Source organism: Polyodon spathula, chromosome 11, assembly GCF_017654505.1.
Source record: "Polyodon spathula isolate WHYD16114869_AA chromosome 11, ASM1765450v1, whole genome shotgun sequence".
NCBI classification, from domain to species: Eukaryota; Metazoa; Chordata; class Actinopteri; order Acipenseriformes; family Polyodontidae; genus Polyodon; species Polyodon spathula.
In genome coordinates this window covers 30,659,383-30,731,471 of record NC_054544.1, presented here as the reverse complement: position 1 = coordinate 30,731,471, position 72,089 = coordinate 30,659,383, and the positions used below count along the sequence as shown (strand labels likewise).

The window sequence follows — 72,089 nt, the reverse complement described above, 5'->3', positions numbered from 1 at the left end:
TATTGTTTCGAGCTACCTAATCAGAAAATGTAACTGTTCTTGCTCAAAGGGCCACGTGAGTACCAGCTGGTGCAGAATCCGAGTCATTTTAATGAGAGCAGCTTTAACCTTTTGTGCAACATGTCACCCAAATCACACGAGCCCTGAGGGGCATTCCACAGAGCGGCAGGACGCTACCAGGATGTGAAACACGACATTATTGTCACGTCTCTCCATTTATCATTGTAGGTCAATGGTGTCCCGACAAACATCATCGGGAAGATGGCTGAACAAGTATCTGTTCTGTCCGTGCTAGGCTGCACTGCCGCAGTCCTGTAACAGAGCGTCTGTGCTCACCTGTCACAGTGCTGCTGGGGTGACTTGAGAAATGGACTGTATGGCTTTGCTAGCTCACAGTTACAGTCAAATAAAATGTACTGCAGTTTAATTTTACAGTTTAGGGTTGGAAAGAGATGTCATAAACCTTAGAAAGGTGTCAGAGCATCCCAATTGCTGTAAGAGGTATTCTTGGTGCTAATCTAATGTGAGCAAGAGACCAAAGGTTGTGACTATTGATTCGTCAGCAGTCAATGAACTTATTTTAGGTGCCCAGAACCAGCTGCTGGTACTTTTATGTTGAAAACAGGCATACAGGTTAGATTTGTACTTACTTTAAATATAATGTCTGTGTGTTATTGACCAGGCTTTTATACAAAGCTGTGTATTGTAAAATAAACTATGAGGAAATGAATTATTGACACTATTAAGGATTAACCAACTTTTAATTTTTTTTTTTTATACTCTTCATAGTAATACTGAGATCCAACTCTAAAGCTGACATTAGCTGCAAACAAAAAGTACAGACAATAAAGAAAACTACTTCCATCTCAAAGTACTTCTATATGTACTTTTTTTTTTTTTTTTTAAAGAAGATTGAACTTTGTTTAAAAAGCTATTACGGCTATTTGAAGTAAGCAGAAGCACAGTCAAGCAGGAAGTCTTAAAAGACTTACCATTCCCGTGTGAAAATAACACTTCCAGGGTCGCATACTTTGCTGTAATGTTTTATTTGGTTTGGTTTTGAACGACTGTAATTAAGTCCTGTCGCTTTTTAAATGATGAATCTGGGTTTGACAGAGCTATCATTTTGTTTTTTGCAGCATGTGGCCTTGTTGTTGTTGTTGTTGTTGTTGTTGTTATTCTTGCCATTGTTCCGTTCTTATGTTTTAAAGAGATTAAATTAACAGCCTGCAGCCAAGAAGTGTGAAACAATTGGTGAGACATGACAACACACTGCTAGAAGAATAATGCTGCTGAAAGCAAATGCCAGTTCGCTGTATAAACACAGTTGTCCTTCAGATGAGGGAAGGTGACAGTTTGACATTGAATTTCTACACCAGCTCCTACTTATGCAGCCTGTGTATCAACCAGTAGGCATGGAAGTGAATCTCTGCATTCTCCGTCTACCATGTGCTGACAAAGAATACTAGGCTGGTTTTAGAGAAGGGAGATTCACATTAGCCGATAAGCCCTGGATGCTACCTAACTTAACACAGTTTTGAACATTTTTTTGGGCACAGCTTTACTTATTAGTTAATGAGGTGTTTGGAAGCAGTATCAAAACAATTGTATACCTTCCACATGTGCAAAACTCATTGTTTCATTCAGAATGAAAACATGTTGCTGTCCTTTAACTGTCCCATTCTGACGTAGACAATAGATTCTTATCTTTATCCTGCCACATCTCAGTTGGAAATGTTGTAGAATATCTGTTATGTGTCCACAGTTATAGCAGCCTGGCTTTTCGTAGAGCTGCGTAAGATCTTTCGGATGTCTTCAATCAAAAAAAAATGGCATTGTTAATTATAGGAAGATATCAATATGTAATTAATTTATTGCAATTGTCTACCAGTGGAAAACAAATATATTATAGTTGGGATCGTACCTGCAAGACAAACATGCTCCTATTGTGTAGAACAGCATTATCTCCATGTTCATTTTTTAGTTTTAATTTGTTTCCAGTTTCTATTATTATTTTTTAAGCCCTTTAAAATGTGAAGCACTGCCTCTTTATTTTAATGTTATAGTCATCTTTCTTGTACGTATTCCATGAGGCTGGTGTCAGTGGATTATTTTGTTTCAACTGATAAAAACACCATACTGTGGCTGCCATTCTCTCTCATTATTCAGGCTTTTCCCCAGCACAATTATACACCTCTAGATCTAAGGATGATAGATGAAGGTCATTTGGGAGCTGTAAACCACAGGGTATTGAGGACTGAAGTGTGCTCTTAAACTGATTTACACCCTGTTCGCTTCTGTTCTGCAGCACGGGGCAATGACTGCAAAGCACTTTCTTTTAACCATACCTTGTGCGAAGGCTGATAATTATTGTCTGGATTAAAAGGCATAAGGTTTTTGAACCTGTTAAGTGCTATTCCAACTCTTGGCAGTTATCAGTAGTACAATGATCTACGGGTTTCAGCTTATCTACTGTTGCCACCCTTAAGGAAGTCACGCATTGTAATACGATTTGGATGAGCCAATCAATGACACCCTACAGCGACAGTTCCCAGTTGTCAATAGCAATAGATGCAAATTACACTTCGGAAGGAAGTCAGTACTATGCTGCACAGTAAACACTGCAAAGTCTACACCTAATCGTTGGGCCATAACATTTTACAGTGCATCAATGACTAACCCGTAGACACGCACCTTCATGGGAGACGGCTACTATGTCACAAGCATTAATACCCTGCATCTTTCTAAACAAGGGATTTAGGGGAGCTCCATAATAAATTCTGAATCTCAAAACAATAATAATATAATACAGTAATTGTTACAGCTGTGTATAATGGTATTTAAAACAGGATTCATTTATCTGCCTTTTTACATATCCACCCTTACTCGGGTTCCATCCAACGAGATGGATTACTGTACTTTGTTACATTCATAGGTTTTAATACATCTTTTTTATTTGTGTAATGAGCGTCTTAATAAAGATTTTGAACTGCATATGCACTTGTTTGTATTGATTACTGTACTGTTGATTGGGGGACATTTTGAATGTCAGGTTATTGTGTGGGAGTTTATACCATCCGTCACTTACTGTGGGTGAATCACGTTAACACAAACATGCAGTATAGTATCTCTTATCTCCCTTTTTAAATTAAAACAAAGAATAAATGGCACGTTTTCTACTTTCTAGTTGCAGCTGAGACTTTTCTTACACGGAGGTAGAACTATAAGCAACAGGCAGAAAAAAACAAAAAACATTTCTTATCAACAACATTTTTTTTTAACATAAAATGATTTGAACAAATAATGGGCAGTGTCCTCTCGTTAATATTTCTTCTGAGGAAGCCTTGGTTTGAAAATATCTTCTTACACCGGGATCATTTTTCCTACAAGCAAGGGGGAGGAAGGGCTGTTAATTTAAAGACACCCAATGTGGACAGACAGGTAATAAAAACCTAGAACACAGAATTTGTGTTGAATGGATCGACATTTTGTAACGTAAACTGAACTTCATATTTGTTGCGTAACCTTGTGAGTTAAAGATTTAAAAAAAGCTGGCCCTAAGTAGAGTGACACCTCTTTAGAGAGCAGCACTGTTACCACAATCAAGCTGAAAGTGTGAGGCTTCATTAGCATTATGGTGATGCTGGTGAATATTTACATAAAGGAAAACGTCAAAAAAAAAAAAAAAGTAGCCTGCAAGTATATACACTCCACAGTATTGCATATCATTAAAAAGCAACTATATTTTGCCCAGAGTCCTTCATTCATTGCCTGTAATGGTATACATTTCATAATATTTTTTTTTTATAGAAAATTGAAAGCTTATCCACAAGTTAATCCTTTGAAATTTTGATTGAGAAGCTTATTTCTATCCTAATTGCAATTAAATTAAATCTACTTTGGTTACGGAAGCATGTCTGTCATAAATCATAATTCTGCAAGTAAATGTTGAGTAACAGTTTTAATTACTGTAATTGAATAGAAAACAAACACCTTTTTTTTTTTTTTTTATAAAAGACAGTTCTTATTTGCCCTTATTTTTATATGGAGCGATATCATTTATCCACTATACACCATGCAAATCCTATTGTGAATTGATTTTATTAATTTTTTTCTGCAAAAGTTGTTACGTTTTTAAGAGCTTAAGTTTCAAGCGCCGGTCCAATGACTTCTGCGGCCACTTGTACTGATCCTTCCTTTTGGGACCAAAGCTGCACCACTCCACCCCCCCCCCACACCAACAAAATCAATCAATCTGCCCTCCTGTGCAACCACAGCCACACCAGGAACCCAGAGAGCTGCTTTTAATGGGATTACACATTGTAGAGTCAGCTAGATATCTTAAAACAAAGCTGTCTGTCTTACCGTTATAGTAAAAGAAGCTCATTTCAGACAAAGTTTCAATAAGCTGGCAATTTGGTGTGCCCTGTGAACATTTACATGGCTGGAAAAGAGAGGATTCAGTTTTAAGAACAGTGGGGAAACGAGGGCATTGTAAAGGGGTGGGGGGCAGTGGTGGTCTAGTGGATTACTAACAAGGTACTAATCTGTGTTACTTGCAGGCATGGAACGTGATTTTATATTACATTTCCATCGAATATCTGGCTTTCCATACAATGAATTGGTGCATTTACCAACAAAAAACAAACAGCCTATAAATGTGTTACTGCTGTCTTTAAAGACCATTAACAGTGTATTATGAAGAAGCATTTGATTAGAAGCCTTTGATTATTTATATTAATGATGCATATATTCTGATTAAGCTTTTAACCAAATCCACTGGATTGAAAAAGCTTGGGGTGACTTTTTTTTCTTCTACTTTGATGCGATTTTTAAACCGTAGCTTGTGTGATCCATTCAGTTCTACAGGCCTAAACAAGGAAACTGTTAGACAATGAACAAATGAAATAGATTCACTTACTTCTAGACTCTACCGGTTCGAGTTAATCAAATCAGAAATAGTTGTCACAGCAGTCATTTTTTGTAATTTGGTAATACCGTGTGCTGTTTTTCTTCTAGGCAATTTGATATGCTAAATCCAGGTAGAGCTCCTTCCCACATCAGCATTCAGACCCCGACTGCTCTTGATCACGGGGTAATTCTTACTCATTTTAGTACTGAATGTAATTTAGTTTGACAGTAAAGGAGGTGGAATTTGTCATTTAATCTCATGATTCAGTGACCCAGGACCGGAAATAAACGACTCGCAGTGAGAGTTGATGAAAATGCATTTGTCAGAATATGATCTGCCACATTTTCAGCAGAGTTTCCTCTATAATATGCAACACAATTTTAACTGTGCATGAAATGTGTCCTGGCAGACACGACTTTAAAAAGCAAACAACAAAAAAGCAACACTTGGATACGTTTAATAATATTCTTTGTGTGCATGCAAATGAAAGGAATTTTATAGTAATAATCCATTCATGCTCTTCCTTTTTACCAGTAGCCATTTCCCAACCCTTCCTCTTACCCCTATTCAAAAATTTATATGAATAGCTTTGTTAGGAGTGCCAGTCAGGCTTGGGGATTGGGCACGAGGGTTCTGGGAAGACTAGACAACCCAATAATATATGAAATAGCTGGTCCCATTCATTAAGGAGTCATTTAAAGTTTGTTATGGATTAAATACAGTTTTGTATCCATGAAACATTTATAGACTGTTGTTAAAGATGCCAACGGCAGTACAATGAACAATTTCACGACTACCACATTGTATTTAATTAATCAAAGCAGACACTAAAAACCAATCTCCCAAGGTCTTTGGTTATACCATTGTGGATAGCCAGGTTTTATCAAGGTTTTAACATTTTTAAAAAAATAAATAAATAAATAAATTGAAACTGTTACAAAGTTGCTTGATATATCTGCTTCTTTATGTTTTAATGTTGGGAACAATTAAAAAACTTAAATATATAATGTGTGTGTTATAAATGTTCATGTAAGTGAATTGTATTGAATTAAGAGATTGCTTTTTCTGTTTATACTCATTCAAACTGACAGGGAAAGAGGATGGGAGGTAGCCTGAAGGGTGCTCATGCTTTTTTGTAATTAGGAAGACGTATCTCCTCAAAATTAATGTTGAAAATTACGCAAACAGAATTCTAGCTCGCAAATGTAAATTGGTAGATGACTTCACACTCTTACTGCACTTAGGGTTGAATGTGTAATGCCCTCAATGTTTTTTTTTTGTTATTTTACAAAGATGGACCAACATAGTTATGCATATCACATCAAGGGTGGCTGGAGCTTGTCTCGCAGAGTGACATAATGGCAGGCAGGTGTCAAGAAGGGAGGAGTTGTGTGCTTGATAAACAAACCGGGCTGTCAGGTAGGTCTGTGTTCTGGTAAAACTGCTCAAATGTCATTGAAGAACGTGCCTGCATGGTAGCGAGTAATGCTGTCCATTACTGCAGCACAAACTGCAAGGCATACCACAGAAAGAGTGAAGGAACAAGATTTTCAAAGCAATTTATTCCAAATCGTCATTAGCACCAATATCTTTAACGGAATAAAAAAAAAAAAAAAACACGTTACAATTCTAAAACAAAAACTAAAACCAAAAAAAAAAAAAAAAAAAGACTATACTTACAAGTTCCTCAGTTAAAGGTATGCATTAGAACATAAGAAGAACATCTTCCCAGCGACAGCGAGTGGAAGCGACAGCGAGTGGGAGAAGTACAGCGTGGAAAAGTACAGAGCAGTTTCGAAGCAGAAAGGAGAAATTGCATCTTGAATTGCTTTAATCAGAAAACAGAGGACATTGGGGAAACACAGCCGCGTGTGTTTTTCTGATAACAAACAAGCTGAAACTCGGAGCAGCTGATTCAAATCGCATTGTTTATATCTGGTTTAGTATCTTTTAATTATGTGTGTGTTTCTCCTTTCTGGGGAAAAAAAAAAAAAAAGTGCTAATGACGATTTGGTGGAAATAGCTTTGGGAATCTAGCCCACAATGTGTAGACCCAAGCAGCACTGGAGCAGGACAGTGGCGGGAGCGATTTATATGCTGCCTCTTACCCACTGAAGCTTGGCAGACTTCAGACTTTAGGGGGAAGTTTTCACTGACCCCAACCATTTTGGACTACCTTATCTGAGGTAACATTAGGTAGTCCAAGATTAGGGCTAGCCAGGGGCCATGAAACTTATTATTTATAAACACAGAGACTATAACCAGTTATCACTGAAAATGATATAAACACATGGATGATAATATGGTACAGCAGTGCAGAAGATAATGAGGTATGTAAATAGCCTTTTGGCAAGTCCTAACATGCAGGGTTTTATTCTCTTGGTGAAACCTGCTGCAAATCGGAGGAGGGATGGGATGGGACGAGGGGCGGGGGCAGATTTGATGTTTATTAAAAAAATGTAAATGAAGAAATTTGAAATGACTATTTTCAACAGTTGTGTTTGTGGATGTACGTGTGCCTGCGTGTGTTCTGTTCTGAGCAGAAAACTTTCGAGATTGTCATACTGATGTGCAGATATTTGGAGCGTGGGAGTCTGGTTTAAACATTAATCAGAACCTGTGGAGCGGAAGAATGAGGCTCCAGAGAATGCCATGGCAATCCATACAGTGTTATCTGTGGCTGAACAGACAAAATAAGGGCAGACATCAAACATGACTTCTAACCCACACAACAAAGATAGCTGATAGAACAGTCCTCCATGAAAATTAAACACACATCGTGTAAACCTGGCAAGCAAAACAGGCCTCTTTTAAAATAAGGAGGATGACAGTATTTAGGTTACTGGAAAGATTTCTACAGTAGAAAAAAAGAAAAAAAAGAAAAAGCAACCAACAAAAAAAAAAAAAAAAGTTTACAGTAAACACTACCAAAATATTTAGTCATGTTCATATTAAAGACACATTTATTTTAGCTGGTGCAAAAAGTTATGAGTTTTAAATAGAATATCTAATTATTACTCCACTTATAAAAACCCTGAAAGCAGAATTTGCTTTATTAAAGTGCTGTTATTTAATTAGACTGATACTGCAGAACATTAAGAGATGGAATAAAAGAATAGCAATCACCCATGGTTAAACAGAGCTTGCACAGCATGATTTTAAATGAACCTATCGAAGCTTTATAGAACCGCAAAGGTGAGCCTTTCAGTAATGATTACCGTGACACATAATGAATGGTTATCTACTGCCAATTAAAATATGGCTCTTGTGTTAACCCCAGAACCTTTGAATAAAATCTGTTAGTAACTTGCATGTGCCTTTACAATGTAGAGTCTAAAAGGGACTAGTGTTTGTATAAAACTCTATGTTGAACTAAGTTGCTTCATAATGTAAATGGAGTCTAAAATATGCTGTACTTTGCCTCTGCACTATGCCATGAAATGAAGTAAGATGTGGCCACGTGGAAGCTCAGCAGCTGTGGTTGAAACCCAAGACTTATGCAAACAAATATCAGTATTCCAGGCTGTGGTAGGAAAATCCCTTGCCTGATCAATCCTATGTGTTCTTTTTTACTGTAGCACCTATTGGGAAAGGTTATTTCTTCACTTGGCTGGACTGAGGCGTGTACATTACACACAGGGGAATAAAGCTTAGAGTTTGGTTTGGTTTGGGAGAAGAAAAAGCTTTTTCAAAATGCACTTCCAACCCACAAAGAAAGTAGACGTTATCGCTACACCCAGAAGAACACCAACTGTACACTTCCTAAAGCATCTTCACATAAACCTAACCAAATCTTAATCTTAACTTTAAAGCAACTATCAGATTGCAAAATTGTTGTTCAGTGTCCCAGTGGGATTAAAATGTTATTCTCTATACAACCGATGCGACTCAAAGCATGGATGCTCTCAAAGCATTTAGTATACTAAACTATAACTGCAAAAGTAGTGTAAAGTACAGATTTACCAATTATTAAGTAATACTGTTCAGGATTCAAGATGTTCTCAAAGATTCTCAAAGCTTTTTAATCCAAATGGTCAGGAGCACATTTTTTTTGGAAAAGATAAATGCCCTTAAAAATGCAATAAAGTTACCGAACTAGAAATAAACAATGAATCTAGGGTCTTATAAGTAATCTTAAATTGTTTCATATTAGTTTTAGAATGTGTAATTATGTTTTCCTCTTAGAAAAAAGCAAGAATCTGGCCATTAACCTTTGTGATTTACAAACAAAACAAAAAAATGTAGTAGGATTTTTTTTCCCCCTGTGTCTGTTATTTTAATTTTCACACTTTCCATATAGCTGTTTTAATTATGACATCTGCCTTTTTAGCTGTAAATCCTCGATATCTGCCACAACAGTAAAGCCAGTAATTACAATTTGAAAAACCACATCCTTGAAGTCTGAATGGTACAATTAAGAAAATTGCTGATCAGTTGCAGTTTGACTTAGCTGGCACGTATGTCCGTGTTTGCTTCTTATCTAATTAGCTGCTGAGCCTATACAAACCAATGACATGCCTTTTCAGACTAAGGTGTGCACACCACAGTTTTATATACACCCTGGTCTGAGTTAGAACAGATCTATTACTAAGTAGTCTGTAATACTTGATGCTGTAAGAATGGTAAAGAAAAACTTTCCACTGCCTTCTTTCTTTCCCGTCAGCTGTATGCTGAAGCAGTGGACAATGACTTTGCCCTGTCAGTTGTATGCTGAAGCAGTGGACACTGACTTTCCACTTGATACTTCATTGTTAACTAGAGCAACTCATTGCTAACGGGGAATTTACTTTGCTCCTACATACAGACTTTAGGAGCAGCTAGACCAGTATTTGTCACTAAGATGACTGATTTTTGTAAATTTTTTGTAGACATTGTTTTCTGCAAAAGCCTTTTCAAGTACAAGACAGCTTTAGAAACCTAATCCGTTTTATTCTTAGTCTTGTGATAACAAGAGGTTTGTCTCCATGCAATTAAATAACCCATTATAAATGTGTCAGTCTTTCTCTGTAATATCATTTCATATGCCATCTTCTGACTTAAAATACATTTCAATTGAATTTGGTAGAATGTATTGTTGTTTCTACTAGGGAAAATAAATTGAAACAAAAAGAAATTAACCAACACCAAGATAGCTATCCTTGTAATCAAAAGGTACACCGTCATTTCAATGCAGTTACAGGCTGTTGCTGAAACAAAAAATATCTAACGGCAAGCCTTTTCAATTGTCTTTTGTAATAATTTGCTCTGAGCACAAACAAACAATCAACAACCCCACTCTTTATTTAAATCACAACTCAGGCACTGTTGCAGGTCTTTAAATGTAGCAGAATAGGTTTGAAACCAAATTGTCACCCTTGGCAATGCTAGAGGATGGGGGTTTGCAAACATGGCAACAGATGCTTGTGTGAAATGGAGACAACTCCTCTGTGACACAACAGAGCAGTTTACCTATAGAGCGCTCTTCAGCTCAATAACTCTTGACAGCTGTCAGGGAGCTCAGGGACACTTTGCTATGCCTTTAACACTTTTATCACTCCACAACTTAAAGTCACATATCTAGTTTTTTTAGGTACCCTCCCCCCACCCACACCACCCAAAAATATTCAGTTTTGTACCTTTACACACACTGTATTTGTCAAGGATCATAGGCTGTTCAAAATCCCTATTGCTCCTACTTTTCAAGCTTTATAAAGAAACTGTTCTGGACCGGTGGTCATGCTGATGTTAAACCCTTGAGCATGCAGTATCAGAAGTGTAAAATGACACCGAACAGCAGTTTTTTTTAGGTTATGTAAGCAGAATAAGAATGCTCCCATGTGTACAATTGTAATATGTTAATTGAAGGTTCAGCACTAACCTTCTGTTACATAGCCCTCAAATCATTTATACTTTATCACTTAATCACATCTTTGGAGTAGCAGTTTGCATTACATTTCCTTCTTAAAATTGCTTGCAATGTGACAAAAAAATATATAACATGTGAACCATGGAAATAATCATTTCATATTTGAACATGCTAAATGTTTGACAATAGCACATTACACCGTTTACAGGAGTATTACATGAATTTACATTTTCCCATTTATTTATGCAAATAACACCATGCTCAATGTTTTTTCTTTTTTATTCAACAAAACAAAAGACTGAATAAGGGTATTTGCTGACCTTCCATACTGCTGGCCTTTCAAATTAAACCAAGTTTCAGACTAGTTAAGAGACTTTCGAAAATAGCAGCTGATCTTAAAACTGTGGCTATCCATAACATACTGTGTATGCAATATGTAGTCAAACTACATGAGGTGCATTGTCCAAAATGTAATTTGTATACTGAAATGCTAATAAAAGCAATGCAATGCCTTGAAATGTACTTCATCTTGTTCTCTCAGCCACATTAAAATCTAGGTCGCACTGCAGAAGGCTAGAGGAGGGCACATTTAAACCATTTTTTTCCTCTACCAAGTAGCAATTGAGGATAAAAAGCTCTGCTTATACATGGTACCTTGAAGCGCACACTCTGAAATACTTGACATGTTCTCTCATCTTCCCTACATCGCTGCTGTGGGTTAATATAGCTAATCAAAGGCTGTTATGATCCTGTTTACATTTCAAGCCCCATACGGCTCCACTGATCTTTTGATAGTAGTTGCAAGACACTGGGAGATGTTCTTGAGTGCACTGTATGACACGTGTTATTGAACTGCTGTCGTAAAAGGAATACAAAATTGCACTTCTTTGATGAGTAAATTAAAGCTATGATCCCACTCAGCCTGACTTGTGTGTTAGGTTAATTCATTAGATGGAAAACAGTAGACTTAATTTGAAGTGGAATTGGTTCATTAAATTCTTGCACTCTTTTATTTTTATTTGTTTTCTAAACTTGAACTGAAAACTCCAAGGGGCAGAACTGTCCAGTACAGACTGAATTGTGAGAGATCCATCCTGTTGCAGATTGTCCTGAATGAAATCAGAACTGATTCTCTATTCACTGGAGTGCTAGTTACTTTTATACCCAGTAATTCTCAGTACTTAAGTTGTAGGTTTTACATAAATTCAGTGTTTTATTTTGCAATGCATATTTAACACAAGGTTGCAATTATCAAATGAATTACATTTTTTAAAACAAAATACTTGTGAGAACTATACACAAGAGCATTGTATACAAACAATTGATTGAATTTCCTGAATTCACTGAATTTCCGTTATTATTATTATTATTTTATTATTTGTTTATATATATTTGTTGCATTTGACAGTATGTAACATGCACACGTGTATAACAATGGGTAAAGAATATATGCAAATTTCAGCACTAATATATGTATTTACCTATCTGTCTCTATTAATCTATATCTATACCTTAATAGTATATGCAAATTTAAATCTATAAATACATAAGTGGTACATTAAAGTGTAACATTAGAAAAGTACAGATCTAGCTGAACACTACACTTCAAACAGCTTATGATGCTAAATATTTTGAGTTTATCTTGCGCTAGCTTATGCTACAGAGGATTGTGATCTGGGCAATGTAGAGTTCAGTGGAGCTGAGGACTTTGGTAGACAAGAATCGTAACTGCTTATTGGTTGTGTTTATCATCCGCTGGTGTATTTGTCAAGGTTTTCTATTCCTCCTTTCTTTCAACAAATCAGCAGGGAAGGAAGAAAAATCCCTGGTACAACAAAGCACTCCCCAGTCATGGTTTATTATTATGCTTTTATGCTATGAAAGTTTTATACGATGCAGACTGTTTTGCCTTGAGAGATGACAAACAGTATTACTTTCTGAGATGTGCTGAAGGGTTATATAACAGAGAACCATAAAGAATATTGGTTTTTAATCTTAAACAACAAGTTTACAAAATGTTTGGCAACATAACTGGAAAAGTTACATGTTAGTTAATAACATATAAAAAAAATATTTCAGTAGCTTATAACTTATTGCTCTGAAATGATCAGAATACTATGTTACAGTAGACTGTGCTTTATTTTATACCCTACGGAACACACCATGAGCATGCGTTACAAGTAGAAGGGCCTGTGCCTACAAGCTCTATCTGCATGCTGCACCACTGTCTTATCCCCATCCATTTTCAAGATCTGCAAAGCAATAAGTAGAGCATTATGTATTAATTAGGTGGCTGTATTTGTATTTAGTAAAGTCTGTCTTCAGCCATTGCCTGGGGCCTTCCAATACTGCTCCTCAGTGTTCCACAGCATCAGCCACTACCAGTTTCAGAGTTCTATTTATTTTTTTTTTGTTGATTGCTAAAACCTCCAAAACCTCTCCTTTGTTTGGTTCTCACCAACCCACATGATGTCAACCAGTCAACAAGGGCTTTGGGTTTTTTTGTTCTATTTGGGGTCTAATTCTATATGGCTTGGTTACTTACCCCACATGCCAGAAGTTCAAACAAGATAACAACAACCAAACAAAACAGACCGAACAAAAAAGCAAAAGTGGTTGAGAAATGCTGGAAGCTCTACGCTTTTCTGAGCCCTGCAATGGAATGCCACCGCACAAACAGGAGCTGCGCCGGTCCACACAAACAGTGGAGGCCTCTGTGAGAGTGCCACACAATGCAGATGTGTGGGCAGATGCCATCTGCGACTCGCTTCGGGGAAACAAAAAAGATGTTCAGGCAAAAGGGGATTTCTCAGATACATGATATAATGGGAATTATCTGAAAGTAATCAATCAAAACAGTGACACAAATAGCTAAAAACAACAGCCTTGATGCGGCCGGCGCCCCCCAAGTCTCCACCGCCCGCAGCGGGTCACCCCCCTACCTCCCCTCGACACCTACGCTTCATGGGCTTTGCCATCGATGTTCTCCCCCATCTCGGTTCCTATTGGCCAACACGCCTCGGCCGTGCTGCTACCCCCTCTTTAGCTAATGTATGCTTTATTGTTTCACATCCTATCATACACTTAAGGCGCATTCATTCTTTGACTTGGACTGACAATCAATTGTAAGCAAAAGGCCCGATACAGCAGATGCTGCATGATCTCATAATTACATAGGGATTGTTTCGCCGCAGCAACGGTATGGCAACAATACAGTCGAAAACTCAACCTCAAACAGGCATTGATAAATGGTCACCTGCTCGTTTAATCTATTCCGATAAAATCCATGTTTGTTTTTTTACTAAAAAGGATAGAAACCAAAAAAAAAGTTTTTGTTTTTGTTTTTTTTTGTTTTAGTAAAACTAACAATAAAATAAAATAACAACAAACAGTAATGTGCTTAATATACTAAACTTCCAAAGCTCTGTTGTATCCCTATTTATTTAATTATATTTTCTGATTTTTTTTTTAAATTGATTTATTTATTTTGCATACTTTAATATTACAGAATAACAAAGTTTGAATTACGTTTTTTCTTATGTTTTTTATTCGACAGATGGAATATTTCCATCCAGAGGGGAAAAAACGTCTAAAACAATTTGTTATATTTAAAAGCTCTTCACAACCCTTCAAAGACTGGAGCAATGGAGCAAAATGGATTAGTCCTGTAATCCAACGGATTTAACTTCAGTTTTCTACCATCAGCGAACCCCTGAGAGCTACACTGTAATTAAGTACAATTTCTATATTTTTTATTATTTTCTTTTTATTGAGTTTCTAAAAACATTAGTACTGTCTTTTACATCACAAACCTTTTCAAAGTCTGTGAAAAAATATTTTGCAGAGCTTTTTTTTAAAGAATTAATTAACAATAACAGTAATAATATGATAAAACCACTTGAAAACACCAGATAAACAATGTTTTCTTTTACTTTATTTTACTATTTGCCAAATACCAAACAAATTGTCCTGTTTTATAAAAATGGACCCCAAAATGCAATTAAAAATACTAATACACAAACACCACATGAATAATCCCAATTGCCAAATATAGCATGAACGAGATATTAAAAGTAGCAATAACAAACAGTAAGCCATTTCTGTAATTGTATCAGAAAATGTATATGCATTAACTATGACTTCCAAGTATTTGCTTTCCTCTGTGTAATTTGGATTGTTTGCAGAGTCACATAAAAGTTTACATTTAAAATCAAAACCATGTTTATGACTACAACTGCAACTCTTGTTTATGACTCAGACAGCACTACAGTATGCTTTGCATTGGGGGATTCATTGTATTACTTTTTTTGTTTAATTTACAAAGTTACTTAGATTTTAATAGTTTTTACTTTTTTTTTTTTTTTTTTACTACACAAGCAATCCATCTCATTATCTATATATATATATATATATATATATATATATATATATATATATATATATATATATATATATATATATGTTCTACAATTGTTATTTAAAAAAAAGTGTTTATAGCATCATCTATTATCATTAACCACTTAATCCTTTACAGGGTCACAGTAAGCCAGAGCCTAACCTAGCAAAAATAAAGCCCAAGGAAGGAGTACACCCTGGACAGGATATCAGTCCATTGCAGGTCACCACACACACACACAACAGTTTTGAGTAACAAGTCAACCTGAACAGCAGGTCTTTGAACTGCAGGAGGAAACCAGAGTACCTGGCGAAAATCCACACAGACATGGGGAGAACATGCAAATACAACACAGACAGACCTAGGCCAGAATTGAACCCTGGACCCTGGGACTGTGAGGCAGCAGTGCTAACCACCACACCACCAATACTAGTCCTGTGTAAAAAAAAATTAAAAACAGTGGCAAATAACATTACATGGAAGGTACTTAAGCTTGGCAATACCTTAATAGTGTGCTTAAAATATTCGTTATTCAGTAAATATTTGTAAATTGCAGAACTAAGTTAACTAAAGTCAATATGAACTTGGAAACGTGGAAAGCCAAATTGTTTGTATGATGCAAACATGCTGTTCTTCCCAGACATTCACAGCTAGCTACTGATAGCAGCTGGATACACATCAGTACTTGTGATATACAAAAACTGCACTGCATTAAGATGAAATCCTGCCCTGGCTCAAAAACCGACCACACACTGAAGCTAGATTCAAACCAGTGCAAGTACAGTAAGAAACCAAACAAGCATGTGAATTAGTCTAACTAACACTGCCGATTTTCTTAATCTGACCATTTCCAGGTAACCTTTACCTACTGAAATATGATCCTTGACAGTCCAATACCCTTTAGGATAAGACCGATACAAGGCTGAAATGTAACAGACTATGATACACCGGTTCCTGTAACGCTGATATAGCAGATGTTGTATTTTTTGTGTATTTGTTTTCCATGTAGCGCTGTAATATGCCTGACGCTACAATTACTGACTTTCCTGCAGTGTGCAAAATCAGAACTAGCGGACCCACGACGTGCAGGAGTTGGCTATGTGGGCAGGATTCTGTGGGAAAGCGATAAATGAATACAATGTGCTTGTTGCTAATTTTTTTTTTTTTTTTTTTTTTTTTTTTTGTGCAGCGGAGTACATGCCGAGGGAAGAAGTCAGTTGTCTCCTGTCTCCCGTCCCCGATCGTCTTCTGACTTCAATGTTGTTGGTGGGGAGTCTCGCGAAGCTTTAAGCACAAAGCTATCCCTCTGGGATGATGGGGCCTGTCACCGAATGGCACATCAGTGCTTTAGGGAGATAGACAGGGGCTGTGCAGGTGGACGTGATGGAAAAATAAAACAAGATAAAGTGACTGAAATGGCAGTCGCACTTGCTACCACCCCCATTGCAGTGAGTGTACAACGTGACCATTAGGTGGCACCATTGGTTTAAGTCTTTTCAGGATAAAAGTACGAGCAACGCTATTTACTGCATAGATGCATATTCAAAGACCAGGCTGCAAAACCTGGAACTGTATAACATATATATATATATATATATATATATATATATATATATATATATATATATATATATATATATATATATATATATATATATATATATATATATACACACACACACACACACACAATAGTGTTACCTTTGTTAAGATTTAAATTTCTTTAATTTTAAATCATCAAAAGAAATTTAAATGTGATAGAGGTTGTCTTTCTCCACATATATATATATATATATATATATATATATATATATATATCGTAGTAATCATAGTATAAATGATATGAAATTCGTTTATTTTTTTGTTAATGTATATGAGATGTTCGGGTAAAAAAAAGAAAAATAATAATTGTTATTTTTTTTTTTTTTTAAATCGGCTGGATTTGTATATTGTCTGCAATACAAAATGATATTCCTAATTTCTAACGGCTGGTGCACCACTGTTCAGACAGGTTTTCAACAGTCCCCTATGCATTGTGACAATCTAAAATCAAACATGTGGACTAAAGCATAACTGACGGAGCAAAATAAAAAAATAAAAAAACGAGAACAAAAAGACTTGAAAAATTAACAATTAACTCGATTGAATTGATTTAGAGTTTCGGTCTACAAAACTATAATCTACAAATTAAAGCAATCGTTACATAAGGCTCTCCTCTGCAAATACACGTGTCCACAGGAAGAGATAGCCCTGTTCTAGTTGGAGTATTGATGACTGCAAAGGGCTTGGATTACGATCCTTAGAATGTTTATTGCGACCGGTCGAGCTGATAGACAAGGGGAGGGGTCCAGTTAATGATTAGATGGGTTTTGTGGGGATTGACAGACGCGTCACAGGGTTAGAAACGCCCCTTGACAATGTCTCCACAGTTTACTGCGCTGCACCTTCAATAACTTATTCCATTGGGAAAGACATAGAGCTGGATCTGTGTAGTACGAAGAGAAAAAGCAAAACACACGCAGAAGAAACCCAGGAGTCAAGGAGAGATATGGCTTGGATGTTATACTTTACGACCTGTCTTCTAGTTGGGATTTCTTCATTTGTTTGCCCCGCACGGATCTATCCACCCAATGAAGGTAAGTGTCGTTTCTAGGAGTTTGTTCACCTCGGGCATGGGAGTTGATATTTCCGTGGCCGTGATCCCCGCTGATTGCCGTGGTAACTCCGGGCAGATTGACGGAAGGATAAAGTTCAACGCTACACGTTTGAATAGCTGATATATCTCTTTGATTTTCCCAGCAAGTAAACGTGCATCATTTATTTATTTGTTTATTTATTTATTTTAAATGACATTTAGGACAGATGGACATCACTTTTCATCACCGCACCAGCGCCTGTATTTTGGGGGATCGTCAGTTTTTAGCAGCGCATGGATAGCAATCGGATGATAAACTACAGTTGCACTTGTAGCCTACACTAACCACACATACGAAGCTTTGAGTTTTTCTACAAATACGCAATTTGCAAAAGTCACAGTACAGTACTGAAGTACAGGTATTCATTATTAACCAATCCATTTGAATAATTGATTATCACACATTCCACTGACATCAACGTGCACTCTTAAGTTATACCGGCTTTACAGTGCGTTTTGCATATATATATATATATATATATATATATATATATATATATATATATATATATATATATATATATACACACACACACACACACATATATATATATATATATATATATATATATATATATATATATATATATATATATATATATGTATGTGTGTGTGTGTGTGTGTGTGTGTGTCTGTGTATTGGAAATTTGATTTTAAAATGTAATAGATTGACTGCAACAAAGTACTATATCTAATCTTAATTAAAGTTAGCCTATCCTCGTTGTTTCGTGTTAATTATGCGTTGAAAATAAATACAATTTTATTTCTGTGTTAAAACTACAGTTAAGAAATGTGTCCACCGCATTTTTATTTATCTGTTTATTTATTTATTTATTTAACGAACGTTGATAATCGACTTGATGAAAATGTCAACATGTATTAAGAAAAAAAAAAAAAAAAAAAAACTATAAATTTGGGGTCCAACATTCAAGTCACGTTTTATTTTCCTTTCTTCGGTTTACACATGCCAAGACTTTTAAATCCTTATTACATAAAACGACGTGGATATTATCATTATTTATTTATTTATTTATTTATTTATTTTTCTGAGGCAACAAATTTACAATAGCAAATAAAAATCCCAAGGCGCCCAAAATATTTTGAAACCTGTGTGCTAAAGTAAAGTCTGCTGCTGGCTGCTCTACCATTGTTTCAGCACTCGTTCCAAGTTTTATATTGTCGCCTGCAGACCTAAGGGAAGTTCAATAGGCGAAGTTATTCTGTAAATACATTTCGCTAAAGCGATATTATTATTATCATTCATTATTATTATTATTATTATTATTATTATTATTATTATTATTATTATTGCCTTTTAAAATGCATGTACAGTACAGCCTCTAATGTTATTTCTGTATTTGTTAATGCGGACAACCAATGTGAGTAATTGGAGAAACAAATACAAAAAGTAACCATAACCATGCCGTTTTTAAACAATTTTATGTTAACGTGCGATCCTCAGAAAGAATATATTGCCAATTAACTCTCGTCAAATGTAACTTTCTAGTAACGAGACTGCTTCTAAATCTATTCTTAAAACATAAATAGTGAAATGATGAAATTGTGTAGTATTATCCTGTCCATTTGCCTTAAGCTTGCTTCTCTCTTTTTCTCAGTAACGTTGCTGGATTCCAGGTCAGTGCAGGGGGAGCTTGGATGGGTAGCTAGCCCCACAGAAGGAGGAGTAAGTACTGTACTTAACAATTCTAAAAATGTGTGAAAAATAGTAATTGCTGCTCTCTTCGCAATGGTTAGATTGATCAAACAGATTGTGATAAAAGCGTCACGGCCGTGAAGTGAATAGTCCTTTGCCGGGCAAACTTTACACTGCCTCTCTGAAAGCGACAGGGAGAAAGCGATTTGCAAATCAGAATCGCATAGCGGAGAAAAGAAGGGGATTTGTTATTGCGAGAGGAGTGATTTTAAAAAATGATAGGGAATATGAGCTGGGTGAAAAAAGCGGTATGGGCAGGTCTAATTAGTATATCTGTGGAAGCCCCGATAAGGTAGCATATAGTGTGCAACTGTTCTGCTTACAGACCCAATGAATACAGTAACCAAATACAACCCTGAGGTGTGCCTTGATTTAACACAGGCTTAGGTGATCCCTGTTCATAGTTTAAGAGTAAATAGTACAGGTAGTGTAACCTTTATGTCTTTAAAATATGAAGGGAAAAAAAGTATTGCATACAAACTAAATTATAGGCAGTCCACAGCTTAAAACAGTTTGAAACATGTATGCATTGCTTTTAAAGCACTTCCTACATCTTTCATTCATAAACAAGGGAGCAGAAGAAATAGAGCATTAAAAAGAAATACACCAAATTGGTGAAGGGTCTGAGCCCATCTCTATTTGTTCAGTATTCTGTACAGAGTCTTGAATTAGAACACAGCATTGTCTGGCCCTTTTGTTGGTTCCTCCCCTGAACTTGGCTGTAGTTCCAGTTTGTGCTGGGCCTGTGCACACTATGCTGTCCCCAGAGCTACTTTATCCCTGGCAGGAGTGATTGACAGGCCCCTAGCAGTGTGGACAGCACGCATTCAGCCCTGATTGCAAGCAATTGCCCTTATTCACAGACAATTGGGAAAGGTGCAGCTTTATCTTGGCGAATGCCAGGCTTCCCTTCATTCTGCACCCGCATTGGTTTAGACAGATTCTTTTCTTTTTTTTTTTTGATTATTTCACCTCAGGGGGATCTCAGTGCAGATTATAAATTATTAGAACTGGTTAATGAGCAAATAACCAAACGGTTTGATTAATAACATATTCCCATTCTGACATGCAAAGGACTTTTTAACCGGGGGCCCTGTTTAATTTAGAGCAGGGAAGTGTCTTTTCTGCTGCAGTATGATTTCATTAATACTCTCTCGAAGTGAGCACTATTTTTAAACCCACTGTGAAAAATGTAACAGTACATAGTCTGTCTGCATTGCTTGGCTTCAAAAGATTGTTCTTTCTTCATTCCAGTGCAGTAGTTATCTTTTAAATTTTAAGCACAACAAAATCACACACAATACAAACATCCACAATTCCCTTTTGTACCTTTTTTGGGGGGTTTACTTGATAACCTAGCTTGCTAGCTTATTTAGCATTTCGGTGTGAATAAGACAACAGGGCCCCTTGGTTTAAATGTTTACTGATCGTGATACTGTTCTGAGAGGCTTTGAGATGGACGTGACAGATTGCAGTTGTTGGCGCTTCTCCGACAGGCAATATCCTTTCAAACAGTTTTAAATTAGAGGAGCCTTTTATATTTGCTAACAAGATATTGTGTTTTACTCTTATAGATGTGTTACTAGAGTTTATCCTCCCTAGGTATTGATTTTTATATTCCCTAGTATCAATAAGCAAGCACCAAGATGTTGTCTGCTTAACACCAGGATTCAGTGGTGCTAACTACCCTAGAATGAATAAGTGGGTGCATCCACTATGCATTAGTTTAAAACAAAGCAAAGTACAGGGGTTCTCAGTGACACAAGCACACCAAAGTTCAGAGCTCTTGTTCATCTATATGCAACAAATAAATAAAAAGAAAACATTTCAATACAGAGAGAATTCAATTCTAAATCACATGCACACATAATTGTAAATTTTTCTAGCCACTGCTTAAGCCCACATACACAAGTTCACAGGCTTGTGCCTATTTTATACAAGGCCTTGGTATTGTTATTCATCATTCTGCCCATCTAACACCTAACCTGTTTTTATTGGTTTTCAGTGGGAGGAAGTAAGCATTATGGATGAGAAAAACATACCTATTCGCACATACCAGGTATGCAACGTGATGGAACAGAGTCAAAACAACTGGCTGCGGACTGATTGGATCCCCCGTGGGGGAGCCCAGCGAGTGTATATTGAAATAAAGTTCACTCTCCGGGATTGCAACAGCCTGCCCGGTGTCACCGGGACTTGCAAAGAGACATTCAATCTTTACTACTACGAGTCCAACAACGATAAAGAGCGCTACATCCGGGAGAACCAGTTTGGGAAGATTGACACCATCGCGGCTGACGAGAGTTTCACGCAGGTGGACATCGGGGATCGGATCATGAAGTTGAACACGGAGGTGCGGGGCGTGGGGCCATTGACCAGGAAGGGTTTTTACTTGGCGTTTCAGGACGTGGGGGCTTGCATCGCTCTGGTTTCGGTGCGCGTGTTTTACAAAAAGTGCCCCCTGACTGTGCGCAACCTGGCGCAGTTCCCCGACACCATCACAGGGGCTGACACGTCATCGCTAGTGGAAGTGCGGGGCTCCTGCGTCAACAACTCAGAGGAGAAAGATGTGCCGAAAATGTACTGTGGCGCGGACGGGGAGTGGCTGGTGCCCATCGGTAATTGCCTGTGCAACCCTGGCTACGAGGAACGCAGCGGAGAGTGTCAAGGTGGGTTTATCACTGGTCAGTTATTGATTTCTTTATTTGTTTGTTTTTTACTTGTTTGAAGGCCGCATATTATTGAATCTGTGATGAAGGTAAGTAGACTAAAGCCCAGTAATTATTTGCCCCTTTGGGATGGGACAAATGAGACAGCGGAGACTAATGAACAATTCACACAGCTCCAGGTGGCTTCTGCTAAGCTTGCCTAATCCTGACAGAACAAGCGCTAGGAGGCTGCAGCAGGCTGACATCTATTGTCTGGTTTTAGTTCATTAAAAAAATTAATAAATAAATTAAAAAGCCATGCAAAATGGAGAGCTCTCTGTACCTATAGTGTTTTAATCATTTGCTGTTTTTGCTAAAGACATTATTAGCCAGAGGGGCTGGAACACTTATGTAAGGTGAGAAATAACAGCTACAATGTATTCTTAATCTAGATTGAAAGCATATGATGATTTTATTTTTTTATTTTTTTTTATTTTAAATTCTACAAATTAATCTACTGCTAATTTCAGTCCCTGTGTCATTCAGCTGTATTCAGTAATTAAATGCTGTATTTCAAAGACACAATTAGCTTGTAATTTACAGATTCTACATTAGGTTACTAAAAAAAAGAAAAAAAAACAACAGTCAAAAATAAAAAGCTTTTTCTTTTTTTTTTTTTTTAAAGTCTTCTAGCTTTTCTGTCAGTTACAAGTAATATATGGAAAATCAATAAGACAATTGCAAAAAAATGCTGTTTACTGCTAATGGCCTAAGTTAAAGTTACATTATAGGCTTGGAAATATGATTGTAGTTCAAAACACAGGGAATTTTTTTGGACGAAGGGAAATGTGTTTCTCCGTGGTAAAGGTTCTCGCTCCAGCGTTGAGTTTTCACAGTGAATTATAAAGGATTCTAGTCAACTTTTCAAGCATATACTTATTACTTCAACTAATTGATTTAATGATAAGTAACATCTATACTCCCACCTGATTATGACATTGTGGTATTATCAGGGTGAAACCTTGTAATCAGTTAGTTTTATTGCAGTGGTCTGTGTTCCTTGGGGTTCAGTGCTGGTTTACTAATGGGACCCTGAACACATCACTTTCTTTTTTTGGGGGGTGTCCAGTCTTGGTAAACTAATTGCAGGACAAATACCTTGTAATTGAAAAGGGGTTGTTAGTATTTTGTTGCTGGTGAGCTATTCCTACAGTACAGATGTCAGGACAGCTTCAGAGTGCATCTCAAGAATGTGTTCTCGAACATCACCAGCCAATCGCAGTGTATCTCACTGGCCAGGTCCATCCTATTTTGTATTTTTTACTGCATTTTCTCAAGGAGAACTTCGAGTGAGCTCGTAAGTTATGGAAACAGAAGCTCTTTTCAAGTGGAGAATCTGAAGGGGACAAAAGTACCAGCAAAGCTTGGTTACTTTCTACATTTGAGTTTGTGTCATGAATTGGAATGCACTGTTTTACTAGGTAGCATTAACTCCATTGTAAGACTCTGCAAGAATTTCTCCTTGTTATCTGGGATATTTAAAACAGGTATCTGTTTTGTACTGTTCATGGCATTGCTTTATCTTTTATCTTGCTTTTCTCTACAGCGATAATAAACATGTATTAGGTGCAGCACATATTGCTCCAGGGCTTTAAAAAAACAACTACAGTGTGCATCAAACATTGTCTCATCATACAGAACCGTAGGGAACGTCAACGTTTGTCATTTAATTCTCTCGTATTTTGAAAGACCAGCTCATTTAAAACTCATAATGAGCAATAGCCTGAATGACCTGTGGTAAATCAAACCATTTCCAGAGCTCTCAGCGATGTGTGCTAAGGGGGTTAAAGGTTGTTTTTTGTCCCAGCCTGAAAAGCAATGATTATCTTTTTAATATTTCCATATGCAACTAGTTGTGAGAGGCTTGGCAAATAGAACAGTTCACTTTCAATGTGCTGGAAGTGACAAGACATCACAACAGGGAGCCCCAAGCCCTGCAAAGCCTATTGAAACAACACTGACCAGGGCTCCAGTCGTTATCAATAGGACCCACCCCTATTGTTTGGCCATAGGAGAACGCTAGCGGGACAAATACGGGAGAAGGTCAAAGGTGCCCAACATCCTCATCCATCTTCCTCCTGTCAGAGGAGGTCAGAGTGAAGATTGATTAAGATCTCAAGGTTTGACAAAGGCCGGGCTGGCTGGAGAGACAGGGGCCGCTAGGGGAGGAGTTTCTGTTGCCTGCTCCAGCGCTGGTCATCTGTTGGGGTCTCTGGGACTGCAGGATACAGAACTGCACTCCCTCTTGCAGTTGTCACCTCCAGTGGGACGTGTTAATGGCTGCAAAGAACTGGGAGGCTTGTCAGCTTGTTCAAGGTGGCAGACGCCATTGTCCAAGACAGCTGCACTAACGTGGTCCCCCCAACCCCACAAAAAAACGCTGTCCCATAACAAAACTAACGAGCCACCGAAGAGTTTTCAAAACCTGTTGAGCAGTTTAAGTGTCAAAGAAACGGGTCGCTAGATGGGTATGACTTTAACTGCCAGTCTAGAGCTAGATCTTTCAGTACGAGATACTGTAACAGACATCATCAACATATAACCTGTGTTTTGTTTTTGGAGTGCGGCACAGAGCCGGTTAAAAGAATGTTTAAACAGACATAATTTCTATAGTCCTTTCATATTTGGAGTTTCTTATCAAAAAACAAAAAAGATAGAGAACTGCTTCCCTAAGAAATAATCACTTGAATGATGTATTAGCTTTTATCTCCTGTATGTTGAAGCGTGACTGTGATCACCAAGGTTCACTGCTAGTATCTTTTTCGATGCCCAAAGTTTTATGGAGACTGTTGAGCTGTTCGTCCTTTGAGCTTGAAAGGAAGAATCCAATGTAATTAACCAGGGCACCCAGGTCCAGGATCCTTGAAAATATTATATACAGTGCAGGAAAATAATTTCACACTTAATGTTCACAAACATTATTTGCCAGATTAATATGTCTTGTTTTATATGTCCAAGTTCATATCTGCTGATGGGTTTATGTAGAATTAATTCCCGGCAAGTTAATCAATTTAAATCAAGACAACTAATACAAAACAGCAAAACAATTAGGCTATTATTATATTACAATAAGCCGGATGCCACATTAAATACCTTGATAAACATTACCAAAACCCTGCTTTTCCCCTTGAGTTTGACTTTTCCCCAATATCCGATTGTACCATTCTTTTTTTCATATATACTCAAGTGCTTTTTTGTTTTGTTTTCGGTGAGCAGGTGAAATCCCATCCTCTTTTATTACTCTGAAATAATGGCTGCCCTTGCCAAAATGTGCTTTGTTATGAATATTCAAACCCTGTTACAGCTCCATGGGAACGAAGTATGTTGATTCCCATCACGATCCCACTTGCTGGTTATGAGACTCTTTCCCTCTAAATGGGGATTGTCAGCTGTCCGGAAAAGTTTTGCCCTTCGTTCCGAGCAGATTCCTCATTTGCATCCACTGTATAAACCCACATTCAAACTAGCACGCCCCTATCCGCATTCACAATGAAGATACGAGCTTCCTTTGGAATCCAACCCCATGCTCCTGGTGATTTGGATTTCATGCAGATTTATTCTGGTCTGATTCAACTGCTGTTTAAGAGATGCATATTTCGGGCTGCATCTCATTGCCAGCGTCTGCCACAATCCCTAAAAGTAGAGTGTAAATGTATGTTCATGTTGCATTTTGCATTCAAATACCTGTTTTTCTGTCTCAGACCAGTTGCATCCTGAATGACGCTGAAAGAATTGTGACAGCATTCATCCAAGTTTTTGATAGATTTGACATGAAAGTTATGCATAGTGTATGTTTATGACCTGTCAGAAGAACAGGGCAGGGGGGGTTAGATAAAGCCAGACTGTGTTTTAATCTGGTTGCATTTTGCTTAGTATTTTATGTAGCAGTTAATATGCTCCACATTTTTTTCCTGCATATGGGATTTGCCTGTGTTGTTTTAAAAAACAAAACAAAAAGGTTTGCACAATACGCTGTAGCTGTTTATTTAAATGTAGCATATCATCCCATTTGTCGGTGTTGTGTGTAAAGCAAACACATTCGTATCCCCACACTGGACCCTCGTGTTCATTGTTGGCCTCATGAAAGCAAATGCTGTGGTTAACCATAATTACAGCTTTGGACAAATGGTCTTTCTAGCAAATAGAAATCTAGGTTACAACTATAAGCCCTATAAGGGAGCCCCTTTTATAAAAACAAAACAAAAATTCATATCTGAAATGTCATCAGGGCTTTAAGGGTGCTTCTATACTTAAAACCACCGTCCAAGTCTTTCTAATGCAGGATAAAATACTCTAGTTTTGCTTCTTGAAGAAGCACTGAGCTGCGGGGACATGGGAAATTGGCATCACTGAGCAGTAGGGATCCACACACATATTTCTAGGCCCCTTTCTCATTTTGTTCATATGTCCTTTACGTTCTGGGTCCACAACCTTTTAACCTGCTTCCGCTGCTTTCTCCCCAGAAGCTGTCCACTCAAGTGGCAAGGGCTGCTTTGACGGGAGGCCCCCCAGCTGTTCAGCATTTGTCTCGTTCTCATGTCGCTCCATTGGTTCTTAGTCTGGCTCGCTTCTCAGAGATCAGTGGGTTAACGGAAAACTGTGTATTTCACTTATTGATGATTCGAAAAAGGCAGTTACCTGTGGGTGAACGTTAGAGAGCCCCCAGTGGCAGCAACACGAACTGCATTTGATGTGTCGGACTTACTGGTAATATTTATATAGACGGCTGCACGTACCAGACCACTTGCAGTATGTCTTATTGTACTTTCAATGTCACAGCAGCTACTTTGAACAATGATCAAGATTGTCGCTAGCTGTTGTCAAGTAGGAGAAAGTGCCTATGGAATTGAATAATCAGATTATTGTTGTAGTGCAGATTGTATAATGAATGTTAATGTCAGTAATTAATTGGTATTGCTTCATCTGGGTTTTGAGTTGCTAATCTACAAGCCTGTTCATATCGATAATTGGCCCAGAGTGTGATTTAGGAGAAGGGCCAGAAACAACAATAACAACAAAAGAAAATATCTAAACCGTGTACGAGTTAATATACCTAGTTAACCTTCCTGTAGGAATTATGCTTTATTTTAAATATAGTTGTCAAAAACTAGGTTTACATTGGAAATTATAAATACATGATTAAACCAAGAGATCTGTGTAAAACAAAATGATGTTCTGTATACCTCTGCACCTGTACCTCACACATTCTAATGTCTGTTAGTAACTCAAATGTAACTACACTTGAGTGAACAGGAGATGTCGTATTGAGTTAATACCAAGCATCAATCATGGTGTTCCATACTTTTCACATTAAACTCTCCCCCTGACATTCATTCATCCTGAGCAGACGCTTGTTTTAGAGTGTGACCAATATGTTTAACTGCGGATATGTTATGCTTTGGCTAGTCTGCCAGAAAAGCGCAGAGCTATTTTTAACTTGTTCAGCTGTAGCGATCTCTATTCTTTTCCTTGTGTCTACAGAGATTCCTAACTAACCTTTCCCTTAATTGGGTTACCACAGTTGAATGTCCTGCTAATACACTAAACTCAACCGATCAATAACAATAGATTTTATTTTTCTTTTTTCTGTCAACGGTGCATGTTTAACAAATACTTTCCCTGACAAATTGTGACAATAGCGCTCCCCCTGAAGGAACCCCTGTAGGTTTATATTTCTCCCAGGTCTTCATTCTCATTTTCCTAATTGAAAGTGCTCAATGTAGTATCTGCTGCTGAAGTTGATGTCTTGAGTTCTGCCTGCTCTGTGAATCAGTGCACTCTTCTGTCGAAAAAAAAATAATAAAATAAACTACATTCCCACTTTGAAAAGGGCTACCCTTTGAAGCCAGACTGAGAGAGTGATTAAAGCAGTCACCAAGCAAATTAGCATGTCAAAAGCCCTGAATCAATACCATTTTTTTCTCTTTCTCTCTCTTTTTCTCTTTCTCTCTCTCTCTCTCGCTCTCTCTCTCTCTTGACGTATGCTGGTTTTAGTTGGTTTGGGAGCTCCAGGAAGGTTCTGACAGCTGGGCCAATGAGCAGAAAGATATTGTCAATAGCGGCGGGCTACACAGACAGCTTGATCTAGTGCAAAGTGCTAAGCCAAGAAAAGGCTATATTAGTTCATTTGGAATCGACAGCCACAGGTCATCCTTTTGCTTATGGAGATGATTAGGGTGGGAGGAAAAAACATTCTATGAATGTAAAACTAGGAACAGAAAAATCCTTTAAAAACAAAAAACAACAGCAACGTCAGCTTGCTAGAAATCTCGTTCTGTTACCGTGTCTTCCCTGATTTATTCTCTTGTCATTTCCCTTGGGAAATGCGTGCAGAAAACAAGATTAATATCCGGGAAACCTTGGAAATTATTTATTTTTTATTTCAACTGCAATTCCACGGATGACAAATACGGCATATTCTTTTTTTCACTTTAAAGGCTCCTGCTACCTACTTTTGCAGTTATTTCATTAACACAAAGAGAAGGCTATTTGCATTAGAACCCTGTCTGCAGATCATTACTTTATTTACAGCATACGCTGATTGCAAGCTAGTTAACAAGTGGTTCTGTTTCATTGCCTTGATTTTATCAAAGCTGACTAAATCCGAATAGGCTGTAGGTGGTCTTTTACACAGTGAAATCCCCAAAGAATCAAAGGCTTCGCTGTAAATCAGACTCCCAATTTATAGAAAAAGAAAGAAAAAAAGAAAACTAATCTGATCAGCTAACGTTTCAACTGGATGCACATTTTAATAAGAAAAGACTTTAATCAGAGGGACCTTGCTTAGACAGGCTGCATAACTTACTTCAGTAAATAAGATATACAGACAATTATTTCTGGCTTACTTTATCTGGTGGGGTAAAGCAATTACGTAAACAGTTTGCACAGTGCTAAAAGTATTCAGTTGAAGGTTTAATTTGCAATTAATTCAGCTGGAGAGTAATTAAGCTTTATAATATCACATCCTTTATCTTTTGTAATGCAAGGCATGTTTTTTGAGTTAATCTTGACATTATGTACAAAAGAAAAGCACGCCTTTTTGGAGATAAAGTAAAAGGCTTAGAAACTCCAGAATCTGTTTCATTTGTAGTCATCAAGACAATTGCACTAAGATTGTCTTTTATTTTAAAAAAATGTCATTGCTTAAAGAGCATCAGATCATCAAAGAATGAGCTCTTTCATCCCAAATCCTTGGACTTTCCAATTAACAACTAGCCCATCCCTTTACTGAAAGTGAAGTACGGCTTATGAATACAAATCCAACAGCTTTTCAAAGAAGGCATTTGATCTTGTAGAGATGATGAAGGAGGTTAGAGGAGGATGCTTACCAGGGTATCCTTATAACAATTGCATTATAAGTCATAACCCCACTTTAAGAGAAATCATTATATAGTGGTGTCAAAGCACTCATTCAGAGAAAATTACATTGACCATTTTTACATTTTACCACCATTGATTTGAAGAGATGGCTGGTAAGTTGAAAACCAATGACTTCTATTTCCTAGTAACTTTAACCAAGAGGTAATTCAACTAAGAAAAACTGATCCATGTATGACACATTTCTGTAACCTACACAAGTTAGACATTTGTGCTTTGTGGCTATAAAACCTTGCTCGTTATAACTGAAAGCCATTAACCATTATACCGTGTTTCAGGTTCAAGCTTGGTAGAGCAGGGGTTAATGACAGCAATTTGGCCTAACAGCTGACACAGTTTCAATGAGATTTTATTTTCATTCAGATGGATGATCTCAGGGCTTTTAAAGATGAGTAATGTTTAATACAGTATTGTCGCAGCATAGAGCATTCACCGGTCAAAGTACAATAACTGGATTTCCTTTAAACTGTCAACGATATACAGCAGCTAAACAGCAGGATTACATACATATTGCACAAAGAGGGCTTTTTCGACCCCAGCACAAATAAAAGGGACGTTACAATATAAAATAAAATGCAATGTAAGTGTAAGTGAGAAACAGATAGGAAACAGTTGTAATTGTACAAAGGGTAATTATCATTTTTTCAGCACAGTTAAAAACAGGGGCCAGTATCTCATGTACAATATTGCTAAGTCATTATTGCACACAGTAAATGAGTATTGGTATGGATATGTATCTGCAGATCCCTTGCGTGTGTGTGTTGGGGGGAGGAGGCACGCAGGTTTTGAACATTGCCCTTCCTTTTGCCTTCCCTTATCAAATGGGTAGATCTCAAATACTCACAATACAAGTATAGCTACAGATTACTTTAACTGTGGTGCAAAGCAGAACAATATCTTGAATCCCTTCCAGTTGGTGAACAGCTAAAGAAGAATTAAAGCTGAGGTGCATTCGTGCGTGCGTGCGTGCATGCGCGCGCATCAGAGAGGTTTAAGAGCTGTTCAAGATGCAAATCCTGTTCTTCAGTGGTGTCATTGGCAGGGCAATTGCCTATGCAAGATGTTTTGCATCACTGTCACACATGTCCTGCAATCTACAAACATGAATAATTGCACGGGAGATCGCCAACTTCTCCAGCTTTCCTTCCTAATTATTGCTCATTTTTATGGGAAGTCTTTGTTAGTTTGCAGAAGTGACACTCAAGTTTTATGGAGGCTTTTGTTCAGTTGATGTCTTTGCAGCCAGTGTGGTCTTTAAGATATTAAAGGAATAGCTCATGAAAAGATCTTGTAGTGGTGGGTGTGTTTTTAAAATGTATAAATCGTTTGGTTAAAAAAAGTACACTGATGGAAGGTGCTAGTTGAAATTTGTCTACATTAAGAAGTTCAAACAATTCAGATATGCCCTGCTATTTTTTCTGAAAAGGTTTTAGAAAGTGTAGCAGACGAATAGCCCTCCTTGGTTCGCTTGCTTCCAAATTCCTGTAGTGATCTATGCATTGCAACACTGAACCGCATTCACCCCCTCACTCCCCACCCCCTTAGTAAGCTCACCTGCCCAAAGCCACCCACTTCAGATCAGGGAAAGGTATGCTTGCTAACTTTTGGATAATATCTGTAATCTGCTTGTGATCACAGCATCTACAAGTTTTGACAGAGGCCGATGTGTTTTGCATGTGATGAATAGGTGGCCTGGTCTTATTAGAGCGAACACCAGATTTCTATTCGAGCCCAGAGATAAGAGGGGCTTGTATTACAGTTTTTTACAATTGATTAGGCTCATTTTTCAGTACAGTGTTTCAATGTGCATAACTCCTAACACAAGATAATGAACTGCTCATTTTGGGGTCAAAATCCCATGCAGAATGCAAAATAAATACTACTGTGTCAAATGAGATAAATACATCATGCAAAAGCAAACCAAAACATCAGATGCTTTGATCACTGAAGTTTAATCCATTGAAGCACTGCTAAATAAAACATCCATTAGCAAATAATGCTGTCAAACACAAAATAATTCAAATCAAAACAAAGTCTAAAAGTGTCATTTGCTCATATTCAATGAGCAAAATTATAGCAACCTACAGAATAAAACATATTATAAATAATGTACAGTAAGCATTCAGTGATATTCTACACAATTGTATCAAGATTTTGATTTCCATTACATAAGAGTAGATGTTGAACTTCATGCTGATTTGAACTCGGGTCTCGCCAAGATAAGCACAAACTAAGACGTAGCTTTGCAGTAAACGAATGTGATCCATTTGCATCTCCATCCATTTCCGTTGTTTTCCATCTGATGATATATATATCCTTCTGTCTGGTGTTGATTGCTGAAGTGTAATGCTGGCTTCAGGGATCAGCTCATTTTGCCTCCCCAGCGCATCAGCACACACAACGTCTGCGATGCTGGCTCGGGGGATCAACCCAATGCGGTCTCCCCAGCGCATCAGCATGACAGCCGTCTGGATTGAGCTAAGTAGGGTACATCTCTGAGGTCTTCAATTGGGCACCTTCCATGCTCGGTGTTTCGTTGACTAGCCCACGACATCTCAAGAGGGCTCAGCAGTGATTCTGACATTCCAGCATCACCCCCCTCTATCCCCCACTCAGCTCAGCCCAGCTTACTTACCTGTACATCAGCATTGCTTTCTTTCTGTTGTGCTTGAGATCCCCACCCAGAATCTTTCCGTCTCAACCACAGCTAGTTGCTGCTTCAGATAAGTTCTTCACTGTGCGACGCAACTCTTGGCACTGAACCCGACATCTCTGTGAAACCCGGTTGTAGAGTGTGCCACAAATCCTCGACAACCCACCTCCACTGGGTAAACTTGGACTCTCCATCCTCGCTGCTCCACTTCTGCAGCTAGTTGAGCATACTGAAGTTTCTTCCTCTTATACGCCTCATCCACAGTATCTTCCCATGGCACTGTTAACAGATGAACTAGGCATGCTGATCCAGACCACAAGACAATGTCTCGTCGAAGGTTAGTGGTGGCAATCTCAGGTGGAAAAATAAGCCGTTGACTAACATCTGCCAGCATCTTCCAGTCTCTAGCAGCTTCCAGCTGTCCTGGGGGAGGCTTGGTTTTAACACCTTTTCTTGGTGGTAGCTCTCCTGGATGGAGGAATATTGTTTTTTGTGTGTAATGCTTTGATGGAACATAATATCTCAGATTCGAAGGGCAGCCTTAGCATCTTCCACAGCTTTCTTTGCCGTCCGTTTTCTTCCAGTTTTCAACACAGGTGCTGCCTCTCCTTACGCATTTGTTGCGTGAATCTACTAATGTCATTTCCAGTCGGACTTTGGCGCACTTAAACTCCTCAGAGCAGAGATTGGTAGCTGCAGTATTCCTTTTCCATAAAGCCCCACTCTGCTGAGGCAGCGTGGAACTCCCAACCATTTCCTGATGTATGAACTGATTAAAGCTTCCAGCTTCTCAACTGTTATCAAGAAAACTTCGTACACAGTCAGTGGCCACAGCAGTCTTGGCAGTAGACCAAACTGAAAGCACCAGAGTTTCAGTTTGCCTGGTAAAGCGCTGCTGTCTATGCTCTTCAACCCTTCCACTGCTTGTTGTCTAACTTCTCCCACACAAACTGTGTCCTTTAGATCCCCGTCGTACCATCTCCCTAGACTTTTCACTGGCTTCTCGGACACCGTTGGTATTGCCTCACCATTAATGTATACCCTTTTATCTGCTACTTTATCTTTAATTATATAGATGCTCCTTGATTTAGTGGGCTTGAGTTGCATTCATGCCCATTCAGTGTTATTGGTTAATTTGCCCAATAACCGATTAGTGGAGGCTACTGTTGTAGTCATTGTTGTCAAGTCATCCATGTATGCTCGAATTGGTGGCAGTCGCATTCCAGACTACCAGTTTTGATGCCCTAATAATTACTTCCATTGCCATGATAAAAGCCAGTGGAGAAATGGTACATCCATTGGACAGCTACATATCATGTATACATAGCTACATCCATTGGACTGCTACATATCGTATCATGTAGCAGTCCAAAGATGACCAAAACCTAAACTACTGATCAAAACCCTGTATACATTGCAAAATGAATGCAGTGGAGTCAACCATGCAGCAATAAAGACACCAAAAGCAAATATGTCCAAAACATCAGAAACTTTGTTTGAACATTTTCTTTTTAGTCTTTGAAACACAATAACATAAATGAGTCTTACATAACAATCACGAATACTGCTGTTGGGGGGGGAAGAAAAAACAAAGAAAAAAAATCAACAGTAATAGAAAGCTCAGAGCTTTATGTAGTGATGAACTAATTATCAGTTAAGCATTAAGCTGTCTTGCATTCTCACATAGAGAAAGCAATTTGCAATTATGACCCCCAATTGTTACCAGGTGATCAAATAGTTTAGAACTCTACCAGACAAGTGTTAGCATTTGACATAAGTCCTAATGATTGACAGGGCAACTTTATGATTGGAAGAGGTGATTTACAGTTATGCATATTGTATGTTAGCATGGAAAAATGTGTCTAAGTGGTTGCATTTTACCACTCAGTTTGTCATTTTATGTCAAGAGTTGTGCACGTTGGGTCGCTGTATTGAAAAATGAGTCAAAGCAATCGTAAAAAAATATATACGGGTACAACAAAGCTGTTATGAATAGTTTGAAAAGTTAGCTGTGGCACTTGTGGCTAAAGCAGGAGAACCTCACTGGGAATGGAATGTTCCATCTTTTTCTAAGCTTCTCTCTTGATTTCATGAACCCCCCATGCAGGATATTGAGCTCTGTCACCATTGTTTTGGCAGTTCACAAATTTCTTAGCGGCCCCTGTCCAGCTACAAAAGCTTGTTGAAAGTGCTACCTGCGGCCCTGTTGGTTGAAAGCAGGTAACGGGCACCGTCCGTTAAAACACAAAGATCATTCTGTTTGCTTCATGGCATGTAAGTTTAGCCCTGCTACTGATACCGCAACTCTTCCCAGTGCCAGCCTTTCAAGGGGACAATAGCAAGCTTTGTAATGTCACTGTGTTAATAGTTTCAGTCAATTAAGTTTAAATATTGCCCATTCAGGATGGGAACAACCATGAATATGTGTGAATGTGAACATGATAGCTTCATTGGCACCAGCGATAACAGAAAAGTTTGGATTCTACTATGTTTATGGGCAGCTGTGGTTTTCTTTTAAAGAAAAATACATTTTAATTCCAGATGACATCTAGAAGATGATGAATGCAGATTTCATGTTACTTAATTTCAACACAGGCACAGGCACTTGGAACCAGTTGGTGGTTTATTCTTACAAAAAGGAATGGCAAAGAAGTGCTTTTTTGTCACCTACCATTTGCAAGCAGCCATGAGTGCCATGTCCATGCCCTTATGAGCCCTTATGAATCACTAATTATATCTCAGAGAAAGCAAGACCCATTAGCTTACTTTAAGAGGCAGCCCTTGATGGGAGAAGATGCCCTGCCATAGTACAGACTGTTCCTCTATTCTCATTGGACAAGGGGCATTCTTATGCAACTGATTCCAATTTAATACCAGGCCATAAGATTCGCCTTCATCAGCAGCAGCTCATTATTTAAGACCAGTTCAGATCGCTATTGAAAACTGTGCTTGAATCATTTTCAGAGTTGATAGTATCAGTAGGTCTAGTACCTAGCACATTGCAAAGTGAGTATGGATAATCCTCAAGTCTAATTTTTTATTTTTTTTATTTTTTTAATATATTGACCTCAACAACTAGGCTGATACACCAAATAGACATCTCTTGGGACTGATTGTTAACTGTATTTGCTGTCTTATTAAAAAAAAAAAAAAAAAAAAAAAAGAAAATAAATTTGATTTCTAATTGATTTATTGAGTTCGGTGTCAGTCTTTTTAAATGCCGTGCACCACAGTCCAGCTGCAGTTCTGGATTAATCTGCTTAATCATGTACAAATACTGTCAAAGAAGAACGTTCATGCTCATTAATAGTCTGGAAAACGTAAATATAAAGAGGCTTACAAGTCATCAGATTAATCAGCTGGAGTTGAATGGGCTCAGGGATGTACCTGCAAGCTCTTCTGACTCTGAGCCCTTTCATAGCAACCAAACTGTTAGATTAGAAAGAAGAATGCAGGACTTGTCAGTGCCATTTCTTGCATGGCCTTCCTCACCTTGAGTTGTAAAATTGATAATTCTTCTTTCAGAAATCAGTTGTGCAAGATTTTATAAAGATATGTTGATGGACTTGCGAATGCAAATCGCTTTATTATTTCAATGAGATGAGAAGTCACCAAAAAAAACAAAGAAACCTACAAAAAATTCAAGAGACATTTGACAGATCCAGGCTGGAAAGCGGAGTGGTTCCTTTTTGAAATGCCACAAGTGATCAAGTGTTCGTCAGCTTGGTGTAGTGTAGCTGGCATTTTACAATGGTTTGCCAACGAGCTGGCCAGGGGTGCAAATATTCTTTTTTTTTTTTGTATGCATCGGTGCTGTGAACTTGCCTTTCAAACCCCAGATTAGCAAAACCGCCAGGCCTTTATTAAATCTGACAAGGTTCTGGAATGTCTTTTGCAAAATGAATACAGGTATAGCATTACTGAAATAAACGATTTATTATTATTATTATTATTATTATTATTATTATTATTATTATTATTATTATTTTTTGTATTATTACTACTAATATTAATAATAATAATAACAGTAATAACAGTGACAGGTTTAACTGGGCCATATGGTGTGTCAGATGATGTCAGAAGTCATTTGGTTAATTTGACTGCTGTTATTTGGCTTTGATCTCACATCTGAATTTGCTGTTGAAGTGTTTATTTATTTAGGATAACAAGTAAAACAGTGGTAACTGACACTGGGTTCCCCACAACCTGCCAGCATTACTGTCATTACAAACCTGACGGGTGAATCATCCTGAACCACAATAGTTACAGGTTTTCCCAGAAATATGCTTTTATTGCCCAAACCACTCACCCTTGCAGATATCATGATCATGTTATCAGCAATCACTTGTGTATAGGCATCGATAGCATTGTCTTCTAAACAGAGTCCAGGCATATATATATAAAAAATTCACTGGGAAGTTCCTGGTTGCTGTGTATTTCCTTGTGGGTCAGGATCTTCAGATAAAACAGAATCAGACTTTGTTTTGCACTGGTAGCTACTGTGTTGGATTGTTGGACTAGTGTGTGTGTGTATGTGTGTGTGTATTCACACAAGACAATTTTTTAATCAGGTCTAAAGTCTGTTTAAATCTGATAAATTGACACATTTTCTTTTCACAAAACAGACGAAGAAAAGAGTATTTGATTATTTATTTTTTGAATTTCAGGGGAAAAGTGTTGAAAGGCTTTTCAAAATGCTTCTTGGAGCTAGTAGTCTTTGCCAGACATGAATACATTTTAAATTTTTTTGTTTCTCCAAAGTGTCATCCAAAAGGCAAATGAATAGATTTTGGGAAATGTTTTAACAAAGCTTTAAAAAAAAAATACATTGTCCCTTTTTGTTACCAAAGAGGGTAGGATTATTTGCCCTGAATAGCATTAAAGAAGAAAGTAATTACGCCCAGCTAGAATGGCTTAATTTTCAATGGAAATCATCAGTTTAGTCCAGAATCAGCCCCCTCCTCACACTTCCATTATAAAGCATTTGTTCTTGTATTGCCAACGACCCGTGAAGGCATTGTCCCAAGGTATTAGGGTGCCCACTGGTGTGCCTGTTGTATTCATGACAAGAGGGACCAGGGGGAACGATGTTTTTGGTCAAAAGTACTTGCCACTGGGACAGCTGGACTATTATTAAGCTTGGCTGAACATTTTAGACCCATGACAGCTGTACAGTCCCACAGCTCTTCTAAGTGCTAAATACTGTGGGGCAGATAGATAATCAAAGGGGTCTGTGTGAACAACCAGAGACCACAATTAACTTGCACACAGATCTCCTGGCAAAATAAATTATCGAAATAGTGAGGGACTGTTTGGCACAATAAAGACACCCCCACGAAGGTCACAGCCCAGGGTATTTAGAATACAAGTTTTTTTTTGTTTGTTTTTTAGTGTCGGGGGTAAAAAAAAAAAAAAAAAACTCTAGTGTTGGAAGCCTAGAAGGAGAGTATAAAGCAAAAAAAATAAATAATTAATAAACTCTTATAGCCATGGGTAAACCGAGGAAAATTAGTTTGCAGTCATAACTTTAAGAAGATTATTGAGAAGACCCAAGGAAGCCGACTTGCGTTAATCCTCTTACAGGCGCAGCAGTATTATTTAAAACCTAAACAGGAAAAAAAAAATCTGTTCCACCACATCCAATAAAAAGAAGCTCTTTAGCTTTTGAATACTCCTTTTTTATTGTTTGCAGTGCATTCAGGATTTGCTTTCAGGTTCCATTGAAAAAAAAAACCAAAAAAACAAAATGTCCCTGTAATATAATATGAAGAACTCAGAAAATGGTGGTTTCACCGTGAAGCCCTGTATAAACGTATACATATGTTTTTCATTGAGCATTGTATGCTGGTCAAAATGATAGCATTAAGCTATGCTCTTGTGTTGCCAGCCCTGCATTCCCTGATCTGCAAGCTCCAGTATTTGTCAGGGGGCCTCAGGAATTGACTTGTTAGCTGCTGCTGTGTGACTAGCCAAGAGCCTGAATGAAGGTTCCAATAGTTTTTGACAAGTCATAATTTACTGAATCTAGGATCATTATTTATGCAGTGTTCAGTTTCAGAAAATGTTTGAAAAGCCACATTAGCAAGGGTGTTTTTTGATATATTTTTTAGCCCTTAAATCTTAACACTCAGCCCTTGATTCGCAGACATCAGAAATATCCGTGTTTGGCAGCCGTTGCAGCTATACGCCCTGCGATTGTGCAGCTTGACAGACAGATCTTACTCAGCTGGCTGCTTGTTTGTACTCTGGGTCTGGCTACTTTTTTTCTTCTTCTGCACTGCAGAGGACAGGTTTTTCCCTCAATTTGTCTTTCTACCTAGCTTGGTGAAAAAACCAAGAAAAGAAAAACCCTGAACCCCTGTAGAACTTAAGCCAAAAAAAACACCCTGAAATTTTAAACCTAATTTAATTTTGGGCTATCGAAATATCTGAAGTTATAAATGTGTCATGCATGTTACAATTTAATAGTACTAAAAGCAAATAAATTAAACTGTTTTATTTAATACACTGTTTACTTATTCGTCAGCCAATCTGTACCCTCTGCGCTTTCTTTTCTTTCGTTGTGTTATTTTTGTTTTGAATTGTTATTGCATAAAAATGTTATACTTATTATTAAAGTGCTTTCATTTCTGTTGTGTCATGTTATTTTTGTTTTGAATTGTTATTGCACACATTTTTTTTAACTTATTATTCGTCAACTAATAGGCGCCCCCCTCAGGTCAGCACCCTGTGCTGCCGCACTGCTTGCAGCCCCTTAGTACGGCCCTGTGTGTGTGTGTATTTGTCTGTGTGTGTGTATATATATATAAAATTGAATCGCTAGTGTTGCAAGAATGTAATAAAGATCTGAATGTTGTACTTAAGACCAGTTTGCATTTCCTGATAACAACATTCCAGGGATTATTATTGCAGGAAAGAAATTAGCCTTATAATAAAATGCTAAGCAATCAAATGCTAGCTGAGATAGACATTCCCGGTAAGATTTCCTATTGAATAATAACTGTGTCACAGGAGCAATTTAACATGAACCGTACCAAAAAAAAAAAAATCAACTACCGGTTTGTTTGAAAAAGCCAATCAGAGCAGCTTATGCAATATACTGTTTTCCCCCTCCCTTTGAGTTCAGGAACATGTCATGATGTATAAATTCAAGCTGTATAAATAATGCATAATTATTTTTCTTTCTTTCTTTCTTTCTTTCTTTCTTTCTTTCTTTCTTTCTTTCTTTCTTTCTTGTCTGCTAGCTTGTAAAGTCGGTTATTACAGAGCCCTGTCGACTGATGCCAGCTGCTCCAAGTGTCCACAGCACAGCTACTATGTCCGTGAAGGGTCTACGTCTTGCACTTGCGATAAAGGATACTTCAGAGCCGAAACCGATCCTGCTTCTATGCCTTGCACCAGTAAGTTGTACAATTAAAAAAGTATTTTTCTATTTAATTTCTGTTTGCTGTATGTGAATGTCTGCTGTGCTTGTCGCTGCCACCAGAGCGGCGCTGGTGACCTGTTTTTAACTTCCTTTATGCTTGATAATCAGGTGTGCTTTCCTGTTCTTTACCCTCTTTAACTTCTAAATTCTCATTCTAGGTTACATTTAGTAATCACTCAGTGTGCCAGCGAGCTAATGAAGAAGTAAAATACTGCATCAGAGATTCATTCCTCAAGGATAGACTGAGTGGGTTGTAAAATCAAGAATTCATAAGCAAGACTGAACCGAATTAGTAGCAGCGTAGGAAACTGTAGTTTGACATGACTGGATGCTGGGGTTTCACAAGCAGGTCAACATGTTAGAGAGACAAAATCAAATGAGCCCACAAGTTACAGAAAGACAGTGACTTTCTCCTTCTCATTGCGTTTTTGAAAAAGCAATACCATTTTGTCACTTTACTAGGAAACAACTCGTCCACCGAATCCAGAGCAATGTTGACCTTCATATTCTTTTCCCCTGACCTGTTGCTTTGAACGCTTCTTTCCTCATCAACGTAATGAACTGTGATGAAATGACGCTTCTCTGGATGCTCAGAAAAAGGGAATCCCAGCTTCAGTGCAAGTCAGTTGTGAAAAGTTCCAGTGCAGATTTCAAAAAGCAGTGCCGTTCTTAACTTCCTTCAAGGTCAAATATGAGAGTTGCGTCTTCGTAATTAAAAATGTTGCCTCCTTTTTCTCAGGTCAACGGGTATAGCATGATGAAAGAATGATTCAAACAGCGCTCTCCTAAGCCTTTCAATTTATTTTTTTTTGACATATTTGTATCTGCTCTGGTGAGTCTCCTGTACAATCAGTTTTAAGCAGCGGTCTGATAATAAAATAAAAGAAAGAAAGAACAGGCAGGTGTAAATTCCTAGAGAATCAAATTCATGACATTCAGATCAAGATTACACAAGAAACATCTCTTCCACAGGATGCCTGGAACTAAATGCCTGTTGCATTTGAAGGCTTTGTGAACTTGGCATCACAAACTGGCAAATGAACAGGAATTCCGGTGCAACTTAACAGTTAACAACTAATATGACCTTAATAGCAGGGTTTCTGCTGGGCAGCCTCTTGCTCTGCTGGAGCCATTTGGGGTCTGAGCAGAGCCAGCAATTAGTGTCAGCCACATACGCAGCCATCAAAAAGAAAGAGGCACACTTTATTACACAAACAACACGTCGTTCTTTGCACTGTGTATATAACTTGTGTACCAGTTCAATGCAAGCTGAGGGGGGTCATTCATTGATAAAATCTCTACGGCCACTGTACTTTTCCTGACTCAACTTTGAATCAAATTCACAATGTTGACATTGCATTGTTACAGTTTCACAAATTCTCCTGGACTTTGTGGTTGTGTTACATTAAAAAAAAAAAAAAAAAAAAAAAAACAACCACCACCTGTACATTAATCAATTTTGATAGAGGTTCCTTATAATATCTGAATCAGTGGGTATAATACCTTAAATACAGAAAAAAAATGGAGGTTAATTATTTAGCAAGATAGTATTCTAGGTTCTTCAGTGTTAACGACATTGCCCGTTTAATGAGCTCAGGATAATAAAGGCTTCAGGAAAGAAAATGAAAGTGCCATTGTTTGTCTTCTTGCTTCGCTCTTCCATTAGGTGGCTCATCTGCACCTCTCCCCTCAGTGCGGGGACCAGATCTTTCTCTCTGTCACTCGTCCCCTTAGTCCTCCTTGCATCTGCTCTCCCAGTTTTCCGCTTCATCAGCCCCTTGTTTAGACACTGCCCTGTCCCACATACTAATTACTGACTTCTGCTTCGGTGCAGGGAATTTTTTGCAGGGCTTTTTCTTTTTTCCCCCATGTGAACAAAGTTGACACAAAGTCTTAGAATGTGTATTAATACCCCTCAGCAAAATGAGCCCTTTAGCAGTTAATTCTAGAAAGCCCTTGCCCCTGTCGCCTTTAATGCTCTTAATTGTTCATAGGGTGTCCCTCCTAACATAGACAGCATCGTGTGGCTGTTCTTTCTATACCTTTATCCTTTACCCTGTATAGCCTGAACAAAACAGGAACATAAATATGGCGTAATTCATCACTTCTCATGCACAAGCGTTTACATTTCTTATTGCAATATTTCTGGCATGGGAATACCTTAAGGACCTCAACAAAACATAACCACTGCATGTCTGCTAATTAACTTACTTTGCAGCTGTTATATCTCCCCTGTGCACATAGCCATGTACGTATGTTAATAACTTCCCCTGTTCTTTTGTGTTTATCTTTGCCAGGGCCCCCTTCCTCCCCTCAGAACCTAATCTCCAATGTAAATGAGACCTCTGTGAACCTGGAGTGGAGCGTGCCTCAATACACAGGCGGCCGTCACGACATCACCTACAATGTGGTGTGCAAGCGTTGCGGTGTGGACCTGTCCCGCTGCCGGCCATGCGGGAGCGGCATCCACTTCAGCCCCCAGCAACTCGGCCTGAAGGGCACCAAGGTGTCCATCACCGACCTCCAGGCCCACACCAACTACACCTTCGAGGTTTGGGCCGTGAATGGAGTCTCCAAGCAGAGTCCCAGCAGTGACCAGGCCGTGTCCGTCACCGTGACAACCAACCAAGCAGGTGAGTCACAGCAGACAGGCTAAGGCATAATACAGGAGAACAATTAACTGTGATCACTGTTATTATCTGCATAAGGAAGTTCTGTTGTAATGCTTCATGTTAGGCCCCTAGACTTAACCTTATTCCGTGCAAACAGTTAATATGTACAGCGTTTTATGTTGGTTTTTTTTATATTTTATTTTCATTCAGCAGTATCCTGGTGCTACTGAAGTAGTATTCTGCTGACGTAGCAAATGTGTTAAAATATCAGTTTTATTTTCACGCATAGCCTAGTATTGACACTAACGGTACACTTTCGGATTTTCTTCGTCTGAAAAGCTGAAAAACAAAATATCTCTCTCTATACAGATAAAGTAGGATACTGAATTAGACGTCAGTGTAACTCATTCCAGAACAGATAAATGATATGGTCAACTTTCTAATTCCAATAAGTATTTAATTCCAAAGAGAGAATAAGGTAATTGCAGAATATAAACTCAAAGTGTGTTTAACAGTGCCCAGCCTGTCCCACAATTCACATGCAGCTCCAAGCCTAAGAGAACCCCAGACCTCAGGAGCTGCTGCCCAGGGCTGCAAGCCTGTTTTGCGGGGCTTCATTTGTATTGCTGGGGGTCAGCTCTTTGTTTGGGGGTGGAGGGGAGTGGGGGGGTTAGGAAGAATAACAAATGCAATTGTAAAAAACGAAAAGCTCACTGTCTCAAACCATGAATTAAGACAAAGACAGGGCCTTGTTCTCATAATCTCCATTGCATTTCTTTAAAATAGCTCCTTCATAATGACTTTGCTATGAAATTCGATCGTCTTTTGCTTTTTTTTTTTTTCTTTTGCATGAAACAGACCATCACATGGAATTGGGATAACAGGATATAGTAGTTAAGAAAGCTGGAAACTATATATGGATTGATTACTGTTTAAAACATTTTTCTTCTTCCAAGACAATTTGGTTTTCCCCACTCTAATCTTCATCATAAATGAGCAATTTATCGTCTTTTCTTACATCATCAGCATTTCAAAAGACACACCAGTCAATCTGCTTCACGTTTTAGAGCCACGTTTCCAAAAAACCTTGATCAGGGATAAGGTTACAACTATATGGACAGTGGGGAGCACGGTGGAAAATCAACACTGTACTGTGAGCAATCTCTTTCATAAATCACACATTCCCTAACAAACCTCAAGCCTATAAAAACTATAGTGAAATAAATTCCTTTTTTGAAACGTGGTGGGCTGTAAATGTGTTTTATTTAATTTTTATGAGCCATGGCCTGGGGACACAAGCTTTGCTTACAGTTTAAACAGAGAAGCTGTCCACTCCCTGACTTGGAGTCCTTTTGAAAGGTCAAACATTCGAAACAATTACTGAAAGAATGCAAGTCGTCCTGGCCACTAGTCCCTGCTCCAAGGCTTACGTAGAGGCAGCATTTGTTTTTATTTCTCAGCTGTGGTACATTGTACCTGCCTAATGGAACATACTGCATTGAGATTACTTTTACACTCATTTTCCCTGTATTAGTGTACAATGTAGGCTATATATCTGAAAAAAGGCCCACTTCTTGTAGATTTATTGTATTGACTGTTGAGTTTAATCATTTTTCAGTTTACACTTTTGTGTTAGTCATGGGTGACTCTTAGAAATACAATCTGGTGCCTCTGTACTGTCTAAACATTTTTTGGCAGAAAAGAAAAAGCAAACCACTCACTTACGAATTCAACGCAGAGACAGTCAGAATGGCTCTTCCCATCTGCTTAACATTGCAGATCTCACCTTTAATGTTGCCACACCAAGTGCTGTTAGTAACGGCAGTATTGCTCATAAATGTTACACATGTAAGATGCAGTTTTCCTCCCTTGCATTCTTGTCATCTTTCCTCAGTGAAAACTGGTCTGAAACCATCTGAAATAATTTTATATAATCAGTTATATCGCATGTATTTGTACCTGTGATTATTGCTTGATTATTTAGAAAAAAATAGAGTAAACATGTTAGTGTTTGGAGTTGTTTAGGTTACTTTTTAGTGTAAAAGTAATTGTAATTACTGCAGCATGTAATTGAACAAAATAGCATTGTTCATATTCAATCTCAATTTCAGCAAACCATTCTGCTGTAGTTGTGATTGTAATTGCAATTCTAATTGACCACAGGCCTGCTTGGTATTCACCTGCGCTGCAATCAAACTGGCATCCTGAAGCTAGAAGGCTTTGTCAGATCCCTTTGCCAGTTTAGACAGTCCCCCCCCCGTCTCCCCCACCTTTAGTCTAGATGCCACGGCAAAATGCCCCTCCAATCAAAAAGAGAGAACTCCGCTCTACAAAAGACGCACACCAAAGACTGAAGTCCAGGATTTGCTTCAATGCTTTCATTGGGCTTGCTTCAAAGTGAAACCCTCTGCATTACTGTTCCCCTGGGACGCATTCCAGCGAGAACAATTTGATCACACTGGGTTGGTAACCAAACCTGTTTATACTCAGTGAAAAAGAAAAAGAAAACCTGCAGAATAAAATGGAGAAAAACAGAGAATTCCCTCGAACAGAGAATAAAACATGTTATTGGCTCTCATGACAGGAAATATACTTCCATTAAATTACTATTTCATATGGACTTTCTTATCCACAAGTATAATATTGTTAAAAAAATCATTAATCTCCCCCTGTAACTTTTAGTTTGAGGCTTACATTAGGTTATGGTTGTACAGTAGCTTATACTAAAGAATTTGCAGGCTTACTTTACATTATTTACAATTGATCTAACTTATTTCAGTTAGAAACTAGACTGGAATGCTGACACGTTGTACATTTTTACTGCTTGATTATGTATGAAGACATTAGCGTTAGAGAAACCGGTATACACACTGTCACAATTGTCTGGCTTTTGAATCACCGAAACAAAGCGCATATAGGACTCGAGTTTCAAGTTTCTTTGCATCCCATTTCTGGCAGTTTGCATTGTAGTTTTCAATTTATGCATGGCACTGCTCATTCTTTTTGCCTTACACATCTCTATCCTCAGCTTCAAGTTCAAAAGGCAAATATTTAACCATTTGTTTTAAAGTAGGACAGTCTGACATTACTCCTGAAGGTGAGACATGCATGCTTCACCCAGCAAGAAATTTTATATTATCCCCTGTGCTTCTCAAATTGATTTTATTTGCCGATTTGTTATAACATGATTGATCTGAGGAACACAAATGGTGTGGCCTAATTGTTTAATACAGCCATAACACATTTAACACCAGTATGACTTACCCTGACTAAATACATTTGCATGTCATATAGAAAGAGTTTTCGGCAGCATGATGAATGATGCATTTTATGTGAGTTAGGCTAGTTTAAACACAGTCCCCTGTTAAAAGCCAGAATTTGTTGAGTGAAAAAAAGAAAATGGGCCACTTTAACAAAAATAATCAGTTTGCTCTGGTTATAAACTCAGACAAGGCCACATTTCATATTTTTAGTCTGCTTTATTATTAGAGAACCTTGGTATGGCATTTATAAGAAGAATATCCTACTTCAAAAAGGTCTGATTTTAAATACATGTTTTAAAAATCTTTTTATTATGAATGTGTTCACTTGTGCTAAAACCTCAGTTGCTTGCTTAATGGTTTGCTCCAATTAGCTTAGTGACACTTTTAGCCCTTTTATATGCAGTGGCTAGGACTGGTGTGTGTGTGTGTGTGTGTATCGAACATCTGTCATTGTGGACTGGCCCTCAAATTGAAACAAACTTGTTTTCCTGTTTTACCTTATGTCAACGATAGCAAACTGAAGGAAATGTACGAAGATGACCAACATACTTCCAGACTGTGCCAACAGAAATATCATTCTATAAACTTAGAGAAAAAAAAAAAAAAAAAAAAAACCTGCCGTTAGATTCACTTCCTAGCCAGCGAGCAGGAACAAAACAGGCTGTGTTTATGTTAAGTGGAGTGCAGGCTGACTGAGGAATGCAAAACCCAAACTTAGCGTCGGGAATACTCACTGGCATCTGACAAAACCTGCTTTTGTTGAGTGGGTTTATGACTACCAGCAGACGCGCAGCACAATGCTATATTTCAAGGGTGTAAGGAACAAGTGCAGGTTTCTGTTAGACATAAAGAATCCAAATGTAAACTGTGTTAGCCATAACTGGAAAGAATGATGGCATGCTAGCCAATGGAAAAAATCTGTCCATCAGGTAATGTTAAATAAAAAATAAGATTTCAGAAAAAAACAGTTGATAGGATCCCTACAAGATATTGCAAGGACAACAGATATTTTATTGTCAGCACACTTTAATTTTATTATTAAAGTACAACCATCTCTTGAGCTTGGTGGCAATTCATTTTTTTTTAAATTTATTTATTAGTTTTCTAATGCGTTTTCTCAAAACAGTAGAACTGTTGTTTCCTGTACAGGATCTACCTTCGCTGCCCATGATTACCTTTAATCAGCCTTCAGAGTAAAACTGTATAAGAAACGAGAGGGCGTGAGAGAAGGTGCTGCCAGGGGCCGGTGTTTCTCTGTTTTCCAGAACGCATTTCTCCTCTGCTTGCCCCTAATTGGGTCTGTTTACTCCCTGTGGTTTTCTCAGTTCTACCTGAGTTAATGGATCCCGTGTCACTGTCAGTGGTTCCTCTGCAGACTGTTCTGGTTCAGCGCCCCATGAGAAGCGGCTTCACGGCACCGGCCCAGAGGTCCACAATGCAGGCTGGCTTGTCTGTGGAGCCTGCGAGTTTCTGGACAGGGGTGGCTTAATAAATCTTTACAAGGTGTTTAATTGCAGGTTGTTCAGGATGGGGCTTTGTTAATAACTGCAGGGAACACAGTCCTAAAAGCAGTCCAGGGAAGTGACACATTTCAGCCTAGAATAAACTTAGAATGTTTTAATAATAGTGCCACTTCAATTGCTTTCATTCTAGCTGTAAGTTTAAAATGCTGCAGTTCCTCTGTATTAGGAGCTGGACAGAGCACTGTAATGTGCATAAAAAACATTTACTGATGGTGTTTATTGATTTAGTTTTTTTTTTTAGACACAGAAGTTGTTGTTCATTACAATCCAGGTCTCATAGGACACTATCTATAGGCTTTTTAAAAATGGTCTGATTATAACTAAGGACTGCATTGCACTGTATCTAAAAACGGTAAATGACTTAGATAACATTTAGAGCTTAATGGAGCCGTGGTATCTGTTCAGAACATAAAACCCCCAGATTCTTTTGTTGATCTGTTATCCACATGAATAACTAAGATAGCAACTCAAGTTATCCACACAGAGGCAGCTCTGTAGCCAAGGGACAGACAGCCAACTCAGAAATCAATGACAGACTTTCTGCAAAAGAGTAGCTCCGTTTAAAGAAGCGACATACATGCAGAAAAAAGTTTGTGCCCCCATAATTAGCCCGACTTTCTTGCTGAAAGGCAGTGTTTCATGAATAATTATGGAATCGGCTTGTAAATTTGCGGTCTAAAGATAACAGTAACAGACTGGGGGCTCAAACATCTCCTGTGATTTTGGTGACAAGTTGTAAGCCAGAGCAAAAAGAAATGGTGGGACTGATGAGGTTTCTTTCTGGTATCTTTTGCAGCTCCTTCTCCTGTCACTTCCATTCAGGCTAAAAGCATCACAAAACACACAGTGTCCCTCATCTGGCAGGAGCCCGAGAGACTGAACGGGGTCATCCTGGAATATGAAGTCAAGTACTATGAAAAGGTAAGGCTCCCCGGGGCAGCTTCAGTGGTTTGTGGCATCTAGGTATTTTATTTTCAGTATTCAGGTTCCGAGAGATTTGCAGTGAAAGTGTTAACACAAAAGTAATGAAAACAAGCAGCAAAGTTGGACAACTGGATATACCTTGGCGTAACTTCTACCTAACCCCCCCCCCCCCCCCCCCCCCCCCCCCCCCCCCCCCCCACCCAAGGATCTAGAACTGAGCGTCGATAGCCTAGTATCGTATCGGATCATAAAGACCTCAGCTCGGAACACCGACATTAAAGGCCTCAACCCACTGACCTCATACGTGTTCCACGTGCGCGCTAGAACAGCCGCTGGCTACGGGGACTTCAGCACACCTTTTGAGCTCATGACAAACTCGGGTAAGTAACCAAAAATGAGTAAAAACCATTGCAGCCGAACCAGTTTAGCAATAGTGGTGGTCTGTATGCTTGAAAAGGCACGTTGTAACCCTTGCTTCTCCCTGTTTGGTCTCTTCTAGTTCCCTCTGCTATTGTAGGGGATGGGGCCAGCCCCACGGTGCTGCTGGTTTCAGTGGCTGGAAGCGCGGTCCTGGTGATCATCCTCATCGCAGCCTTTGTCATCAGCAGAAGGTAGGGCCCAGCTCTCATCTGCTTTATTGGCTTATAGTCCAGGTTGTTTCCTTCTCACGCGTTTGGGAGGAGAAGGAGGAGGAAACTTTCCCCCTGAAGAAAATCTTTGATTTGCATGAAAAAGAACGTGTTAGCATCAAAATAGCCTGTTCTCTCATTGATTCAGTTCTTCCTCCAGTTGGTCTGAGGTTCTCCAGGGGCCTCTGCCTACAGTGCCACACTGTTTAAAGGGTGACAGCTCATCTGTTCCCAGCCTTTTTTTGGTGGAATGTAAACAGAACAGAGTGATTCATTGTCATGTCCATGAACACCGCTATTACAAAACTGGCCTTGGTTCTCAGCATTTTGTTTACCAGGCCTTTGTGGAGTGCCTTGCATAGGTAAAACCGGGAAGGGATTTCAAATGCACTACAACAGGAGGCTTTATCTAGGGCTATAGTCTCTTGTTAATGCCAGCAATGTTACAGTGTCAAACAGAGGACACTGACCAGGTCAACCCACTAAATATAATAACTGCTTATTGAAGCCTTCCCTGTGCTAATTACAGTTAAGCATCACCCTTAATTTTAGGACTGAGACATAAGGATAAAAAATTTTGAAAAAAACTTAATTGAACATAATTTTCAATAATCAAAAAAACTCAGTCTAACGGAAGCCATAATAGTAGTACAGTATTTAATGTTAGATTTTGAAATGCCAAATTTTTCCATTTTTAAGCAGATGTAAAATTACAAAGCGGTATTGTAATTCAGTATGTTAACGTAAGGTTTCATTTGACTTTATAAAGCAAAATTAGTTAATTCTATAGGGTGATGCAAAACTTTTGGCCATAGATGTACACTAAAAAAAAAAAAAAAAATCTGATTTATGTAGATTCTTCCCTGTAGATGGAAGAATAATATACTGTTTGTGGGTTTTTACAATTACAAATTTACAGTGACAAATTGCAATTCCTCAGCCTTTACACTCCCCCTGAAAAATCTGCATGTAATGCAGTGAGACGAGCTTTATTAAAAACAACTAGAAAATGAAATAGCAGTGTCAAACTTGATATCTAAAGACTTCATCCGTCTCCACTGATAGCTTTATTATATAAGACAAGACTGATAGCCAGATATGCTGGAATTTTAATTACGGCGTGCCATCTTGAAGAACTGAGCTTCACCACGTGAGTTTTCCTCAGCACCCCGCACTCGCACACACCCCCATCTATGAATAAATTCTGCTCCAAAAAGGCAATAATTGTGGCCTGCTGAATGGACCTTCATGGATCACTTTTTAGAAAATGACATGTCAACCTCTTGGCGTCATATTGATTGTTCGTAAGGATCAGCCATAAACCTGTCAGAGCTTAGCTGGCTGGGAGCCAGGTAGCTGAGGAGAGCTCCTCTGGCAGGCATACTGGGAATTTTGGTTTAGTTATCTTCATGTTTAAATTGCATTTAGGTGAATCTTGAACACACAGAGATAGCTCTGAAGGGGAGGACACAAGGGCTTGCTGCAGAAAATAGTCTATTAAACTGTGCTCTCAGCAGCTCTCAAACGATGTCTGCCCTGTTTAGTATTGAGTGGCATTACTGAGTGACAGCCTTCTGTGCAGGTTAGTACTGCAAAAGCAATCGCATGGCTCCCAGAATCTAACTTGGGAATGCCTGTGCTTTACAGAAAATAGCACTGCCAATATGTATAAACAAAATAAAAATAATATATATTTCACAGGAAAAGGTAAAGTCAGATTACTGGAATACAGATCCCAGTGGATCTGAGAGTACTGTAATCAAAGGATTCTAGCCAGTTATCTTTAATGTGGTGACAAAGTGTACAAAATGAAAATGGGATTAGGTTGTATTGGGTCTGTGATATCTCCAGTGAAGGGCAGTGTTATTTTTATTTTAGTTTTCTGATTTATAAGGTAGCTATCTGAACTATTTTTTACTTGCTTATACAGATTCTCACAATTCTTCATTTGCCAGGGAACATGCATTGTTTGCATAGATCCACTGCTGAATCCACATAAATCCACACCCCATGCATATATCTTAACAAATCTGCTGGGATACTCTTGGTTTTCAGTTTTTTCTTTTTGCTCTTAAAAAATAGATTGGGTAGAGAATCTCGAGAAAGACAATAAATTAAACTGAGACAGTCTTATCTAGTTCAGAAGACGTTTCTTATGGTCAAAAAAATAAATAAATAAATAAGGAAATAAATTGAAACAGAATAAATGTTTGATACAAGCAAAAAACAAAAAGGGTAAGTTAAGCTATGATGTTGTAAACATAGTTAGCTTAGAAGTCTTCTTTTAGTAGTAGTTTATTATTTTATTTTATGCTGCTAATCACCCACAGAGAGCTTTAGGGGTGCAACAGCCCCATTGATTCCAATTTGAGGCTTCCTTAATCACAAAAAGGTGTAGCACTCATCAAAAACTAGTGAGGTGTGCAGTCAAAAAAAAAAGGATATATTCAAGAAATAATGGTTGACTGCACTCTCAAACAAAGTCCAGAAATGTATTTAATCATTGCAACTTTAAAAATCAAGACCATGAATCTTTAACGGAAACGTCATTGTCTTGTTCTCTAAAGTTGAAATGAGTAAATCAATTTCCGGACTTTGCTTGAGAGAGTGTGGTCAAGCTTTATTCTGGGAATAATTTAAGGCTTCCAACAACAAAGCGTTACTTCTCCAAACTCCTGCTGGCGTCCCTTGTGTGTCGCGGAGGAGCTTTTTAAAGACAAAGAACCCTGTGTCTCACCTTGAGGCCTGCAGGCCTTCCTGATCCCCGGGGTTTCACAGATTCTTACCTGGACCCCCGACTCCCAATTCCACCTCCCTAATTACCTGAACTCAAAACTCAAAAGAGCTTCCACGGTTCCAACAGGTGACCCATCTTCTGGAAGTACATTCACCAGACTCCCTCTTGGTCCCGACTCCCTGTCGCCTCTTTCAAAGGACTCCTCTGTGCTCTGCGACTTACTAATGAGGGTGTTTTTTAAAAACCTTTTCTGCCCCATACAATATGGCACGGCTGCCTTAGGCCCCATGGAGGTCAACAGGTGACAGTCAGAAAGGTAGCACAGGAGAGGGGGCAGCACTTAAGGCTCTAATTAAATGTCTAAACAGTAAGCTGTGTGTTTCTTTTCATAAAGCAGGTGGTCCTGTGTTCTTTTTTTTAAATCTGCATACTGTTTTTATGAGGGGGAGGGGATTACACATGACCAATGAAATGTAATGTATTGTTCAGATTGCTGAGGAGTGAACACATTAGTACTGTAACACATTACCCTCTGTGAGATTTTTAATAATTGAAGAAGCGCAGTGAAATGCAATGCAGAATTCAAATGAATATTAATAACCCCTAACAAAATAAAGCCAGGGCCATTCGTGCTCCCTGCGGACTAGAGTTGGAAATTAGTAAGATAAAGGATGCTAGGTGTAGTTTCAACTAATGTGCTTCAACAGTGGATTGTAAAAACTTTCAGTGGAACGTAAGGAGGCATGTTCTTAATTCAGCATTATGAGGTTCACTGCTTTGTGCATCTGCTGTTAAAGGGGACGGCCTCTTCAGTGCCTTCAGACTTGAGCATCTTCTTTTCTCTGTTAGTAATGTTCTTGTCTTATAATTTATTGTTATTGTTTTCCGTTACCAGGCGCAGCAAGTACAGCAAGGCAAAGCAAGATGCAGATGAAGAGAAACATTTACACCAAGGTAAAAGATTAATTGCTTTGATTATGTGTGTGTGTGTGTGTGTGTGTGTGTGTGTGTGTATATATATATATATATATATATATATATATATATATATATATATATATATATATATATATATATATATATATATATATATATATATATATATATCAGAAGCATAGAGGTTTGTAGTGAATGGACATGGAAAAAAAATGGGACTGATCCCCAAGTACTTCTGGTATTGGCTTTATAAGATTGGATTTGAGTAGTATTTTCCCCAGGTTAAATACCTGTGCACCTTTTAAGATGTTGTCTAACTGTGATGTCAATTTGCTTGGCAGGTGTCCGAACATATGTAGATCCCTTTACCTACGAAGACCCCAACCAGGCTGTCCACGAGTTTGCCAAAGAAATTGACGCCTCCTGCATTAAGATTGAAAAAGTAATTGGAGTCGGTAGGTGACATTTTCTGTTAATGAAACCTGAGTATTCTTTTCTATTGTTAGTTTTTCTGAATGTTTTTGGCTGACATTTTTATTTATTTTTTGAACAGGAGAATTTGGAGAGGTGTGCAGTGGCCGCCTAAAAATGGCAGGCAAGAGAGAGATCTGTGTGGCTATCAAGACCCTGAAGGCGGGCTACACCGATAAGCAGAGGCGGGACTTCCTGAGTGAAGCGAGCATCATGGGACAGTTTGACCACCCGAACATTATCCATCTGGAGGGAGTTGTAACGAAATGTAAGTCGAACTCTGGCAGCCAATGCAGGGCTTGCTGTGATGCCAACTTGAAACAAAATCTGCAGCGTTTCCCTGTGAAACGACAGATGGAGCAGAGCTATTGATAGCTAATAGCTGGAAATCTGTATGTAGCACTAGTCATTAATCTTGTTGTCAGCTTTAAATGAGTTTAGGGTTTAAAGCGGTATCCTATCTCCAAGGCAGCTTGTGAAATTAATACCCGAAGCAAGTGCAGTGCGTGTATGTGTGTGCATGTGTGCAAAGCCATCTATGAAAGTCTATGAAATAATGGGTTGATTGTGAAGCAGGTGGATGGAGCAGTGTAGTGTATCATAACCGTATTCATCCCTGTCTTTTATACTGGCTTCTGATCTTTAACTGCGTTGTGGCTTTTAGAGAATAGCACTGTTGTAAGCAGGAATGAAGGAGATGCTTCCATCAGCAAACGGTGTCTGCAAGCTCACAATGTCAGCAAGCTCAGTGTATCTCACATGCCTGGGAAGTGTGCGGGAGATGTTGACCTCCAGTTTAGGTCTGTTCGTAGAATCTGTTAAGAATCCATTACTTGCTCCCGAGTCGCAGGTTCGAGTCCAAGCTATTCCATTGCCGACCTTGGACGGGAGTTCCCAAGGGGTGGCGCACAATTGGCCGAGTGCTGCCCGGAGTATAGAGGGTTTAGGTCGGCCAGGATGTCCTCGGCTCACCGCGCACCAGTGATGCCTGTTGGCTTGCCCGTAAACTGTGTTGTCCTCCAACGCTGTAGCTTCGAGGTGGCTGCATGGTGAGTCTGCAGTGTGTAAAGAAGCGGTCGGCTGATGGCACTTGCTTTGGAGGACAGCGTGTGTTCATCTTCGTTGCTCCCGAGTCAGCACAGGGGTGGTAATTGGTGACCACTAAATTTAAAAAGAAATCCATTAATTGAAATAAAAAAAAAATGTAAAAAACTGCACAGCATTAAAACAGGGCAAGTCAGTATTTTTTCATTATAAATAATGTTTAATACACTCGTTTTAAAAAGGCTGAGGAGGAAGGGGGAGGTTTACCCATTACACTCACAACTGTTAATGCCGTTTGAGTTGGTGGTGATAAATGGATTGTGATTTGCATAATGTAGCTTCTGCTAAATTAAAACGATCATTTAAATTTCCAATATGAGGGAGCTGACCTATTGCATGCCATTGTCTGCATCCTAGCAGGCAGCACTCTGCTGTAATAGGCATGGGTTCATCAAGCTGTTGGTTTTCCCAATCACAGGCAGTTAATAAGACATTCATCTCTTCTCCCTCTGCCTGATTCTTGATAGCTCGGATAAATTGGTGTATTCTGTAAACAAAAAATGAAAATGCAAATAAGATATTGTGGGCAGGGGGCATGCATTTTCAAACTTAATTTCAAACTGTCGCTCTAGTAACTTTTTGAGAGCATCTTTTTTAATACAAACAAAGCTGGATCATGGGAATGGATTTGTATATCAATACAGGGGAGTGGGGAAAGATGCAATTACCTATCCTCATTTACTTGACAGTGTTTTTGTTTGCTGGAGACAGGTTAATTAAGCTACCGCAGGAACGATGTTCCTGGATTTGATTCGTTGTTCCCAGAACTGTTCTGAATTATTTTATTTCCATGGTGGTAATTATATACTGTATAAAACAACCTATAGAAGTGCTTTTTCTAGATGCACTCCATGTCCCAAAATTTGGCACATTAAGAGGACATAAAGCCTCATCCATCTGGTGTTAAAGTGTGTATCTTTTCAAAATAAAATCAGTTTTGCTTTCCGAAGTAGTAATGTTTAATGAGGTGGTGTGGATGAAGCAGGATGCATGTGTAAATGCGGCTTCCTGAAATTACAATTACAAGACGCATTTACGGATATATCCCTATAAACAAAATCACTGAAGAGTTAATCTGCCAGGTGAAGGCAAACTGGCTCTTTAATAATGCATGTCCTACAGAGGTGCTGTTTGACATTTTGTAATGAAATTAGACTGTGCAAGAGTGATGTAGTGCAGCGCCCATTTTGATTTCATTAGCTGAACTGTTTGCTATATAATTATGTCTGCTTTTCCCAACTCCAGGTAAACCTGTAATGATCATAACTGAATACATGGAGAACGGGTCCTTGGATGCATTCCTCAGGGTAAGCCATCCATCAAACTGATGATAGATTCAAATAGCCTCCCCTGCAGCTGGCCTCAGGCATCTATCTAATGTATCTGGTGTCAGTTTTATTTATTTATTTATTTATAATCTGATTTCCCCACAAAGAAAGCTGATTACGGGAATGCTCTTAAGTTTCTACAATCTATGTAAAAAGAGGTAGTTTACCAAACACTACTATGCAGAAAAAAAAAAACAGAAACGAGACCGAGTATACAATGCAATGGGTTGTTTAGATAAGCATTTGTAACCGATGTTGTGTTTGTGTGTTCGATAGAAAAACGATGGAAGGTTTACAGTGATCCAGCTGGTTGGAATCCTGCGTGGAATAGCCTCCGGAATGAAGTGTCTCTCTGACATGAGTTACGTACATCGGGATTTGGCTGCAAGAAACATTCTGGTTAACAGCAATTTAGTGTGTAAAGTGTCAGACTTCGGCATGTCCAGAGTGCTGGAAGATGACCCAGAAGCAGCCTACACCACTCGGGTAAGATCGCTGGAAACTTTCTCACTATGAACCTAAGTTACTTGGCCTTGCAGAAACAATACACAAAGAATGTTGTTTTAATGGCTAAATAACGTATGTATGTGTGTTTTAAATTACAGGGGGGTAAAATCCCAATCAGGTGGACGGCCCCTGAAGCAATCGCCTATCGGAAGTTCACCTCGGCAAGCGATGTGTGGAGCTACGGAATCGTCATGTGGGAAGTGATGTCATATGGAGAGAGGCCGTACTGGGATATGTCCAATCAGGATGTAAGTTTTCATAAGTACAAAATTAGTAGTAGATGATTATAACAAGTGTGTTGGTCTTTTAACGTTTTTTTATTTTGTCCAGAAGGTGTGAAAGCCGTAGACGGCTTTTAGGTACTGTAAACTGTATATCATACAAAAAAAATGTCTGCTGTGTCTCTTCAATAAGCTTCCATGTGTCTGTAATTTCTTATTTTACCCTGAGATGTGCACAGCAGCTTAACTGCGATTCTTCTTCCTCTCAAGGTAATTAAAGCGATCGAGGAAGGCTACCGCTTGCCTCCACCCATGGACTGCCCTGTCGCCCTGCACCAGCTGATGCTCGACTGCTGGCAAAAGGAACGCAGCAACAGGCCCAAGTTCGGACAGATAGTCAACATGCTGGACAAACTGATCCGCAACCCCAACAGCCTGAAGAGGACGGGAGCCGAGAAAACAAGGTCACTGTCAGGACAATTTGCTAACTGTGATGCATTAGAAAGTAGATTGGATATGACAAGCAAGCTGAACGCTCGTAAATTGCTGTATTTACAAAATCGTATGCCTCGATCCTTGCCAGATTGCAGAGCTTCATGTACTGGCCCTGAATTCAGATGAGGACCTCCAACCAAGGATCTATAAACTCAGCAGTTTCGTTCCCTTCCTGAAGACAGCTTATTTATGTATTTGATTATTAATGTCTAAGCATCTTAACTGATTATGTAAGCATACATGTTCACCCTTGTTTATGTATCTAAATAAAATAAAACAAAATATGCAAATTATATTAGCTTTGTATAGAATTATGTATCCGTATACAATTTGCAGCATAGCTGGAAACTATAAAATCATCGCTTCAACATTTCGCCTTTGTAGTGAGCTAATTTGTTCGCCCCCAGAAATCACTAATAGATGTTAGTCATCTTCAAGGAATAGTGTTTCACATTTTGGCCCTGCAAAAGAAGACACTGTGAAATTGTGCTTAACTAACAACAATGTGTAAAGGCACAGAAGGGTGAGCTAATTGTGTCTGTGCCTTAGTGTAAAAACATCTGAGGGGGACAGTCTCCTCTGCCGATGTCACGTTTACAGCCTTTAATGACACCTGGTTCACAAAGGCCCCAGTGTGACTATTTGCACCACAGACAAGTAATTGTAACGGCGGGCCAGACTGCCTGCACGCCCTCCAAAGTGCCATTTTGCCATTTTAATTGTGGCATAGCTGCGGGCTGGCAAATAAATCCATAGCTTGTTAAATTATTGAGGAGGAAATCGTATCCCTTAACCCCAGCAGTATGTCCACATTCCACCTAACTGTGCCAATTCTAAATATTTAATGGCATGTTACATTATGTATTGTAAAGGGCGTTCGTTCGCGCTGGGAGTCAGTACCCTAGAAATGTTACTTTCAGATCGGAAACCCCATTAATAAAACATGCAGTAACAAATCCATAGCATTAGATGTTATTTGAGCAGATGCAATACCTTTTTCGAGGGCTTGATAGCTGCAATTCACTTGTGCAAGCATGAACATTAAGATGGTTAACATATGGTTCCCTGAAAATCTTTCCTTCTGCGTTTTTGCTCGGCTAATTAAATAAACTGCCTCTGCAGTATTTAAATAGTTGCATTGCAGCACATAATAACTTTACAATTTCCTTAGGATGGAAAATAAATGATCTTGCTGCTCTTGTATCTTATACATTTCCTTCTTTTTATGTTTAACCGTATATTAAGCACTTTGCATATGGGCTGAAGTGCCAGGAGTCATTTAATCAGTCATTTTATTTTTTCAATTGATTCTTTGAAATTCGTATTAAATAATACAGGTGTAATGTAATGGCAGCTGTATAACCTGTACTGCAGCACGGCACTCCAACCTAGATTCCTATACTAACCTAGACTTGCTTTGTGTTCACAGGCCTAACACCACCCTTTTGGACCCCAGCAGTCCTGAATTCTCCTCGTTGGGCACTGTAGGTGACTGGCTTCAGGCCATCAAGATGGAAAAATATAAAGATAACTTCACAGCCGCCGGCTATACCACTCTGGAAGCTGTGGTACTCGTGAACCAAGAGTAAGTAAGCAAGTATTTCTAGCTGAAGATTGTTGAAACTGAAACGAAGTCCTATTTATTATTGTTAAAGCCAAGCGGGGAGCATTCAAGTCTGGTCTTAACGTAGTTAAGTCTTTTGAAGGCACATGAATCTAATTTTCATTTGTTTGTTCTGTTCGCAGCGACCTTGACAGAATCGGAATTGCTACGGCTGCCCATCAGAACAAGATCCTGAGCAGCGTCCAGGGAATGAGGACCCAGATGCAACAAATGCAAGACAGAATGGTTCCTGTCTGAGCCACTACAATATAAACTCAAGACTCTATATACAAAAAAAAAGAAATTAGTTTACCTCATCCATGCACTTTAATTGAAAAAAAAAGAAAATAAGAAAGGCACTTTTATGACTTCATCCTTGCCCTTTGATATACAGATATTTTTGTCTGCGGCATTGCTTGATGTTTGGAACTGAAGGGTCTACTGGGAGTGCCTGCAGCGTAATGGTGGAAGCTGGAAGATCATTCATGTAATCCATGTTGTCGTTGTGCTTTGTTGAAAAACCGTGAACCTTTTTTTTTTTTTTTTTTTTTTTTTTAGATGTCTATTTCTGATTTGCTACCTTACATTGTGTTCGGCTGAACCATCGAACTCTGAACACTATAATGTTTGTGGGATCAACCACAGAGATACAGACTTGGGCTAGAATGAAGCATTTCCTTAGGATATTCTGAGAAGTCTTGGCCTTCTTGGCCTGAAGTATGTTGCCAATTCCCTACAGTGGAGCCTTTCTGTGTTGGATTACCTTGGCTACTGGAAACTGCTTTTGTTTGTGTATGTCCCTACAACCTTGCTGAATGAACCCAGAGAGCTTTCTGGACTTCCATTGACCAGACCTCAAGTCTATGTAAACTGTGTTGTATTTCTGCCTGTGATTAGCATTCTGCGACAAAACTTTTCTTCACCTGGGAAATTCTGCTAAATATGGGGGCTGTTACATGTTGGTGGGAATGTCTTGCCTTTTACATTTGAAAAACCAACCAGTGTCATAATCTTAAAAGGTGAGCATTGGATAGGTGCATTATTGAATACTTTAAATACTGTGTTTTTGTTTTAAATGATATAGTTCTTAACCTAATTGCTTCCCTGATGTGTCACCAGCACACCTGGGACTTGCCACCTAAAAAAAAAAAGATTGGTAAAAAGAATGTGTTTACAAGCTAACAGTCGTGAATGAAGTACAAAGAAATATACACCCTTGTATTTATTTTAATGTATATTTTGGTATGTATTTAATACTTGTAATCCACTTTTGAATAATATGTGGTGGTGGCTTGTCAAAAAGAAAAGTGACAAATATTTTTTTTTGTCTTGTGTGGTACCCGTCCTACCGAATAGTCCCAAAGAAAGTGTTGTTTCGTTCTGAAAAGCTACACTTCAAGTGTCAGCAGACCACAATACAGATACTATAGAAACTATGTGCTACTGCTGCTAAGAAGTCCATAGTGTTTCAAACTAGGTATTTCCCTAAGTTTTGTTAAAGTAGTTTTCATGTTAACTTGGCAAACAGATTACATTTTATTTAGATTTCTGTAAATATTCGACCAGTGTTTCTTTTTTTTTTTTTTTTTTTAGCATCTTCATTTACTTTCAATCAACAGGGTGGAATGTCTTTTCAATTAAAATGAATTATTCATATTCTAGTTAATTCTGTAATTGATTTCCATTACATAAGCGTAGATGTTGAACTTCATGCTGATTTGAACTTGGCTATCTCCAAGATAAGCACATACTAAGACGTAGCTTTGCAGTAAACTAATGTGATCCATCTGCATCTCCATCCATTTGCATTGTTTTTCATCTGATAATGTAGGTATCCTTCTGTCTGGTGTTGATTGCTGAAGTGTAATGCTGGGTTCAGGGATCAGCTCATTTTGTCTCCCCAGCTCATCAGCACACACAACGTGACAACCATCTAGATTGACCTAAGTAGGGTACATCTCTGGGGTCTTCAAGTGGGCACCTTCCATCCGCTGTGTTTCGTTGACTAGCCCACGACACCTCAAGAGGGCTAAACGATGATTCTGGTGTTCCAGCATCACCCCCCTCTATCCCCCACTCAGCTTAGCCCAGCTTACTTACCTGTACATCAGCGTTGCTTTCTTTCCCATCCAGAATCTTTCCGTCTCAACCACAGCCAGTTGCTGCTCCTTTCTGCTGCTTCAGATAAGTTCTTCACTGTGCGACGCAACTCTTGGCCACTGAACCAGACGTCTCTGAGAAACCGGTTGTAGAGTGTGCCACAAATCCTCGACACCCTACCTCCACTGGGTAAACAAGGACTCTCCATCCTTGCTGTTCCGCTTCAGCAGCTAGTTGAGCATATCGAAGTTTCTTCCTCTCATACGCCTCATCCACAGCATCTTCCCATGGCACTGTTAACTCTACCAGACGAACAAGGCGTGGTGATCCAGACCACAAGACAATATCTAGTCGAAGGTTAGTGGTGGCAATCTCAGGTGAAAAAATAAGCCGTTGACCAACATCTGCCAGCACCTTTCAGTCTCTAGCAGCTTCCAGTTGTCCTGAGCAAGGCTTGATTTTAACACCTTTTCTTGGTGGTTGCTCTCCTGGATGGAGGAATATTGTCTTTTGTGTGTAATGCATTGATGGAACTGGTGGCAACTTATTGGTCAGGTTACACTTGTCTTTCAATGCTAAGGCCAAACATCGCAGCACCTGGTCATGGTGCCAAGTAAATCGTACTTGGCTAAGACCCACCTTACATCCTGTCAAAATGTGCCTTAATGTTGCAGGTGATGAACACAAAGGATGTGAGGGATCCTCACCCACCCAGAGGTTTAGATTCTGTGGTGATGGGAGAACATCATATGCTGATCTGATGAGGAAACTGATCCTGCTCTGTTCCATTGTCCATAGGTCTTGCCAGGCGATCTTGCGTTGTTCCACACTCTCCCATCTCATCCATTCTCCCTGCTTGGCCTGGGAAACAGCCTTTACACACCTGATCCTCTCCTCCTGCTTTTGCACCTTATTGACTACCAGCTTCCTCCTTTGAGCCGGGGTTGCCTTGTGCCATGTAGGAGGAGCTGAACTGAGACCAAAACCTCCTTTTCCTTGCTGAACTTGCCCCATAATATCTCTGATTCGAAGGGCAGCCTTAGCATCTTCCACAGCTTTCTTTGCCATCCCTTTTCTTCCAGTTTTCAACACAGGTGCTGCCTCCCTTACGCATTTGTCGCGTGAATCTACTAATGTCATTTCCAGTCGGACTTTGGCGCACTTAAACTCCTCGGTTACAGCAGAGATTGGTAGTTGCAGTATTCCTTTACCATAAAGTCCCACTCTGCTGAGGCAGCGTGGAACTCCCAACCATTTCCTGATGTATGAACTGATTAAAGCTTCCAGCTTCTCAACTGTTATCAAGAAAACCTTGTACACAGTCAGTGGCCACAGCAGTCTTGGCAGTAGACCAAACTGAAAGCACCAGAGTTTCTGTTTGCCTGGTAAAGCGCTGCTATCTGTGCTTTTCAGCCCTTCCACTGCTTGTTGTCTAACTTCTCCCACACAAACTGTGTTCTTTAGATCCCCGTCGTACCATCTCCCTAGACTTTCCACTGGTGTCTCGGACACTGTTGGTATTGCCTCACCATTGATGTAGAACCTTTTATCTACTACTTTACCTTTAATTATAGAGATGCTCCTTGATTTAGTGGGCTTGAATTGCATTTGTGCCCATTCAGTGTTATTGGTAAAATGACACTAGTCTAGTCTAAAAATGGTCTAGTCACTACTTCTGTGCAGTATATAAATTTCTTAATATGCAGTGAATTTTTTAAATGTTTTTGTATTGTTTCTTAAAAAAAACAATTCTTAAAAAAAGAAAGGTATAAAGAGATACTGTAATTTATTTTAAAATTCTGCAGTTTTTAATTAATTCCACTGTGTATAAAAATACTTTTTTTTGTTTTTCTAAAATGATCAATAATAAAAAAACAACAACAACAACAACAAAAAAAAACTTTATTAATTTGATTGTTTTTCTTAACAGCTGACCTTGAAATTTCTTTGGAAATACAAGGACATTATTATTATTATTATTGAAGGTGTGTTATACCTTCAGTAATTATTAAACAAAACAGCAGACAAGCATTTTGAAAAAAGGTTTTCTTTATCTTTATGGGCTTATTACTATACAAGAACTTTGCGCTGATAGGCAGTGGTAGATAGACTAGCTGTGCAAACTAAATGAAAGGATTACAGTGGGCTGCTAAACGACAGATCCGTTCAGGCTCAGAATACAGGAATAACAGCAGAAAAATGGTAATTTGGTGATTTTGGTGGTAATTTGAGAGGGAAAGACAAACAGAAATTAACATGATGACTGCAATTCCCTTAGTCTGATTTGACCTTTTCAAACCCATTGTCTTATTTTACTGCTGGAGTAATCCTGCAAATCTTTGAAAAACGGTAGAACAATTAACCAGAGACAGGGTATCTTCTTATGTCTATAAGCTTAACGCTTGTGGGCTAAATAGCAGAATTGTTGCCTGTCATAATTCTGTTGCAGTGGGAGAATCTGTTTAGTGTGTTGATTGCAAAACCAAAATTACTTTTAAGCACAGAAGTGGCATGGTTTATGGATCAGTGAGTCTGTTAAGCCTTTCAGCTTTTTAATTTTAGATTTGCACACCAGATATATTGCCTCAGCATGTCTGGAGCAAGGACAAGTGGCTCCAAGGCTTCCAAATAAGCAGAAGTATTTGGCTACTTTAAGTTTTTTTCCTCAAATAAGGTTAGGAAATATTTCTTTAGCCAGAGTTCTGAGTTTTTAAACAAATCTTTTTTATTATTATTATTTATATGCTGTATGATTAATTTCACTTCATCTGGCCCTAATGAATGTGTTTTTTTTTTTTTTTTTTTTTTCTTACAGAAGAACTACAGTAACCCAACTGCCTCAGCCCATCAATGTCAGAGTCCTTTTTTTCCAGAACAGAAAAAAAAGAAAGAAGTTAAAAAGCATTTTGAACGCTCACAGGTCACTGCTCCACTTTACCCTAGATCCTGTAACTGTGCTTGCAAGCTAGCAGCAAGAATCCCCAAAGAGCCTCAATTTAATGTAAAAAAAGAAAAAAAAAAAAAAAAAAAAAAGGATTTAAAAATCAGCAACTGTTCTAGAAGAAATCACCAGATGAATGTAATATAAAAGAGAACTAACCCAGCAGTCGCTCCTAAGATTTCTTTTTCTTTTTTTCTTTTCTTTGCATGTCACTTCTGCATCGGTGTGTGTGTGACAGGCGTGTTCAGAGTGCTATAGGTATTATTGATATACCAGGTTTATTTATTTAGAAAACAGAACCTGAAACATTAGCTGTCACTTAAGCTGTATAGGTACAGTACTCAAGTCGATATGTGCCATTATTATAATCGCAGGGATAGCAGTCTTGATTGTCAGATAAGTACAGTGTCATGAAGTGCTTTAACTGCCTTCAGATTACCGTCATTGAAATGGGTGAAAACTGTTTTCATGGACAGTTTAAAGACAGTATTCTTTAATCCAGGGTTAGCCTGCCTTAGGGCGGAGAAGTGGGGTAATAAAACTTGAATTTACACCAGAGCAAGAAGCAGAGCTCAGTAGATAGATAACTGTGATCAAATGGGCTGACTGCAAGAACCTGGCTAAAAAAGGGGGAAAAAAAATAATAATGCATTTTTGTTTCTGTTATACCAAATGTTGTTGAACATGACCTACATTATAGTTTTTATAATATTTTTATTTTATCACACATTCTTCAAAGGCCTGTGTCCTGAAAGCCAATTAACGAAAAAATAAATTGCTTCTGTTTTTTTTTTTTTTTTTTTTTTTGGATCCCTTAAAAGGCCCTGATAGGAAAATGCAAGGACTGGGGGGGAGGGGAGACAATAGAATGTACTGTACGTGCATTTTAATTTAGTTTATTATGGAAATCCTAACATTTATTTTTGTTCTTGTTGTTGTTTGATGTATTTGGATGGCATATGAGCTAAACATGCTTTTTTTTTTTTTTTTTTTTTTTTTTTTTTTTTTTTTAATGAATTTTAGGCAATGTAACTTATGTCATTTATTTATGGTCTTTTATACCTAGAGAGAGAGAGAGTGCCAACAAACGCATTCTTAATAAAGTAGTTGCTGTATAAAATCAAAGCTGTCAGACTCTTAATTATCTACGGGTATTGAAAGCCAAAACTACTTGTACACATCTAATTAAACTTTTAGTCTGGGTTTCTGGATTGTGTCTTTACTTGTTTTGGCCTAGGATTAAACACACATTTCAACAGAAAAAAAACAGCAACATTAATTCAGTTCCATTTTATTTATTCATTTTCAACCCATCTCTCTAAAAAAAAGTATTTAAATATAAGCAGCAATAATAAAAATATGAATAACGCACTAGCATATTTTTGTGTGTCCTTGTTGATTTGATTTGATAATTCCCAGAGACAAATGTATGTGGTGTACATATGTGCAAAAATGGACCAAAACAAAGCTGATTTTTATGTATATATTATCCTCAAAACTCAATGTAAATAAATGTGACGTAATGAGGTTTTAAGCAACTTTATGGTTACTGGAACCATTTAAAGTTTCATTTAAATTATAATATATATAATAGATAGATATATTATATAATATATATATATATATATATATATATATATATATATATATATATATATTTTGCTTTTGTTGCTGATTATACTATGCATAAAGCAGTTTGGCATCAAGAAAGGATATGTAAACTTGATAATAAAGCCGTGCTTCCTTATAGACTGTACATTACAACACCCTCAATGGGCCACAGTTGTCAATTTGGTTGCAAGCTGATTCTTTTGAGCAAGTTTTGTTTAAAGTTTAGCATTTGTTATTCTCTAAATAATCTGGTCTCTGTATAAATGATTACAAATGAAATGAATACTGAATTTGCAATTTGCAACAGGCCAGTGCTATTCTGATGTAACGTGTGAGGCCGGGCTGCATTTATTATTATTATTATTATTATTATTATTATTATTATTATTATTATTATTATTATTATTATTATTAAGCAATCATGGAAATACATCACAATACAATTATTCTGTATTGATATTGTTTTAAAATAACCTTTTTATTGTTGACAACACTGCAGTCAATGATAATAAACACTAAGGGAAACGATTTTACGGGCACCCCTCAGTTTCCATCACAAAGACAGCCAATCTCACAACGTCAATATTGTGCACTGAATTACTAATTACTAAGTGATCTTCGGTTCAGTAAACTTCTAGAATTGCATGGAATCGTACTTCAAAAGCGGCACTTCATAAAGTCTTGTTTTAAAAAACTGTGTATATATAATATATATATATATATATATATATATATATATATATATATATATATATATATATATATATCCATGGATTAAATGAATAATGTGCTCTGAAGTGCAAAATGTAAGAATTAATTATTTATGCTCCCACAACATTATGTATCCTCATGGCACCATTCTGTTTGCCATCTATTCCAGGCACTAGCTGTGCTGTAATTACATTAACCTCCCAACACAACCTGACAACTTTCTCCTGTCAAGTGAGATCAATAACTATAATGTTAACCTTTATCAGAATTTACTAGATGTTATCAAACCACTATACCACTGTACTTTTCAGACCCTTTCACTGACTATGGAGGTGACTGTTTATTTCCTGAAAGACTCTTGAAGTATAGAATATAAGAATACACAGATGAAGGAGTGTTCAACTTTCCAGGCATTATACACGTGTTTCTGTACATTATCTGTTGTCATGGTTTTTAAAAAAGGACAGTACACATAAATGTACTGATGTTCATGTTGTCGACATTTATCACCACTTTTTCATAAATTTGAAAACAGAAGAAATTCCTATAAACTAATGGTTCACAAGACATGTCTACAAAACGTCAACATTATTGGTATCATTTCGAGTACTGTATCTGGTCATTGTAGGGTTGAGCTTAAAGTAAAACACTGCAGAAAACATCAAAGCACCTTAAAACATAAAAAAGCTTAAGGGATGTTGAATTATTACTGAGTTGTTTGGGTCTAGTGATAAGGAAAAATGTTTTGCGTTAAAGACTGGAGTAAACGCTTTGAAAATATGTGTCAACATGTCTGTATTATTTTGTAAAGACGTCAATATCCTTTTACTCTGGAAGATGGCCATTCCTGAGTAGCACATTGATTGACAGCATTTTCCTTAATGTTGTTGTGTTTTCCTTAATGTCGTTGTGTTTTTCTTTTTGTGTTTGTGTTTTTCACTTCAGGGCCACCGTAGAAAAGGGTTAGGGTTATATTGTGTTTTATCAATGGACACTTTCCCAATTCCATTTGGTGCAGTACACCCCCATAAGCTTACCTCTTGAGTCCTACCTGTTCAGAGGTAAATGGTTTTTAAACAGATCATTCTATTCTATTGACTATGCTTGCTTCACAGGAAGGCACCACCTATGTAAATAATAAAGTTAGAATGCTTTATGATCCATTTCCAATTTTGAAACGAAGGCCAAGCAGTTAATCTAATTTCTTGGACTTAAAATACAAATATAACAATGTTCAGTCCTATCCAGAGAGACTTGCAGTGTTTATATTTCACTCAATGGCTGTAGGGAGTAATTATTCCTTTTCCTAAACAGTAACAGAAATAAGAGGGATGGATTGTGGGAAATTATTTTAAAGATAACACTGTGTAACAATTTTTTCTTTTTTTTTTTGTTCCTGGGTAGTAAGTGTTATTTCCTAATTGCTTATGCCTCAACAGTATAGAAAATGGCTATTATTTCCCACAAACTTTGCTTTTGTGACCAGGACAGTGATATTTCAAAATATCACTATTTCCAATGGGAAAACGGGCAAATGTGTGTCTTTTCGTTCACATAAAGTCAGAAAAAAACAACATATGAATCCAAATTAACATGTATTTATACTAAAGTAATACAAAAATGACTACAAAAGATTTAGAAGTGAATAGTTTTTCGAGATTTACGATTATACTGGCTATTATACTTATAATAGCCATTTTCTATACTTTTGAGGCATAAGCAATTAGGAAATAACACTTACTACCCAGGAACAAAAATTGTGTTACATAGTGTAATCAATGCAGCCTGATACAGGGCCAACACACACATACCTCGTATTTCTCTCTGAAAGAAAGAAAAACAAATGTTAGTACAAGTAATAAAATATACAGGTAATAACAATAAGCTCTCAAAGTAATAAATAATAATAGTAAGCGAGACAGACTCAAGAGTCAGCATGCTGAAAAGAGCGAGAACGCTCGAATAAACGACTCAGCCGAGTGCTTAAGGGACAGTGTCAGCCGGCACGACGAATATGAGAGCTAAAGGCGGGTGCAAAATTCAACCGAGCCAGATGAATTGCGGCCTGCACTCAGCGAACGTAACAAGGGTTTCAGTGAGATAAACCCCGGGGAAGGAGCAGCCGCCAGCTTCCCGTGCACAATTAAGGAAATGGAGGGTACAAACACTGAATTTTTTATTTTATTTTTAATAATCAGAGTGTTGTAGAACAACAAATAGATTACGCTCAAGCCTGATCAGCAGCTCAAAGCAAAAGAGGCTGGGCTTCCTTCGCTCTGCAGAGTCATTCAGCACCCTAGTTTTAACTCTGGTTTATTTATTTATTTTATTTTGAAAGAGATATTCCTGTGCACAGAAACAAGCATTTGCAATCTAATAACAAGCTAAACGCAAAGAAATAAATACAAATCACTTTAAATTGGCAGACATTAAAAACTGGCACCTATATTTATGGTTCTTTTAAAATCTTATGAAAATACCTTATTTGTTTGGCCCATGCAAGGTTGCCCTTAGGTCTGTGTGGCCCACCCATGCAAAAAGGTTGGGCACCCCCGGATTAAGGTAACTAGAATTAAAATATGCTCGATTTTAATAATTTTTTTAACAGGTTTTGTAAAGTCAACAAACACAAGTTCTTCGAAGAGAACAGGAACTTACACTGTTGTAACAAGCAACAATAGAATATTGGAATTACAACTCTGAAACTCTGTGCTGGAATAGTATGTATCCATTCTTCAGAATTCAAAAGTTGTAAAGCCTCTATAAGAAGCAGCAACAAAATGCAGTAAGCTGTTAATGATGTACGGAGAGATCTTACATGACCCAAGACAAAGAATCCACAAAGGGAGGAAAGCAAGTCCAGAAAGCGTCGGAAATCCTGGTCAAGGAGTCATGAAACCTGGAGCCAATCTGCTTGGAACGGTTTAAAGAAATTATTCCCAAGAGACAGGAGATCAGATCTGCTTTTAGATTAAAGGAAAATAATGTAAAAGCTGCCTCAATCATGAATATAGGCATAAAGAGGACAAGATGGAGTGATCAAAACCAGTCACATAGTCACCTACAGTACTCGTTCCTGACCTTATCGGTTTCTTGGCAGCTCATTCATTTTCTATCTAAACCAGCGGAGGTCATCCTCTCACAATCCACCCCCGGGAACCATGTGTTTGTCTGGGACTTCTTTCATTAAATGCAATCTCTGAGTCATAGCAAGTTAGAAGCAATAATATATAAATCTGTGAAAAAAAATGTGTATCCATTACTTTACTGTTTCCTGTTAAAATCGATATGGCAAGTGAATATATCAAAGTGTGTGTTTTTAATTAGTAAGGCTATTGAAAGGGGAAGATAGACAGCAAATACATGGCTAATTATATCATAAAGGCATGATAAACTGCTAGACCAAATAACATGAGCTTTGCAATCCTTTGACATTGTGATTTGCTTTTGTTCTATGTAGGATACAAACCATCTGTTAGTATTTATAAATACAAATAACTGTTTTTTAAATTTTGTTATGAGAACAGAAACAAAATGTATTCTCTCCTGTTCAAAACCTGACAGAAAAAAAAAGTGGAATGACAGTTTGATGCAATGAGATCTTTTGAAGTGGCAGGTGAGGGAGAGAGTACAAGAACAAAGACATTCTCAAAAAGCATCATTATACATTATGGTAAGAATATGGATTTTGAATTAATATTAAACGGAAATATGACTGTTAAAAAGAGAAACCAGGAATCAGTATAGATTCATAATCCTCATAATACTAATCATATTCAAAGACAATGGCGTAATGTCATCTAATACTCCACACTTTGTAGTTCTCATTTAACAATGAAGCCAGCTGTTATTCCTTATAATATAACGCTTATCAAAGCTGTTAATGGCTGCAAAACAGCACAAACAACAATTCAGAGTGCTTCGGTCATCCTTTGGTTTGGAACAAATACCTTTTTAATATATATTTGGTATGTGCCTGTAACAGGGCGGGCAGCCCTGTACAGTTATTTTTAGAACGGGGTCTCCCCTTCCGCCCCTATGTTATTTTGTATTTGTGCTTTATGAAATATGACGGCTTAGTCGTGTGTTTGTTTTGTTAGAATTTTGAAGATTTAGTGTATTTAAATATGACGGCATAGCCGCTTTTTGTTTTGTTATTGTTTCGTTTTTATTTTTTTCTGGCAGAGACGAGATTGGCGACCTTTCCTCTGCCAGTTGCTAATTTGAAAACTCGTGCAGACTGTGGCCGAGGGGTAATGAGAGAATTGTTAACCCCTCGGCCATAGTAATACAAAGCCTGCAGCTCTGTGCACTCAGGGTGGGTGTGGAGAACGAGAACGAGAGAGAGAGAGAGAGAGAGAGAGAGAGAGAGAGAGAGAGAGAAAGAAAAACGAAACCGAAACGAAACTAAACTAAAGCATTGGATCAGTGAAGGCGATTGCCCAGCCTGACCAGTTTGTTTAGTGTTTGTGATTTATTTTGTTTAATTGTTTATTTTTGCAGTGTGAGCAGTGTTTGTTTTTATTCAAATATTTCATTTATTTTTTGTGTTAAAAATAAAACGGCGCAAGCGCCATTACATCGTATCTGCAGTACTGCCTTTGTTTTCTGTTTCTGCATCTGGTTTGACGTCACCACTTAGCCGTCCTGTCACAGTGCACTGGATTTGGATATTATTGTTTAGCTCAGAGAATTCCGAGAAGGATATTTATACAAATGTATTTTCTATTGATGTGGAATTGGTTTAATATTCTATTTTGTATAGTAATTGATGAAAAGCATGTATAGTTTAGACTTCCCAGAATTGCCATTTATTGACTTCCGCCAGTCAGAAGCATAATGACATTATTTGAAGGTTAAGGACATTTTCTGTTTATTTCAATTCTCTTCCCATTACTGTATTAGATTAAAAAAAAAAAAAAAAAAAAAGGTTTCTTTAACTTTCCTATCAAGCCAAGTTTGACTCATTTCAGATGGGCAGTATTGGAAACATCTGTTTGTTTATTACCAGATATTATAGCATAGCTGAACAAAAACACAGCAGTAAAATCTGAACCGTAGAGTTGTGTAAATCAATAAGCCAAAGCTGGCATACATACTGTAAATTTAGAGCAAAATATAAATATCTGGCTGTTACTCAAATGAAAATCCTCCAGCAGGACAGCGTTTACAGACAAATCAATCCAAAGCAACAAAAAGGTAACCTGTAAACAAGACCTATAGGATCACATTCAAATTGAGCTAATTTTTTTGGCAGTTTATTAACTCAACATGCCAGCATTTAGCGATTTAAATTGCAATTTGTAATTGTTTTGGAGATAATTGCTTTCATGCTTCTCAGTAGATCAACCCTCTGTATAGCAATTTGCGGCAGGGTGTGGTTTGTGTTTGGTTTCTAGTACCCACAGTAGCACCCATTGGTCCTTGTTCACTGAGCTGCAATCAGTAGTTAGCCATCCTTTTTGTTCTCATTTACTTATTTATTATTAAAAGTTCTTCAAAAATGCAAAAGCTGAGTAAACATGTTCCGTTCAGCTTCCCCTTGTGAGGATGAGGAGTGAAAGTGAGAATCACTCAGAGACACGACAATGCAGGGTAGCGCCATGAGCATTAATCTTCCCCCTCAGTTCAAACACAAGAGTGGAGTGACTACAGACAAGAACGAGCTAAGGGTTAGTCCTTGTTTCAAACTGCAGTTCTGTCCCACAGAGCTAATCTTCACTTTCTATCAGTGCGTATAGTCTTAAAAGCTACATGGACCCCTGCGCCTAAACAAGTTGACACTGTGTTTGATGCTGTGCCCTTTTGCTCTGATTGGTTTGCTATCGTGCTGACAATGACAGGTGAAAGCAGCCTTTTGGTACCTTGTTGTCTCTCACATGAAGTGCAGAGCTTGGGTTTGACCTCTTTCTTTTTGTACACTTGTCAGCAAACTGCCAGCCTCTGACCTGTCATGGGTATCAAAGCAAATGTCAGGAACCAATTGATTACCTAACAAGGAACTTTTTATGCAGGGATATTGATTGATTGAAAGATTATTATTATTATTATTATTATTATTATTATTATTATTATTATTATTATTATTATTATTATTATTATTCAAGTTAAATATGTGTAAGTTTAATTGCCAATGTGTTTAAGCACAGAATAAGTTAGTAGAGATTATAAAGAAAATTGGTGTTGAGTTCAGATTTGGCCAAAGATGTAATTCTGGTGATGCAGGGTTATGTTGTGAATGTCAATTAAGCGTTTTATTTCTGTTTTATTTCATGTATTTATTTGTTTGTTATGTGTTGTTAGTATTCTTCTGTTAAACTATTTCCTTGATTACAGTTGATTTGGGGTTTCTTTTTGTTCTCTGTGTCGCACATGGGGCTGTTCATTTTTGTTATTGTTTTGTTAATGAGGATTGCCGCTGGGTTACCTGGGATTGTAGGAAATTGTTTTAGCCAATCGAATTTTCTCTCTGGCAACTTGGAATTGTTTTGGAGATCATTGCTTTCATGCTTCTTCTCACTAGATGAACCCTTTATACAGCAATTTGATAATGGAAAGAAAATGAGCAAAAGTCTGCTTTTATAAATGGAAAGAATAACAGCTGGCAAGACTGGAAAGGGTGGAGATTTTAATTTATTAGAAATGGA

At 38.1% G+C, this 72,089-nt stretch overlaps 1 protein-coding gene across 1 annotated transcript; it reads left to right on the top strand.

Moving 5' to 3' along the window:
- The first annotated feature begins 17,565 nt into the window (after positions 1-17,565).
- On the top strand, positions 17,566-64,088 carry LOC121323174 (ephrin type-A receptor 4-like). The gene is made up of 18 exons (XM_041264054.1): positions 17,566-17,789; positions 19,465-19,532; positions 21,568-22,231; positions 39,545-39,700; positions 42,024-42,359; positions 47,921-48,045; positions 48,254-48,428; positions 48,548-48,659; positions 52,310-52,368; positions 52,692-52,805; positions 52,904-53,089; positions 55,171-55,232; positions 55,530-55,739; positions 55,859-56,008; positions 56,252-56,445; positions 57,906-58,061; positions 58,223-59,098; positions 62,995-64,088. The coding sequence occupies exons 1-17, from the start codon at positions 17,702-17,704 to the stop codon at positions 58,335-58,337; spliced, it is 2,970 nt and encodes a 989-aa protein (XP_041119988.1). The 5' UTR covers positions 17,566-17,701; the 3' UTR covers positions 58,338-59,098; positions 62,995-64,088.
- Positions 64,089-72,089: the final 8,001 nt, after the last annotated feature.

What these genes read in the sequence shown, in the direction of transcription:
- LOC121323174 (XM_041264054.1), top strand. Translation starts at nt 17,702, where the DNA reads ATGGCTTGGATGTTATACTTTACGACCTGTCTTCTAGTTGGGATTTCT. An exon ending in TGCTTCTATGCCTTGCACCA is followed by an intron (nt 39,701 to 42,023) that starts GTAAGTTGTACA and finishes TATCTTTGCCAG; the next exon opens with GGCCCCCTTCCTCCCCTCAG. An exon ending in AAGCAGCCTACACCACTCGG is followed by an intron (nt 55,740 to 55,858) that starts GTAAGATCGCTG and finishes TTTAAATTACAG; the next exon opens with GGGGGTAAAATCCCAATCAG.